Genomic DNA, 70704 nt, shown 5'->3' with positions numbered 1-70704 from the left:
TCTGACTGCCAACTAACCAGAAAAATTCTGGAAGTGGAGGAATGGCTTGAGAGGTATAGTACCAGCCTTGAGCAAACAAAGCTAAAAGGGAAAGTGAGGCCCTGAGTTCAAGTCCAAGTATCAACAAAAAGAAGCACATACAGATACAAGTAAATATTGCAAGTATTTGTTGTTATCTTGTAAGCACACGTTTTAAATTTGGAAAGTTTTAATTGATAATCCAGTTCAACTTTACTTTTGTGGACCTTTTTCAAAGGGAAGAGTACATAGTTCTGGCTCATGAGGTCTCTCTCTCTCTCTCTCTCTCTCTTTCTCTCTCTCTCTCTCCCTCCCTCCCTTTTTCCTCCCCCCCTTCCCCCCCATCTCCTTTGCTTGCTTGCTTATTTGTGCTGGTCCTAGGGCCTGCACTCAGAGCCTGAACACTGTTGTTTCTTTGTGTGTCACTTGTGGGGCTTCAGCTCAGGGCCTGGGCTCTGTCCCTTGAGCTTTGGTCAAGGCTAGTGCTCTAGCACTTTGAGCCACAGTGCCATTTCTAGTTTTCTGGGGGTTAATTGGAAATAAAGAGTCTCCAAGCATTAGCCACCAATACCTGGCCCTTGAAGCTTTGCTTTTATTGGTGGTTAATTGGAGATGAGTGTCACAGACTTTCCTCCCTGAGCTGGCTTTAAACTTCAATCCTTAGATCTCAACCTCCTAAGTGGCTCAGATTACAGATGTGAGCTACTAGCACCTGGCTTTTATGAGGTGGGTTTTTTTAAAGTTTCAAATCATTGTTTTAATTTATTGTTTTTCCTTTTTATTGCTAATATAAAGGTGAAGTACAGAGGGGTTCCAGTTACATAAGTTAGGTAAAGAGTACATGTCTTTTTGGACAATGTCACCCCTCCCCATTCTCTCCCAGTTTTTTTCTTCTTGCATAGCTCATTTTCAACATAGTATCCAGTGAATACCACTGCTGCATTGGTTCATGCTTTGTCCCTTCATTTCTGTGCTTCTCTTATCCTCCCTAAGACAGATAAATGATCAAACAAGACAAAAGGAAAAGAAAACAAAAATAGCAACAAAGAAAACAATGTCGTTTCCATTTTCTGGAATTTGATGAGAATTTTTGAACCCAGCTTAGACTTTGTTGGACACCTACTGTGCTCCAAGCCTCTTCAGATGTCAGGTCGGGTAGGGGAACTTGTTTGTAAGTTGTAGATGCTATGAGATATGGGACTTGCAGCCTTGTTGAAGTGTGTCTGAGGAAATCTGCTTGTGGGCATGCTTGATTACAATAGGCCACACCTCCTCTGTACCCCTTACCCACTTGTTTTCTTTTGTTCTGCAGTGCTAGGAAACAAACCTAAGGCCTGCCACCCATAAGGCAAGGGCTTCCCACTGGACAACACTTCATCATCTTTTTGTTGTTGTCAGTCATCGGGCTTGAACTCTGGGCTTGGGTACCGTCCCTGAGCTCTTCAGCTCAAGGCAAGCGCTCTACCACTTCAGCCACAGTGCCACTTCTGGTTTTCTGGTGGTTAATTGGAGATAAGAGTCTCACAGAGTGGCTGGGGAGGTGGCTCAGTGGTAGAGTGCTTGCCTTGCATGCATGAGGCCCTGGGTTCAATTCCTCAGCACCACATAAGCAGAAAAAGCTAGAAGTTGCTCTGTGGCTCAAGTAGTAGAGTACTAGCCTTGAGCTGAAGAGCTGAGGGACAGTGCCCAGGCCCAGAGTTCAGGCCCCACTATGGACCAAAAACAAAGAGTCTCACAGACTTTCCTGCCCAAGCTGGCTTTGAATTGTGATCCTCAGATCTCAGCCTCCTGAGTAGCTAGGATTACAGGTGTGAGCCACCGGCGCCCAGCTTCATCATCTTTTTTTTTTTTTTTTTTTTTTTGGTCGGTCATGGGGCTTGAACTCTGGGCCTGGGCGCTGTCCTTCAGCTCTTCAGCTTGAGGCTAGCACTCTACAACTTGAGCCACAGCGCCACTTCAGGCTTTTTCTGTTTATGTGGTGCTGAGGAATCGCACCCAGGGATTCCTACATGCGAGGCAAGCACTCTACCACTGAGCCACCTTCCCAGCCCTTTCATCATCTTTTTTATACTCTAACAATTTCTCTGATTGTGTGTGTGTGTGTGTGTGTGTGTGTGTCTGTGTGTGTGTCTGTGTCTGTGTGCCAGAAATAGGGCTGGAACTCAGGGTCTAGGAGCTGTACCTTAGCTTTTTTTAAATTTTTTTATTTATTTTTTGCTCAAGGATAACACTACCACCTGACAATTTTTAGTGGGGAATTGGAGGTAAGAATCTCATAGACTTTCTTGCCAACATTGGCTTCAACCCACGATCCTCAAATCTCAACCTCCTTAATAGCTAGGATTACAGGCATGAGCCATGGGCATCTGGCTTTGTATGACTCCTGGTCCTTTTGGATTTCAAGATGTCAAGTTCTAAAAGGCAAATTCCCATATTTCAAAGCCTCAGCAAGTACAACACATTAACAAAGAATATAAAAGAGCTTTGAAAACTTTACATGCTAGTAAGAGATGGCAAACTCTTGTGCACTCACACATGTTGAAGACAAACAGGAAGTGAACAGTTAACCTGCTCCTCTAAAATAAATCTTTGTATTTTCTTAGATTTATTGAGGTGTGTTTATGTACAATAAAATTCTGTAATTCTAAGTGTATGATTCACTGAGTTTTTCCTTTCTTTCAGGACTAAGCAAGTGCTCTACCACTGAGCTGCTTCCCAAGCCTTAATGCAACGAGTACTGATAAATTCACATGGACTTGCACCCACTAACACAATCATGTTTCCATTACCCGCAAAGTTCCCTCATGACCCGGAGTGAATCATCCCCCCCTCCCCCTCAGCTGCTTAGCTGCTTTCTATCACTATTGTTTCCTCTCTGGAATTTCATCTAAATGGAAACACATAGTATATACTATGTGTCTGATTTGCATAGTGCTCTTCCTCCCTCCCTCTCTCCCTCTCTCTCCAGCACTGGGGATTTAGACAACACTCTAGCAGTTGAGACACATTTCTCTTTTTAGTTTACATTCCGGATATGCCTGCTTGGGCAAACCTCAGACCAAGATCCTCCTACCTCCATCTCCTGAGTAGCTGGAATCACAGGCATGCACCACCATACTTACCTTGTTTTTGAGTTAAGGGCTTGCAATGTTTGCCTGAGCAGGCCTCAAACTCACAATTCTGCTTATTATATTTCCCTTCCATGTGGTTGGGATTATAGGCCTGTGCCCCTATGCCCAGATTAAACCTTTTCTCAATAATAGATGTTATAAACCAGCCAACAGTGGCTCAATAACCCTAGCTACTCAGGAGGCTAAAATCTGAGGATTTTCTGGCCCAGGCAGGAAAATCCTGAGATATCTCCAATTAGTTAATAAAAAAGCCAAAAGTGGAGCTGTGGCTCAAGCAGTAGAGTGCTAGCCTTGAGCAAAACAAGCTCAGGAACAGTACCCCACAGTTCAAGCCCCAGAACTGGCATTAAAAAAAGTTACAATCTCTGGGCTGGGAAGTTGGATCAGTGTTATAGCGCTTGCCTCGCATGCATGAGGTCCTGGGTTCGATTCCTCAGCACCACATAAGCAGAAAAAAGCCAGAAGTGGCACTGTGGCTCAAGAGATAGGGCACTAGCCTTGAGCTGAAGAGCTGAGGGACAGTGCCCATGCCCAGAATTCAGCCCTCACAACTTACAAAAAAAAAAAAAATTTACAATCTCTCCTAGCTACTTAGGAGGCTGAGATATGAGGATCATGGTTCAAAGCCAGCCCAGGCAGGAAGGTCCAAGAATTTTATCTCCAATTAGCCACCAGAAAAAGGAAGTGGCACTGTGGCTCAAGTGGTAGAGCACTAGCCTTGAGCTGAAGAGCTGAGGGACAGTGCCCAGAGAAGGATATCTGTTTTTTTTTGTTTGTTTGTTTGGTTGGTTGGTTTTTTTGTTTTTGTTGTTTTGGGGGACTTTTTGAGACTCAAATATTTCATTATATAGTCCAAGCTGATCTCAAAATCATGATCCTCCTGCCTCTACTTCCCAAATTCTGGGATTAGAAGTAGGAACCAGCATGCTGGGTTGGCCTATTTTAAGTACTTTTTTGTTGTTGTTGTTAGAGAATAATATACATAAAAGTGCACAGATCCTAAGGTACAGCTCAGTGTCTCACAGTGACACACCTGCGGGCCATCTCCCATACTAAAGATAGATAGAACATTTTCAACACCCAGAAACAGCTCATTGTTTTCTAGTCACTATTCATCATACCTTAGGTAATCACTATTCTAATTTTAACATGGTAAGATACATCTGTTTGTGAACATGTATGTACTCTTTCATGTCTGACTTTTTATGTGTGATGTGTGAAACAACCATTTATTTTTACTGCTGTGTAGCAGTAATATGAAACTGTTATGAACACACTGCTATTATGAACATTTTTTCTTCCAGTCCTGAGCTTGAACTCAGGACCTGGGCACTGACCCTGAGCTTCTTTTGCTCAAGGCTAGCACTCTACCACTTTTGCCACAGTGCCACTTCCAGCTTTCTCTGCTTATATAGTACTGAGGAATGAAACCCAGGGCTTCATGCATGCTAGGCAAGCACTCTACCACTAAGCCACATTCCCTGCCCTGTTATGAACATTTTTGCACATTTTTATGTACATATATGTATTTCTAAGAACTGTTGGAACATGAACTAGTTTATCTTTTCTACTTTAGTATGTATTACCAAATGGTTTCCTCTAGTAGCAATACAAATGGCAAGACATGGCCATTCCAGTTTCTCCACATCCTCATTAACACTTTTGGGTGTCTTTTCTGTGTTCATCATTCCAGTGGATTTTATTTACATTGCCTTTTAGAAATTTCCTCCAGGAATAGCCAAGCCACCAGGCTGAGCTGATAGCATGTTAGTTTGGGCATTCCTATATGGTATTTCTTCCCAAGGGCTTTGTACATTTTCAGTAGCCCTCAGTGGCTATGCTTGTGGTCACTGTGTTAGTCAGCTTTCCATCACTGTGACAAAACACCTGGAATAACTTAGAAGGAGGAAAGTTGATTTTGACTCAGTGTTCCAATGGCTTCTGTCTACGGTTGCTTGGCCCTCTTACTTGGCTTCCAGTGCTTGATACCACAGAATGGAAGTAGGTGACAAAGAAAGTCTGTTCACCTCTTGGTGCCTGAGAAGCCAAGAGAAGGAGGAGGAGGAGGCCAGGATCCTAATAGCCCCTTCAAGGGACTTGTCCAATGATCTAACTTCTTCCAATGAGACTCCATCCCTTAAAGGTTCCACACCATTTCCCTCAATGTTGCCATAGGCTAAAAACCAAACATGGGACTTTTTTTTTCTTGTCAGTCATGGGCTTTGAAATCAGGGCCTGGGCACTGTCCCTGAGCTTTTTTGCTCAAGGAGAGTGCTCTATCACTTTAAGTCACAGTCCCACTTTCAGCTTTTAGTTGTTTAATTGGAGATAAGCGTCTCATAGACTTTCCTACCTGGCTGGCTTTGAACTGCTATCCTCAGTTCTCAGCCTCCCGAGTAGCTAGGATTACAGGCATGAGCCACCAGCACCCGGATAACACATAGGCCTTTGAGAGATATTTCACATCCACACTATCATTCACCAACATATTTGAACAGGATTTGAAAGCTTTGTGAACCAGGTGAAGAGATAGTGGGAGGGAAGGCAAATAAGCACATGTATGACACAAACAATGACAGAAAGGAAGAATGCCATCAAAAGGCGTGGCTTACGGATACCTGGGCCATGCTGCCTCCATCATGATTCTTGGAGTTAACTTTCATTCCTTTGTCTTGAGGAGGGAGAGTTCCTGGAATTGTTTAGTGTATAACCCATGAATCTGTACATAGCGGCCATGCGTGTCACGGTCAGTACTGATAAGAACTTTGGTGTGACTAAGGAGACAGGGTAAGTAGGGTAAAGAGCAATAAAAGCTACAAGGAGGGGCTGGGAAGGTGGCTCAGTGGTAGAGTGCTTGCCTTGCATGCATGAGGCCCTGGGTTTGATTCCTCAGCACACATAAGCAGAAAAATCTGCAAGTGGCGCTGTGGTTCAAGTGGTAGAGCACTAGCCTTGAGCTGAAGAGCTCAGACAGCATCCAGGCCTAGAGTTCAGGCTCCACAACCGACAACAACAAAAAAAGGCTACAAGGAGACATGGGGCAATAGAACTGACTCAGCCTTTGTCAGAAGATAACTGCAACTCTACCCCACCCCTAACCTTGGCTACTATGGGAGGAATTGTACCAGCTTCCTCCTCTTGGATCCCTCAGCCCTCTGAGCAAACAGGACTGCCACTGAACTGGGGTTGAGGTGAAACCCACGCCTGGAAGGAAAATGCTGAGCATGCTTCTGCCTGTCTTGCCACACCACTCTGGTCCCCACAAGTGCAGGAACAACACCCTGGGCTTCCTCTGTCTTGGGCTTCCTCTGTTGTCTACAGCCTCAGCACATTCCTCTGCCTGGGAAAACAGGGGTGCGAGCTGGGCCCCACCTACCTAATCCGTAGGCTCATTACCAGGGAAAAGGCTTCTGATGACACAGGAAATCGAAAGGAAAATCTAGGCCTCCCAGATGTCTTTCCATGGAGTGTGGGGACCCCACTGAAAGGGACCATCTGGGGGAGATACTTTTTTCCTAAAGATTTGTGTGTCTGTGCGTGTGTGCATGCATGCATGTGTGTGCATGCGTGCATGCGCCAATTCTGAGGTTTAAATTCAGGGCCACACGTTCCGACTTAGCCTTTTTGTTCAAGGCTGGCTCTCCACCACTTAAGCCACATCTCTGCTTCTGTCTTTTGGATGGTTAATTGGAGATGAGTCTCATGGGCTTTTCTGCCTGGGCTGATTTCAAACCAGAATCCTCTAATCTTTACCTCCTGAATGCCTAGGATTAGAGGCATGAATCATCAGTACCCAATAGGTTTTGCTTTTGTTTTTGTTTTTTGCCAGTCCTGGGGCTTGAACTCATGGGCCTGGGCACTGTCCCAGAGCTTCTTTTGCTCAAGGCTAGTGCTCTACCATTTGAGCCACAGCACTACTTCTATGTTTTTCTGTTTATGTGGTACTGAGGAATTGAATGCAAGGCTTCATGCATGTTAGGCAAGCACACTACCACTAAACCACATTCCCAGCCCCTTGTTTGTTTTTTGTTGTTTTGGTTTTGGTGCCTGTCCAGGGGCTTGAACTCACAGTATGGTTGCTGTCCCTGAGCTTTTGTGTTCAAGGCTCTTGCTCTGCCACTTGAGCCACAGCTTTACTTCTGGCTTTTCTGGTGCTTCATTAGAGCTAAGAATCTCACCGACTTTCCTGTTGGAGCTGGCTTAGAACCATAATTCTCAAATCTCAGCCTCCTAAATAGCTAAGATTAATTACATGGTGGCATGAACTGCCAGCGAGGGCTAGGGATGTTTTTAAGGTTTTTTTTTTTTGTGGGTTTTTATTTTGCCAGTTCTGGGGCTTAAACTCAGGGCCTGGGCACTGTCTCTGAGCCTCTGTGCTCAAGGCTCATACTCTAACACTTGAGTCACAATACCACTTCCAGCTTCTTCTGAGTAGTTTATTGAAGAGAAGAATCTCACAGACTTTCTGGCCTAAGCTTGCAGAAAAACCATGGTCTTCATGAACCATGGTCTTCAGATCTCAGCCTCCTGTGTAGGTACGATTACAGGCATGAACCACTGGCACCTGGCTCCAGTTAGTATTTTTAATTTTATATATAAAGTTATTGCCAGGCACCGGTGGCTCATGCCTGTAATCCTAGCTACTCTGGAGGCTGAGATCTGAGGATCTCAGAGCCAGCCAAGTCAAGGAAAGTCTGTGAGACTCTTATCTCCAATAATCCACTATGGCTCAAGTGGTAGAGCGCTGGCCTTGAGCTGAAGAGCTGAGGGACAGTGCCCAGGCCCAGAGTTCAAACCCCACGACCAACAAAAAAAAAAAAAAAAAAAGAAAAGAAAAAAAAGAGAGTCTCACAGACTTTCCTGCCTGGGCTGGCTTTGAATCATGATCCTCAGATCTCAGCCTCCTGAGTAGCAAGGATTACAGGTGTGAGCCACTGGCGCTCAGCCTCCCCCAGTATTTTTTGCTTTAGTTATTTTTAAACAAGGCCTCAAGCTTTTGCCCTGGCTGGCTTGGACCACGATCCTCCCACCTACTCCTCCCTCATAGCTGATGGCAGGCATGGGCCACTGCGCTCAGCACAAGTTCTTCTCTTAAGGAGGCTACTGAGGGAGTACAAAGCATGTGAAACTCCTAAGGAGCCATACAACCAATATGGCGGTTGGTTCTATTTTAAGCCCACATTAAAATTAGCACCCACTCCCTGAGCTGACACCAGCTGGGTCCCAGGGAGACAGATGAGCATCGCAGGAGGGGAGGAAGAACTCTCCTGGGAGAACAAATGGTTTCCATTTCTTCCCTGAGTGTTGAGAGTCAGTCTAGGAACTGAGAAACAAACTCTTTAAAAACAAAACAAAATCAAAAGCTAGTAGACATCCATTTCTAATTATGCCACAACTAAGTGCTGAGAGTACCCAGGCGGCTCTGAGAGCTGAAAAGTCCAATTCTTAACAGCCCAAGGAGCAAAGAAAGGATAGGCTATAAATGAAGAACAGGTAAACGGTTGTGGGGGAAAAGCAAAGTTTCTTTTATTTTTTTTATGCTAGTACTTGGGGCTTGAACTGAGGGCCTCAGTCTCTCACTTTGCTTTTATGATTAAGACTGGTACTCTACTGCTTGAGCCACATCTCCAGTTCAGCTTTTTGCTAAATAATTGGAGATAAGAGTCTCATGGATTTTCCTATCCAGATTGACTTCAAACTGTGATCCTCAGATCTCAGCCTCCTGAGTTGCTAGAATTACAGAGCAAGCCACCAATGCCTGGCTTCATCTGCTCTTGTTTAATCTTTCCAGCAGTCTCTAGTGTTTGACAGAATACATATTTCATGTTCATAGGGCAAGAGAGAACTTGCCCTGAATGGTTGATTTGGTTACTCAATGTCCCTGCTCCCTTCCTCTAGGATAGCAAGCCTTGTTTTCCAGGAGAAAGTATCTGTCTCCCCCTGGAAGACTAACCAGTGGCCACCATGGTCCAGACATGGGCATGGGGCACAGGCCAGTGAGATTCACATCTAGGACCATCGCTCCAACAATTGGGAACAGGAGGAAAAGCAGCGCAAGTTTCTTGCCTGGTGACATTATATGGGTCCTAGATCAGGAGATTTTCTAAGGTGAACCAGTTAATTTCCTTGTCTGTCTGTCTCTTTCTCTCCTCCCCCCACCTCTTGCCAGTCCTGGGGCTTGAACTTGGCCTGGGCACTGTCCCTAAGTTTCTCTTGCTCAAAATTGGTACTCTACCACTTGAGCCACAGCACCACTTTCAGCTGTTTCTGCTAATGTGGTACTGAGGAATCAAATCCAGGGCTTCATGCATGCTAGGCAAGCATTCTGCCACTAAGCTACATTTCTAGCCCCAACACATTTCTTTCTTTAAGTCTATTTGAAGTTGGTTTCTGTTATTTACCATTAGAGTCTTGACAAATTCAGAAAGCTCTGTCTACTTACATGATTGAGGGAAGACTAGAATTAAGTTTATATTTCTGATCCCATGACCTTAGATGACATATAATAACAGGGTGAAGATAGTGTGAGAAAAGCAGACAGAGACACCATTTTTGTTCTACCCAGGGCCAGCCTCAGGCCATAATCCTCCAACCTCTGCCTCTTCTATAGCTGGGATAATGGGCATGAACCACCATGCCTATTTGTTCTTTGAGATCTCCTGAAATTTTTGCCTAGGCTAGTCTCCAAACCATGATCTTCTCCCCTTTACCTCCCAGGTAGCTGGGATTACAGGTGTGTGTGAACCACTGTTTGGTTGTTTATATGTTTTATATATCCCCTCATGTTTTGTTGTGTGTGTGTGTGTGTGTGTTTGTCTTTTTTTGTCAGTCCTGGGTCTTGAACTCTGGCCCTAAGTACTGTCCCTGAGCTCTTCAGCTTAAAGCAAGCACTCTCCCACCTGAGCCACAGTGCCACTTCCAGTTTTCTGGTGGTTAATTGGAAATAAGAACATTACGGAGGGCTGGGAAGGTGGCTCAGTGGTAGAGCGCTTGCCTTGCATGCATGAGGCTCTGGGTTCGATTCCTCAGCACCACATAAGCAAAAAGAAAAAAAAAGCCAGAAGTGGCGCTGTGGCTCAAATGGTAGAGTGCTAGCCTTGAGCTGAAGAGCTGAAGGACAGCGCCCAGGCCCAGAGTTCAGGCCCACAACTGGACCCAAAAAAAAAAAAAAAAGAACATTACGGATACTCCTGCCTGGGCTGGCTTTGAACAGTGATCCTCAGATCTTAGCCTCCAAAAGTAGCTGGGATTACAGGCGTGAGCCACCCGCGCGCGGCTCTCCACTCATGTTTTTAATGAGGGAGAATAAATAATGTGATGGTGGTCAGCAGCATAAGGTGAAGAGACACCCTGGGTTAGAGATGCACAAAGGAAGCTGGAGCTACAATGGGGTTTGGGATGGGGAAGGACTGCAGTAGACAGCAGGGATGGGGTGAGGGGATGCAAAGGTCAAAGACCCTCAGGAGCACAGTATAACTTTAAGTATTTGTCATGATGGCACAGAGTGAAAGCCTGGTTAGGAGTGTTAAGATGGACTGAGTTACACTTCAGATTTGTTCAAGTGGCAGTGTCCCTTGAAGTCAATCACTTCATCGAAAGGAACCGAAGCTTGAGGAACTGGACCTGTATCAGCCTAGTGTGGTCCTGGGAGTGAACTCTTGACTAGCCACTGGGCCCTACCCAGCCCATCAGATGACTGACAAGCTGACCCTGACTGACCACATTTTCAGCTGCCCCTCAGGCTAAGCACCTGATACCCAAGCAGGAGTGGATGCTGTCATTTAGCCGCTCAGTTTCAACAACATTGAGTGGCCTGGGTCCCCACTGCTATACACAGAAGCCTTTTTTTTTTTTGCCAGTGCTGGGGCTTGAACTCGGAGCTCTACCACTTGAGCCACAGAACCACTTCTGGCTTTTTCTGTTTATGTGGTACTGAGAAATCAAACCCAGGGCTTCATGCATGCTAGGCAAGCACTAAGCCACATTCCCAGCCCTAGCCTTTTTTTTCCCCCCTTGTCCTAGGGCTTAAACTCTGGATCTGGGCATTGTTTCTGAGCTTCAAGGTTAGCGCTCTACCACTTGAGCCACGGTGACACTTCTGGCTTTTTCTGACTAGTTTATTGGAGCTAAGAGTCTCACAGACTTTCCTGCCCAAGTTGGATTTGAACTGCAATCCTCAGATCTCAGCCTCCTGAGCATCTAGGATTATAGCCACCAGCACAGAGGAGCCTTTTTATGACCATGATGTGTTACCAACCCCAGGATGACCTGCTGGACTGAGTTCCCATGCTTGTGGAGTGTTGACGCCTTATCTGCCTAGACTGACCTCAAATTGAGATTCTCCAGATCTCAATCTCTGGGGTAGCTAGGATTATAGGCATACACCATCGGTGACAAGCCCTGAGACAAAATTCAAACCGCTTGTTAAAGAGAAGAAGAAAGTGCAGCTTCTTTCCTCTGTGCCTTCCACTCTCTTACATCTCCACTGTATCTGTTGGGTTGGGTTTTTTTTGTTTAGTTTTGTTTGTTTTTGTAGTACTGGAGATGAAAGTCAGGCTTTGCTCATGCACGAAGCCCCAGCCCCAGCCTTTTGGCTGCAGCTGTTTCTCCGCTTCCTCCTCAGGAAGGCACAGCTGGCAGGAGTGGGGAGCCTGAGGCGTCCCATGGGGAGGACAGGCTTCTACTCAAGCCGCTCAGCAGGACGCACCAGCTGAACAAGGTGTTACAAATAACCAGCAGGGATGAGCCAGGTGGGCAGGACCTGAGTCACTGAAGGGCAAGGTGTAATATCTGTGGGCTAGACGAGCAAGAGGAAAGAACGAAACTGTCTTTAGTCCGGGAAAGGGAAAGCTGTAGGGTCCAGTTCTGGGAAAGAACTGGGAACGGGTGGGGATGAGAACATGAAAAGTCCTCAGCGGCCAGGAACACTCTCTGCAGGACTCTACCCTCATGCAGGCTGTCACCTGACTCTGCATGTCCTTCCCCAACTGCCTCCTTTGCAGAACCCCAGCTCCTTAAAAGCTACTGAGCTGGGCGCCAGTGGCTCACGCCTGCAAGCTTAGCTACTCAGGAGGCTAAGACCTGAGGATCATAGTCCAAGCTAGAAAGCACATGAGATTCCTAGCTCTAATTAAGCACCCAGAAAAAAGCCAGAAATGGAGCTGTGGTTCAAGTGGTATAGTGCTAGACTTGAACAACAACAATATACAGGGACAGTTCTCAGGCCCAAAGTTCAAGCCCCAGAACAGGCACAAAAAAAAAAAAAAAAAAGCTGCCTCTGCTTTCTGACTTACCTCTGACATACAATCCCAAGACTACTCTGTTTATACTCCTTAGAAAGGTTCTAGAGCCGGGTGCCAGTGGCTCATGCCTGTAATTCTAGCTACTCAGGAGGCTAAGATCTGAGGATTGCAGTTCAAAGCCAGCCCCAGCAGGAAAATCCGTGAGACTCTTATCTCCAATTAACCACCAGAAAACCGGAAGTGGCTCAAGTGGTAGAGCGCTCATCTTAAACTGAAGAGCTCAGGGACAGTGCCCAGGCCCAGAGTTCAAGCCCCAAGACTGGAAGGGGCGGGGTGGGGTGGGGTGGAGAGGAGGGGAAGGTTCTAGAAAGCTGAGCACAGAGTGCTGGTGGTGCCTGCCTGGAATCCTAGCTACTCCAGAGACTTGAGATCTAGCAGGGTGCTGGTGGCTTATGCCTGTAATCCTAGCTACTCAGGAGGCTGAGAGCTGAGAATCACAGTTCAAAGCCAGCCTAGGCAGGAAAGTCGCTGAAACTCATCTCCAATAGACCACCAGAAAACCAGAAGTGGTGCTGTGGCTCAAGTGATAAAGCATTTGCCTTGAGCTGAAGAGCTGAGGGACAGCCCTCAGGTCCAGAGTTCAAGCACCATGACAGAAAGAGAGAGAAAGAGAGAAAGAGAGAGAGAGAGTTAAGATCTGAAGATTGTGGTTCAAAGCCAGCCCAAGCAGGAAAGTCTGTGAAACTTTTTTTTTCCTTTTTGCTGGTCCTGGGGGTTGAAGGCCTGGGCACTGTCCCTGAGCAGCAGTAGCTGCTGCTGCTGCTACTGCTGCTGTTGCTGCCGCTGCCTTCTCCTTCTCTTCCTCCTCCTCCTCTTCCTCCTTCTCCTTCTCCTCTTCTTCTCCTTCTCCTTCTCCTCCTCCTCCTCCTCCTCCTCCTTCTTCTTCTCTCAAGGCTAGCACTCTACCATTTGAGCCCCACAGTGCCATTTCTGCCTTTTCTGAGTAGTTTATTGGAGAAAAGAATCTCAGGAACTTTCCTACCTAGGGTGCCTTTGAACCATGATCATAAAATCTTAGCCTTCTGAGTAACTAGGATTACTGGTGTGCGCCACCAGTGCCTGGCTTTGTGAAACTCTTATCTTCAATTAACCACCAGAAAACCAGAAGTGGAGATATGGCTCAAAGTGGTAGAGTGCTAGCCTTGAGCAAAAGAGCTCAGAGATAGCTTCTAGGACCTGAGTTCAAGCCTCAAAACTGATTTTTTTTTTTTTTTTTTTTTTTTTTTTTGTCGGTCGTGGAGCTTGAACTCTGTGCCTGGGCGCTGTCCCTCAGCTCTTCAGCTCAAGGCGAGCGCTTTACCACTTGAGCTACAGCGCCACTTCTGGTTTTCTGGTGGTTTATTGGAGATAGGAGTCTCACGGTCTCTCCTGCTCGGGCTGGCTTTGAACCACGATCCTCAGATCTCAGCCTCCTGAGTAGCTAGGATTACAGGCGTGAGCCACCAGCGCCCGGCAAAACTGATTTTTTTTAAGGTTCTAGAAAGTTCTCCTTTCTTGTTGCTACGATACGGAAAGAGCTCATCTTCCCTTGTAGTCTTATTTCATTCATTCATTTATCCGTGTACATCAACAAATATATGTTAGATGCCAACTATTGCCTAGTAGTTGAATACAGTTTTTTGTGTGTGTATGTGCTGGTACTGAGCATGCACTGTTTCTTAGCTTTTTATTTGCTCGAGGCCAGTACTCAATTCTACTTCTGGCTTTTTGGTGATTAATTGGAGACAAGCATCTCATGAACTTTCCCCAGCCTGGCTTTGAACCTTGAGCCTAAGGTCTCAGAGAAGCTAGGATGGCAGGCATGAGCCACCACATCCTGCCGGGGACACAATACTGAGTAAGACCATTAGGTGGACCTCTATAAAGATGGTGTGCTAGTTCTTCTTTCTTACAAACCCAAGCACATATATTCACACGTGTGAACATGCACACTTTCACACTTCTATTTGCACACACATTTGCATGCATATCAGCATTGGTACTCATGTTTTCTGTTGCCATACTCCTCAAAGCTTCTGACTTGGGGCCCAGCTGACTTGATCCCAGGCAGGTGATCAGTGAAGGACACTGATTTATGGAAAGGAAGTTAGTCAAGCAGCCTAAGAAAGCTGAGAAGGAAGGGGGGGCAGGGGAGACAGCCTGTGAGAACACCCCAGGATGTGCTCATCAGCACCTAGACATTTTGCTAGCAGCCTGGAAAGTGTGGAACTCTGAATGGCAAATGCCCATATGAAAAGGGCACACTGCCAGGGTGCCCAGCTCCAGGCCATTCAGCAGTGCTTGAGACCAGGCACCATCTCAGTGAAGGAGGCCCCAGAGCCTGGCTCTGGCCTCCCTAGACAGCGGTAGTCCCAGGAGGCACAGGCCTGCCATTTGGCCTTGCTCCTGAAGCCTGCTGTTCCCAGGACTGCCCCTGTAGAGGGGTAGATAAATGACTACACAATGGTCTAATTCTGAAATGTGCATTTCACTCTATGAAGGTTAAAACTATATATAACTGCTTATAGAAAGTAAAACCTATGCTGGACACCGGTGGCTCACATCTGTAATCCTAGCTACTCAAGAGGCTGAGATCTGAGGATCGTGGTTTGAAGCCAGCCAGGGCAGACAAATCTGAGAGATTCTCATCTCCAATGAATCAGCAAAATGTCAGAAGTGGAGATATGGCTCAAACGGCAGAGTACCAGCCTTGAGCAAAAAAAGCTAAGAAAGAACTCAACACCCTAAATTCAATCTCCAGTATTATTTTCCTTTTCAAGAAAGGAAAGCCAGGCTCTGGTGGCTCATACCTATATTCCTACCTACTCAGGAGGCTGAGATTTAAGGACCGAGAGAGACTCAGAGCCAGCTCAGGTAGACACATCCAAGAGATGCTTATCTCCAACTAACAACAAAAGCCAGAGTGGACAGGTGCTGGTGGCTCACACCTGTAATCCTAGCTACTCTGGAAGCTGAGATCTGAGGATCAAGGTTCAAAGCCAGCCCTGGCAGAAAAGTCCATGAGACTCTTATCTCTAATAAATTACTCAGAAAAAGCCAGAAGTGAAGCTGTGGCTCAAGTGATGGAGCACTAGTCTTGAGCAAAAGCAGCTCCAGAACAGCACTAGGCACAGAGTTCAAGTCCCAGGACTAGCAAAAAAACAAAAACAAAAACATATGCCAGAAGTGCAGAAGTGGAGATGCGGCTCACAGGGTAAGAGCTCCAGCCGTGAATGAAAAAAGGAAGCAAGAATGTAAGGTCTTGGGGCTGGGAAGGTGGCCCAGTGGTAGAGCGCTTGCCTTGCATTCATGAGGCCCTGGGCTCGATTCCTCAGCACCACATAAGTAGAAAAAGCCAGAAGTGGCGCTGTGGCTTAAGTGGTAGAGCACTAGCCTTGAGCTGAAGAGCTGAAGGACAGGGCCCAGGCCCAGAGTTCAGGCCCTACAGCTGACCAAAAAGAAAAAAAGACTGCAAGGTCTTGAGTTCAAGCTCCAGTACCAACACACACACACACACACACACACACACACACACACATACACACACACACACACACACACACACACACACACACACACACACACACAGCAAAGGCCTCTGTAAATTGTACAGTATTACACAAACCCCATGAGGGATGGTTCCTCCTGCTGAGGAAATCCTGCCTTCCACGCCTCTGGACTTCTCTTTCTTTTTCTTTTCTTTTCTTTTCTTTTTTATTTGGTCAGTTGTGGGGTTTGAACTCAGCCTGAGTGCTGTCCCTCAGCTCTTCAGCTCAAGGCTAGCCCTCTACCACTTGAGCCACAGTGCCACTTCTGGTTTTCTGAGTGGTTCATTGGAGATAAGAGTCTCATGGGCTTTCCTTCCCTGGGCTGGCTTTGAACTGTGATCCTCAGAACTCAGCCTCTGGAGTAGCTAGGATTACAGGCGTGAGCCACCAGCGCCTGGCTTGGGTTTCTCTTTCTAAGAACCTGCCCAACATCATAGCACCAGGAGCTTTCCAAAGTAGTTTTGTCTATATTGTATCATTTATTCCTGACGCCACTTCTGAGCAGGTGCTGGGCACAGCTGTCCTTACTGGGCAAATAAGGACACAGGCTCAGCAGGTGAGTTCACCATGAGGCCCAGGGTCACAGGGCACATGGTGGCAGAGCCAGGCCCAAGCTCAGATTTCTGACTGTGGCTTGGTCCTGATCCCAGCTCCTGCCTGCTGCCTCCCAGCTCCTCGCAGCTGTTGATCTCTCCAGAGTCTAAACCTTCACAGCAAGACGGAATCTTCTGAGTGGAATTAATATCCCTAGTACAAAGGAGTCGATAGCGTAGCCTTTGGGTAGAGCTCTTTCAGGGGACATTTGGTCCTCTGCCAGTGACAAGGCTTGAGATTTGAATGTCAACTCCATCCAGGCTGGTAGGAGGTTTCCCAGGCTTGCTGTCATTCCTTGCGACGGTGGTCACCCACAGCTAGCCTTGGGTGTTTATTTGAAAGCCTGTTGTTATTGTTATACTAAGGTTTGAACGCAGGGCCTTGTGCTTGCTAGGCAGATGCTGTACTCCTTATTTATTTATTTATTTGTCAGTCATGGGGCCTGAACTCTGGGCCTGGCGCTGTCCCTCAGCTCTTCAGCTCAAGGCTAATGCTCTACCACTGGAGTCACAGAGCCACTTCTGGCTTTTTCTGCATATGTGGCGCTGAGGAATTGAATCCAGGGCCTCATACATGCAAGGCAAGCACTCTACCACTAAGTCACCTTCCCAACCCCGATGCTGTACCTCTTGAGCACCCAGAATATTAATTATTTTTTCAGAAAGGGTCTCATACTTTTTCCCAAGACCAACCTTGGACCTTGATCCTCCTATGTCTGCCTCCCAGGTAGCTGTGTTTACATGTATACCACCACACGTTGTTTTTTTTAAATTAAAATCTCATTATTTTACCCAGTCTCCAACTCTTAGACTTAAACAATTGTCTTGCCTCCACCTCTCATGAAGCTGGAGCTACAGGCTTGTGCTACTATCCCTGGCTTTCCTTCTCACAGATTTAGTGGTGTGATACCACATCTGGTGAGGGCCTTGCTGGCGATGCTGAGTTAATGCAAGCTACTTTGTCAGGAGAATCACAGAACATTCATCTTGCAGGTGTGATTCTAAGCCAAGCTGTGCAGATGTACTTCAGAAGAACACATGTAGCAGCTAAACATCAAACTACTGAATGGTATTTGTATGCAGCACTGTATCCAAGGAGGCCCATGAAAAGTAATTCACATGTGCTCCCTAACATGGAGTCACTCAGGTCTGGAGAAGCAGCCCCATCTATGAAACAGTAGCAAAGGTGTCCTTATGAGCTCACTTGGATGGAAGAACTCTAGGCTCAAGAAGACAGAGCTCTGGGGATTGGGGAACTTTGTGGAAACTTGGTGGCTGAAGGTTCCTATCAATCTCCTGAGTGTCTCTCTCTCTTTTTAAATATATTTTTACTTTCTTTAGGTAGTTGTACAAAGGAGTTGCCATTCAATAGAACAGTTTATTAGTACAGTGCCCCTTGATCAATATCATCCTTTTCAATATTCTCACCTACCACTCTCACCCCACCCCTTCCCTCACTTTTCTTAATTTTTAGGTTATATATTGATTTATTCTTTCTAAAGAATTATACTATTTGTGTTCTCAATAGATTCTATTATACTTCAGGGCATTTATCCAACAGAACCCAAATAAGGATACACTAAAGCCACCACCACAACCATGTTTATTGCAGCACTATTTAGCATAGCCAAGATATGGAATCAGCCCAGATGCCCCTGATTGGACAAATGGATCAAGGAAATGTGGTATCTATACACAATAGAATTCTACTCATCAGAAAGAATGACATGGAACCATCTGTAAGGAAATTGAAAGACTTGGAGAGGATTATGTTAAATGAAGCAAGTCAGACCCAGAGAAGCACAGGCTGCATGGTTCCCCTCATTAGTGAGAACTAGAAAGTGCCTATAAATCAAGTCACTCTAAGCAAATGACTCTTGGTGTCATTCTGAAACACTCCTGCTGCTTGTGAATCACACTGGGAAACAGCCCTTGTCATAATCCAAGATGCAGAGCCAGGAACTTGGTGTCATGATTGATTGATGGTGAGTCAGGGTAAAGGGCACCATTTGGGCAGGGCAGTCAGCCATGGATCTTGCCTTGTTCTGCGCAGCCAAATAAAGCAGAGATTTGGGGGAGACCAGTGTGTGGCTCCAGCCCAGGTCTCCTGGTCTCTTGCTGTGGTTGCCTCCTCTCAGGTTGATGATGGTGGTTGATACTTACTGTGATCTGAATGTTTGTGTCTCCCCCAAATTCATATATGACATCAGAGCCTCAAGTTGGCAGCATGAAGAAGTCAGGCTGGGTACCATAGATCAAGCCTCTAGCCCAGTTACTTTGGAAGCTGAGGCAGGAGGGTTACTTGCGCCCAGGAGTTGGGGGCCAGTGTTGAAAGCCATGCTGGTTCAAAGAGAGAGAAGCAATGAGCTGGGGCTCTAGTTCAGTGGAAGAGAGCTTACCTGGCCCTAGGTTCAATCCCAGCAGAGAGAGAGAGGGAAAAAGAGAGAGACAGAGCCAGAGAGAGAGAAAGAGACAGAATCAGAGACAGAGAGACAGACAGAGACAGAAGAATTACTGTCCTTATAAAAAGAGACCAAGGAGGCATGTTTATCACACAGTGACACAGTGAGAAGATGGATTCTGAAGAAAATGGACTTCACCAGACACAGACTCCACACTGTCTTCATCCTGGACTTTCTGGCCTCCAGAACTGTTAGCAACAAACAAACGTTGTTTATAAGCCATCCACCCTGTGGTATTTTGATACAGCAGCCCAAACTGACAACAGCCAACAGAGATATGTTCAATGTGCATGGAAGATGGAAGGAATGCCTGAGGCAGCATGATTTGTAAAACGCCCCCAACTGGAAATATTATGTTATAGATGGTAAACTTCTGAAATGATGGTAGTATCCTAATTCAGCCTGGGTGGGAGTAGGCAGATGATGGCTGATCATATCATTGGCAGTACTGGAGTATGAGCTCACGGACTTGCCCTTGCAAGGCAAGCCCTCCACCATGTGAGCAACGCCTCTAATTCCTCTTGCTCTAAACTATCAGACTCTCACACTGTGTGTGCTGGTACTGGGCTTGAACCCAGGTCCTCAAGCTCTTTTCATCTTTGTGCAAGCTAAAAAGTGGAGCTCTACTACTTGAGCCATTTCTGACTTTTTGCTGGTCAACTGGAGTACAGAGTCTCTTGGATAACTTTGAACCATAGTTCTTAGATCTCAACCTCCTAAGTGGCTAGGATTATAGGCATGAGACACTAGTGCCTGGCTGTTTGTTTATGTATTTATCTTGGGGCTATCCTTGGATTGTAATCCTTCTATTTATACCTGTCATAATAGCTGAGGTTATAGGTATACCACACTCATTTTTGTGGAGATGGGGGAATCTCACTACTATTTTTTCTCAGGTTGGCATCATCTTTCCATTCTCTACCTTCTGGGATTACAGGCATTAGTCATTGTGCCCAGCCTGTAATAGTTCTTTAAACTATATTTATGTGTCATATGCCTGCTCAAGTGTGTGTTTTAAGTGAACTATGTGATATTTCCAACATTCAGTCATTTTAACGTACAAGATAGTAATCACATAATTCAAGCTGATGTTTCACAATAAAAAAAAATACAGGCTGAGGGTGTGGCTCAAATGATAGAGTACTGTGTAACAATCCCCAAAAGGATGATAATTTATATCAAGTTAAGCAGCCATTCAAGATGATGGTTGCAAAGGCTATTAATATTCATTCTCCATTGATTATTTATTCATTCACCACTCATTAACCTTTCCTGAGAGCTCATTATGAATTGGGCATATTTCTAGACTCCGGAATCCAAAATGAAATTATCTCCCATTGTTTGCAATCCTGTGGCAAGATCATTTACAGACAGACAAATTTATTTTCTCTTTTTTTGGGGTCCTGTTGTGGGCCTGAACTCTGGGCCTGGGTGCTGTCTCTCAGCTCTTCAGCTCAAGGCTAGTGCTCTACCACGTGAGCCACAGCGCCACTTCCAGCTTTTTTTTTCTGCTTATGTGGTGCTGAGGAATCGAACCCAGGGCCTCATGCATGCAAGGCAAGTGCTCTACCACTGAGCTTCCCAGCCTAGACAGATAAATTTCTAAGGCCAGTGTGGTAGTACACATCTGTAAGCCTAGCACATATGAGGCTGAGGCAGAAGATCGTGAGTTTGAAGCCCTATCTCAAAAGAAAAAGAAAGGGCTGGGAAGGTGGCTCAATGGTAGAGTGCTTGCCTTGCATGCATGAGGCCCTGGGTTCGATTCTTCAGCACCACATAAGCAGAAAAAGCTGGAAGTGGTGCTGTGGCTCAAGTGGTAGAGGGCTGGCCTTGAGCTGAAGAGCTGAGGGACAGTGCCCAGGACCAGAGTTCAGGCCCACAACCGACAAAAAAAAAAAAAAAAGTGAAGAAAAAGACACATGTAGAATGTGGTGTGATAGTAAATGCTCTGGGGAGAAAAACAAAAACAGAGTAAGGACAGAGAGCAAAGAGGACAGATTTGGGGGGAAAAAGGGGGTAGAAAACTCTTCTGTGAGTAAATGACATTTGAAAATCCATGGGAACAGAGGGAGGGAGAAAGCCTAACAGGAAAAGCTGGCAGGCAGAGGACAGAACAAGTGCACAGGCCTCACAACTGGAATGGTCTTGGCACAAACTGAGGAACAAGGAGGCCTGTGTTGCTGGATCACAGACAGCGAAGGAGAGAGCATGAAGACAGAAAATGGGAGGCGAGGCATAGTTGAGAGTGGACCACATGAAGCCTCTGGGCGCAACTTTCTTCTAAAGGTGCTGCGTGGGGGATTGATGTATGTAATTTGACTTGGAGTTTAGAAGGAAGGCCCTGGCTGCTCTGTGGTAGTGCGGGGAGCAGCAGGTAAGAGCAGACTCGAGGTTCTCTGTTCAAATGTTCTAGCAGTGGCCAGGTGAGAGAGAGATGAAGGTGACATTGACTTAATGGGGATGTCAGGGGTTGCACAAAGTGCTCTGGAGTCAAGATAAATGGATTTGTAGGAAGAACCCAGGTAAGCTTTATTGATGGATTGCATACAGGCTAAGAGAATTCTTGCTTGGCCTTTTTTTTTTTCCTCATGGCTGGTGCTCTACCTTGTAAGCCTTGCCTCTAGTTGCAAGTTTTTTTGCTGGTTAATGGAGATGAAGTCTGAGAATGTGTCTGCCCAGGCTGACTTTGAATCATGATTCTCAGATCTCAGCCATCCTGAGTAGTTAGGAGTACAAGAATGAGCCACTGGCTTCCAGTTGACAATGTTGGTATGACTAAAACCCTTTTAAATATTTACTTTAATTATTTTGGTTACAAGAGATTTAAAGATGGCAGAGCAGAAGAGAGCTTGTTGGGAACACAGACTGTCATCATAGATAATGGAGAACAACATTAAAAATGGATGCTAATTGTAGAGTACAAATTGCACTGAAGGTAAGAAAAAGAAAAGCGCTCTCCACTCCCACCCCCAAGGCTGGAGGAGGTGAGAAGATGGTACTGAGGAGGAAGGAGATGGGGTGGGCATTTGGCTATTGCAGGAAGAAGATGGAATTAGTCCAAGTTGGGGGTGGGGTAAGAACTGAGCTTCAGGGGTTGGTGTTGGGTGGTAGGAAAAAACAAAACAAAACACTAACCTTGGGGGTTGGGAAGGTGGCTCAGTGGTAGAGTGCTTGCCTAGCATGCATGAAGACCTGGGTTCAATTCCTCAGTACCACATAAACAGAAAAAGCTGGAAGTGGCTCTGTGACCCAAGTGGTAGAACGCTAGCCTTGAGCACAGAGAGGCTCAGGGACACAGCCCAGGCCCTGAATTCAAGCCCCAGGACCAGCAAAAAAAAAAAAAAAAAAAAAAAAAAAAAAAAAAAAAGAAAAGAAAACAAAATACTGTCTCAGAGATGGAGAGAATTAGACTCAAGACGGACTCAGGCTGTCACTTACTGGCCGAGCACTGGTGCAGATTAGATAAGGTATCTGGGACCCACCTATTTAGGTGCTTGATCAAGCAAGGGTGGTTGCTATGCTATGAATGGCTATTTAAAAAATATCCACATTTTAAAATTATTCTGATTTTTTCTATCTTTTTAAATTGGGGGGGTATTGGGACATTTTAGCAATAAAAATGCTTACAGCAATTCACGAAGGCTTGTGTTCAAGTCCCCAAACCATAATAAATAAAGAATTAATTAAAAATTAAAATAGTAAAAAAAAAAATTGGTTGGCAAATTCGGCTCACTGGAAACACCAATAGAGATCATAGGTAAAAATCAGGAAGGGGAAAGGAGGAACAATTAGAAACCTAGGCACCAGGGCTGAGGATGGAGCTCAGTGATGGAGTACATTGCCTAGCATAGGTAAGGCCCTGGGTTTGATCCCCAGCACCTCAAAAACAATAATAAAATAAAATAAACTCCAGGTGCTGGTGGCACATACTTGTAAACTTGCTACTTTGCAGCCTGAGATCTGAAGACTGCAGTTTATAGCCAGCTTAGGCAGGGAGGTTGGGAGACTCTCTTCTCCATTAACCACCAGAAAACTGGAAGTGGGGGTGTGTTTAGGCCCCATGACAGGCAAAATAATATATCATATAAAATTAAATCTATGAATCTGGGCATTGGTGGCTCATGCCTGTAATCCTAACTACTCAGGAGGCTGAGATCTGAGGACTGTGGTTCAAAGTCAGCCCAGGCCGGAAAGTCCATGAGACTCTTATCTCCAATAAACCACCAGAAAACTGGAAGTGACACTGTGGCTCAAGTGGTAGAACGTTAGCCTTGAGCTGAAAAGCTGAGGGACGGCGCCCAGGCCCAGAGTCCAAGCCACATGACCAAAAAAAAAGGGGGGGGTGGAAAAAAATAAATCTATGCTTGAACACAATGGGAATGAGTTAGATAACCTCAGAGCAAGATTCCCCAGAAAATTGAAGTTCATCCAGGAATGTTATCACATACTCATGTCTCCCTCTGCTGGTCAAACTTAGTTTTACAAGGTGCATCCCAATTTTAAAATAGCCCTTTCTTCTATCTCTGATGTGCTTGGATCTGGGATTACTAGCTAGTCCTTTTGGTTTTCTTTGCATAGCTATCACTTGACAGGCATTGGGACTACACTGGAAGGAGATACTGGGGTGGGAATCCCCTGGGGGCGGTAGAAGCACTTTCTTTGTCAAAAGAAATGCATCAAAGAAGCTTCTTTCTCTCACCAAGCCAGAGATGGATCTGCCACTCAAAGCAGGACTTGGAACCCGTGTTCTGCAACCTACTTCTAGTCAGCTCAACCAGTGATGCTGGGGAGAAGCTGCAGGACTGGGGTCTTCGTGGCTGCATTTCCTTCACTGCTTACTTCATGAGACCAAACCTTGAAGAGAGCAATGCTAATATCATTTGTTCCTCCTTTCTGGGATGGATGTGAGGGTTGAGTGAGTAAAAAATGTGATAATAGCTGAATTAGCTGGAGATTCTCCTCTCCACACAGAGGGTTAGGTACTGACACTCCTTCTCCCCCCCCCCCCTTCATCATTTTCTTGCTCAGAAGGTCATTGAACCTACACGCTCATTTGCTTAACAAACATAATGATGATGGGAAGTGTTTATTTGAATTTTTTTTTCTGTTGTTGGTTGTGGGGCTTGACCTCAAGTCCTAGGCACTGTCCCTGAGCTCTATCACTTTGAACCACAGTGCTACTTCCTGTTTTCTGTGGTTATTGGAGGAAAGAATCTCACAAATTTTCCTACCCAGGCTTGTTTGGATTGGCAATCCTCAACTCTCAGCCTCCTGAGTAGCTAGGATTATAGGCATGCGCCACCAGTCATGGCTGAGACATATTTATAATCATGAAAAGCATAGCACCACATCCAGGGGTGTAGAGAAAGGAGACCCTAAGACAAACCTATAGGCCCCACTTTCTCCACTCACATAGGGGCTCTGGGATGTGGGCTGGTGGCTCATGCCTATAATCCTAGCTACTTAGGGGGCTAAGATATGAAAATCATAGTTCAAAGCCAGTGCAGGCAGACAAATCTTATCTCCCAATAACAAAAAAGCCAGAAGTGGAGATGTAGTTCTATTGGTAGAATGCCAGCCATAAGCAGAAAAGCTGAGAATGCAAGGCCTTGAATTTAGGCCCCAGTACTAATACAAAGATACACAAGCGTCTGGGCTGGGGGTACAAATTTAGGAATTGTGTAGCCAGTAATTGAAGCCATATGCTGTAGTGACATTAGAGGTGGCACTGGAAGATGAGAGGATGTATAGGCCTTGGTGAACTTCCGCTTTTATACTGGGCTGAGGGGAAATAATCAGTTGAGGAGACTGAATCCAGAAAAATGCAGACTCAGGGAAGTAGTGGGAAGTGAGAGTCATGAGTTGTGGGAAGTCTTCTATGGGGGGAGAAGTGAATTATGGGAAAAGTTCCCATGGAAAGGGGCCCACAGGGGTTGGCATTGTAGAAGTCACTGGTGGCCTGGGAAAGGCACATCTCTATTGAGTGGTGGGAGCAGAAGCCGCATGTGACTGAGCTGCAGGAGGAAGGGAAGATCAGGTTGTATAAACAGGAACAGCAGCCCGGAGCCATTTTGGGCAGAGGAGCCACATGAACACAGGCAAACACACACACACACACACACACACACACACACACACACACACACACACACACACACACACACACACACACACACACACACACACATGCACGCCATGGTATGCTGTTTGGGGGACCTTAAGCCAGTCAGGATGACTAGAGACTTGAGTGGGAAAGAAAGAAGATTGGATTGGATGAGGACAGCTAGGCATCTAGTGCGTGCCTGTAATCTAGCACTTTGGGAGGCTGAGACAGGAGGGTTACGGGTTTGGACTATATGCTTAGTTCCAAGTCAGCCTGGGTTAAATAGGAAGAGCCTGTCTAAAAGAGAAAAAGAAAAAGAATGGCCACTAATCCTAGCTACTGAAAAAGCTCTGACGATTGCAATTTGAAGCCAGGCCAGTCATGAAACTCCCTGAGGCTCTTATGGCCTACTAACCACCAAAAAGCTGGATGTGGTGTTATAGCTCAAATGGTAGAATGCTCAGGGATAGTGCCCAGGCCCTGAGTTCAAGTCCTGGGACCAACACAAACAAACAAAAAGTCCAGGACAATACTGAAAGGGAGACACAGAATATGAACAACAGGGAATACAGAAAAAGGGAAGAAAAATAATACAATTATTTTAGTGCTTCTATAGTGCTTTCTATGGCCTAGAGGTTTTCATATATACTTCACTCAATCTTCCTTTAAACTCTCTGAATGAAAGTTAGCACTCTAAGCTGGGCGCTGGTGGCTCATGCCTGTAATCCTAGCTACTCAGGAGGCTGAGATCTGAGGATCGCGGTTCAAAGCCAGCCCGGGCAGGAGAGACCGTGAGACTCCTATCTCCAATAAACCACCAGAAAACCGGAAGTGGCGCTGTAGCTCAAGTGGTAGCCCCATGACTGACAAAAAAAAAAAAAAAAGATAGAAAAGAAAGTTAGCACTCTAATCTTCCCACTGAGAAAATAGCTGTAAAAATAATTTTCTCAATGTCATGCCTCCAGTAAGCAATAGTGTTTCAACCTTCCCCCACCCCAATCTCCATGCAGGAGGATCTAGGCCAGTTCCCTGCCAGGTGCTGACATCAAGAGAGGAGGACAAGGTGTGGATCTTCTCTATCCAGCACCATAGTAACAGAGGTGCCAGTCAAAGCCAGAAAGGCTGTTCAAAAAACAAAGCCACGTGCAACAAGAAAGTAGTTCAGAAACCAAATGGTCCATCCAGAAGTCAGATTGTTAGAGCCAAGAGGGGGTTAGTCTACAATGCCAAAACCTCACCCAAGAAAGGAACCTCACCCAAGAAAGGGCCCACATGCCAAGTGTACTACAAGCTGAGAGGGAAAAAGGCCAGGAAACCTGAGCCAACATTCAAGTCCTAAAGACCTGGAGATGGAGAAGAAAGGAGGTAAATTTTGAGAGTTGAAGAACTCCACACTTTGGGCCCCTAGTTGGAAATGTTTTATGGAATGAGTAGTCTTTGTGTACGTATGTGTGTGTGTGTTGTGTGTATATGTGCCAATGCTGGTTATTTAACTTAGGGCCAGAGATCTTGCCCTTAGCTTTTTTGCTCAAGGCTGGAGCTCTACTGCTTGAACTACAACTTCATTTCTGGGTTTTTGCTGTTTAATTGGAGATAATCGTCTTAAGGACTTTTTCTGCCTAGGATTGGTGTGTACTGTGATCCTCAGATCTCAGCCTCCTGAGAAACTAGGATAACAGGCGTGACCTACCAGTACCTGGTGGAATAATTATTCTTTAAAGAAGGACCTGGAGGTTTCTGCTAACTGCGCCTCCTCCCCTGGGATCTCCTGTAGAGAAGAGAGGACAGCCCAGCCCACGGGTCTACTCCCCCTGCAGAGTGGACCAAGGACAGGATCCTAGCCTGGACCTTGTAGGACTGTACTTTTTGCATTTCATTTGCATTTGGAGGAGAGGTTAAGGAATTGCCTAGGGAGGAACAGCAAGTATAGACCTGCTCCATGCTGGAGACTAGAGGAGGCAGGTGCTGCCAGACCGGCCCATAGGACAGGCTTCTCATTGGCAGAATACTTCAGGATTCATTCATCCAAACCCCTGTCTGATGTAGGTATCATGTCTCTCCTCCTCTCCAATGTGTGTGTGTGCTGGTAGTTGGGCTTGAACACTGCATCATCTCATCTTGCTTTGTTTTTTTACTTAAAGCTGGTGCTCTACTACTTGAGCCACACCTCCACTTTTGGCTTTTTTGCTAGTTAATTGGAGATAAGGGTCTCTTGAATTTGTCTACCTGGGCTAGTTTTGGGGTTTATTTTTTGTTTTGTTTTTTTTTGGGGGGGGTCCGGTCGTGGGGCCTGAACTCTGGGCCTGGGCACTGTCCCTCAGCTCTTCAGCTCAAGGCTAGCGCTCTACCAATTGAGCCACAGTGCCACTTCCAGCTTTTTTCTTTTTGCTTATGTGGTGCTGAGGAATCGAACCCAGGGCCTCATGCCTGCAAGGCAAGCGCTCTACCACTGAGCCACCTTCCTAGCCCTGCCTGGGCTAGTTTTGAACCAGGATCCTCAGATTTCAGCTTTCTGAGTGGCTAAGATTACAGGAATGAACCACCAGCACCTGGTTCTAATTTTCTTTCTTTTTCTCTTTTTCCTTTTTTTTCCTTTCTTTTCTTTCTTTCCTTCCTCCTCTCCCTCTCTTTCCTTTCTCTCTTTTTCTCTTTCCTTCCTCCCTCCCCCCTCTCTTTCTTTCTTTCTTCCTTTCTTCATCTTTTGCTAGTCCTGAGGCTTAAACTCAGGGCTTGGGTGCTATCCTTGAGCTCTATCCTCAAGGCTAGCACTCTTTTGCTTGAATGACAGCTCAACCTCTGGCTTTTTTAGTGTTTAATTGGGGATAAGAGTATCACCAACTTTCCTGTCTGGCCTGGCTTTGAACTGTGATTCTCAGATCTCAGCCTCCTCAGTAGCTAGGATTACAGGAATGAGCCACTAGCACCTGATCTCCCCCCACCCCCTTTCCTCCTTTGGAGCAGAGTGAGTCCTCAAAGTCACACTGTCACATGCACATGAAGACCAGAACAAACTCAAATCTGGGATTCACTTTATGCAAATTATGTGGTTAGGGAAGCCTTCCTGCAGGAAGAAGTGATAGGCCTGCCCAATGACAGGGCACTAGGAACAGAAGATGACAGGATCTCACAATGCAGCAGAAACAAAAACATTTTCTAGAATGTGTGCTCTTGAGGGCCAGAAGGCTGGGCCTGGGTTCAGCAGGTGCAGCTGAGTGTGCACAGTCTCCTGGCCAGGAGTAGTGGTGCTGAGACAAGGTGTGCAGACGATGGCGCGGGGCCTTGGTGGGCTATGGAAGGCAGTGGAGAGGAGGGGGGCGCGCCAGGGCGCGGGGCAGAGAGGTGCCTACCCCGGGTAAACCGGGAGTGGAAGCAGAAAGCACAGAGCCCTGAAAGGTGTCGGAGTTAGGCTCCGGGAGGCCCAGTGACGCCCTGAAAAGGGCGCTGGTGACCTGTTCCCATCTGCAGGCAGAAAGGCGGAGGAGCAGCGGGAGAGGAGCCCGGCTGTGACGGAGGAAACCCGCGCAAGGCGCTGCATCCTCACGGGAGGGCGCGGGAGGGCGCGGGAGGGACTGCGGGGAGGGAGCGCGGGGAGGGCGGGAGCAACCTGCCCGCACCCGGGTAACAAAGGCGGGACTACATCTCCCAGCATGCTTGGGCTCAGTGGGGGGGGAGACAGCGGAGGTGGGCGCAGGACTCGGGTCTGCACCCGAGCCTGTCATCCGCGGGGGTCGGCGGAGTGTGCGGGGCGGAGCTTCCCCCGGTTCCCCGCCCCCAGGCCGCGCCCGTTTCCCCCCCCATCTCCGCCCCGCGGCCCCGCCCCTCGCCCCACCCCAGCCGGGAGCCTCAGCCCGGGCCGCAGCGCGGCGGCCGCAGCCCCGCTCCCGCCGCCCCCGCTCCGCCCCGTCCCCTTCTGTTTTTCTTCCATTCTCCGGCGGCGACGGCGGCGGAGGCGGAGGCGGAGGCGGGCGCAGCAGCAGCCGCGCTGGACTGCGATGCCTGATCCCCGGACTCGGGGACGAGGACTGCAGGTGAGCCTCTGCCCCCGGGAGGGCCGGGACCCTCGGCCGTTCAGGACCTGCCGCCCCGCGGCGGATCCCTAAAGAGAGGAAGAGGAGGAGGAGGAAGGCGCAGAGGAGGAGGAGGACAAGGACAAGGAGGAGGAGAAGACAGCTCTGCCGCCCACCCCCCATCCCATTTTCCTTTATCTCATTGTTGCCGACGCCGCTTGCGGCCCCAGCATGGGGCGCGCTGGGCCGGCGCGTCTCCCGCCGCTGCCCGGGGATTCTGCCTGAATCCGCCTGCCCAGCTCCCGCACCGCGGACCGGAGAGAGCTCCGTGCAGGCCCGGACCGCGGCGGCGGCGGCGGCGGCGGCGGCGGGGCCGCCTCCCAGCATCCCCCCCACCCTCGGAGGCTGAATGCGGATAGAGGAGCGGCGCCTGCGGGCTGGGCCGGCCCTGCTGATCCCGACCTAGGGGAGCCGGACGTCAGCGATCGCCAGGGCTGCGGAGGGAGGACGGAGCTGCAAGATGGCCAGCAAGACCAAGGCCAGCGAGGCCCTGAAGGTGGTAGCCCGGTGCCGCCCCCTGAGCAGAAAGGAGGAGGCCGCGGGTCACGAGCAGATCCTGACCATGGACGTGAAGCTGGGCCAGGTGACCCTGCGGAACCCCCGCGCGGCCCCCGGGGAGCTGCCCAAGACCTTCACCTTCGACGCCGTGTACGATGCCAGCTCCAAGCAGGCCGACCTGTATGACGAAACCGTGAGGCCCCTGATCGACTCGGTGCTCCAGGGCTTCAATGGCACCGTGTTTGCCTATGGCCAGACCGGCACGGGCAAGACCTACACCATGCAGGGCACCTGGGTGGAGCCCGAGCTGCGAGGGGTCATCCCCAATGCCTTCGAGCACATCTTCACCCACATCTCCCGCTCTCAGAACCAGCAGTACCTGGTCCGGGCCTCCTACTTGGAGATCTACCAGGAGGAGATCCGAGATCTGCTCTCCAAGGAGCCGGGCAAGCGGCTGGAGCTCAAGGAGAACCCCGAGACCGGCGTCTACATCAAGGACCTCTCCTCCTTTGTCACCAAGAACGTCAAAGAGATCGAACACGTGATGAACCTGGGGAACCAGACCCGGGCGGTGGGCAGCACTCACATGAACGAGGTCAGCTCCCGCTCCCATGCCATCTTCGTCATCACCGTGGAGTGTAGCGAGCGGGGCTCCGATGGCCACGACCACATCCGCGTGGGCAAGCTCAACCTGGTGGACTTGGCTGGCAGCGAGAGGCAGAACAAGGCCGGCCCCAGCCCCGCTGGCGGGCCAACTCCGCAGGCCACGGGGAGCGGTGGTGGTGGTGGTGGCAGCGGCGGTGGAGGCGGCGGAGAGAGGCCCAAGGAAGCCTCCAAGATCAACCTCTCCCTGTCTGCCCTGGGCAACGTGATCGCCGCCCTGGCGGGCAACAGGAGCACTCACATCCCTTACCGGGACTCCAAGCTGACCCGGCTGCTCCAGGACTCTCTGGGCGGGAATGCCAAGACCATCATGGTGGCCACCCTGGGGCCAGCCTCTCACAGTTACGATGAGAGCCTCTCCACCTTACGTTTTGCCAACCGAGCCAAGAACATCAAGAACAAACCCAGGGTGAACGAGGACCCCAAAGACACGCTGCTGCGAGAATTCCAGGAGGAGATTGCCCGTCTGAAGGCCCAGCTGGAGAAGAAGGGGATGCTGGGGAAGCGGCCACGGAGGAAGAGCAGCAGAAGGAAGAAGGCTGTGTCAGCCCCGGCCGGGTTCCCTGATGGGCCTGTGATCGAGGCCTGGGTGGCGGAAGAGGAGGATGATCACAACAACAATCACCAGCCGCCCCAGCCCATCCTGGAGACAGCCTTGGAGAAGAACATGGAGAATTACCTGCAGGAGCAGAAGGAGCGTCTGGAGGAGGAGAAGGCTGCCATTCAGGACGATCGCAGCCTGGTGAGTGAGGAGAAGCAGAAGCTGCTGGAGGAGAAGGAGAAGATGCTGGAAGATCTGCGGCGGGAGCAGCAGGCCACGGAGCTGCTTGCGGCCAAGTACAAGGTAAGGGCACCCAGAGGAGCCTGACAGAGAGGTCTCTGCCAGGGTCTTGGCTAGGAGGCTCTCCTTTGGGGGTCAGTAAGATGGCCTGAATTTGCCTAGACTCCTCAGGCAGGTTGCTGTGGTGATACTGGATGGCCAGGCACATGTACGTGCATGCACATGCGCAAAACGAAAGCAGCAGGTCCTCTTGAGACAATGAAGTTGGAGTGGCCTGACCTGCCTTCTGCTGTCGTAGTCCCAGGATGGATGGGGTCTGAGGGATGGCCAGGCAGGACCCGGCACCTTATGAGTGTAGTTCTTGCTCCCTGAACAGCCTCTTCTGGTATTTCCTCCTTCTGCACCATCTCCAGATTTCACACGCTATGAACAACATCTGGCACTAGCTAGCACTTCACAGTTTGCAAAATAGCTCACTTATATACATCTCTTTTGATCAGTCTGATCTCTTAATCAGAATGACCATTCGGGATAGTGGTCTTATATTTCCATTTTACAGGTGAGAAACAAAGGCTCAGAGATGTGACAGGACCAGGTTTCATTCTAGAAAGTAGCAAAGCAGAGAGCTGGATGTCACAGACCTCATGTTTTTCAATGGCAAGACAGAAGCGTGAGTGGATTCCGCTTTCTATAAACATGGCCCACTGGGTCATGCAATGTCAGGCCCAGTGCTGGCTCCGTTCCTTGGTATCATCAGGAAGTAGATTTTTGAGGGCCAGGCAGGATATAAGGTGGAAAGAAGGCTGGGCTCTGTACCGGAGACCTAGAGTCCATGTCTTTTATTCTACAGCTGGAGTGACCTTGTGAAATTTGTTGCCCTTTTTGTACAGTAGGTTAACCTGCAGGCTCCACCAATCCGAAGATTCCATGAGCTAACAAACCAAGTGGCCTGCACAACCAGACCTCGTCTAGTTTCCCCATTGCCTTGGGACATGGCAGGGCCTCCATGTCCTTCCTGAGCCATTCCCTTCTTATGGGAGCCACCAGCCCTAAGTGAGGCCAAGCTAACTGAGCCAACCACAGACCCGATAACTTTCAATTCTGCAGGTGCCACAGCTCAGTATTCCAGCCACTTCCAAGTCCCTCTGGAGCCTCAACACTAGGGGTTGAAGGAAGGACACAGAGAACCGTGAGATTACTGAGAAGAGAAAAACATTGCTATGACTTACTCCTTCTTAGGGTATGACCTGGGAACAGGGAAGCCCAGCCCACAGCCACTGAAAGAGCGACAGCCGGCCATGTGCATTGTCTGTGTGCTGCTGCACCAGGGGCTCTGGCCTCGAGTGTTTAATATTTAATTCACCCCCGTGAGCTCTGCAAGGATTAGTCTGAATTGCTTCCTCAAGGGAAGGATCAGGGGTCTGGCATGGCTAGGGTCTATCCTGGGAGAAGCAGGTTGTTAAAGGCAGGCCTGTTAGGCCAGTGATGCCTGTCAGGAGAGAATCCAGCAGGCAAGCTGGTGTGGTCTACTGGGAAATTTTACCTGGTCCATCTGGTCATTAGTTTCACTAGGAAGACATCCCCAGTACCCTTAGGCTGTGAGATATCGGGAGCCACAGAGGATAAGAAGGGAGGAGAGTATAGATGGATACTTCAGCTGCCTGAGGAAATGGGTAAAAGGGCAAGCTTCTTATGATTAGGAAATGGCTGGCTTCCCTCAGTAAGATTCTTCAGTCCAAGCCAATGCAAGGCACAGGTAATAGGACAGTCAAGAGATCAAAGTGTAGTCAGGCACAGTGGCATACACATGTATTTCCATCACTTAGTGGAAGTGGAAAGATTTCTTGAGCCCAGAAATTTAAGGGCAACATGGAAGACCTTGTCTCGAATGGATGAATGAACAAATGAATGAATCAGTCAGTCAATCAGCCAAAAATCAAGGTGGTCAATGCTGGAATTATTTTTTGCATGTGTGCTGTTAATGGGTTTGAAATCAGGGCTTGTATGCTGTCGCTTAATTTGGTACTCTACCACTAGAGCCACAGTACTACTTCCAGCCTTTTGATGGTTAACTGGAATTATGAGTTTTATGGAATTTCCTGCTCAGGCTAGCTTTACACTTCAGTCCTCATATCACAGCCTCCGGAGTAGCTAAGTGTGAGCTACCAGCGTCAGGCTGGAATTCTTGTCCCAGAGTTGTAGCCTGTGCACCACAGGCTAGCAAGGACCTTGGGAAACTAAGGTATGGGAATGGTCCAGGTGAACTGATCAGAGCCCAGTCTCATCACAGTCTAGCCTCTACTTTGCTCTGGAGGCCTCATGTTACCTATACTCCTTGATAATAGGACATTTGTTTTATTTTGCTTATGTGCCAGTCCTAGGGCTTGAACTCAAGGCCTAGCTTTTGTGCTCAAGGCTAGCACTCTACTACTTGAGCCACAGCTATACTTCTGGCTATTTTGGTAGTTAATTGGAGAGAAAAGTCTCACAGACTTTCCTGCCAGGCTTTGAACCTCAATCCTCAGATCTCAGCCTCCTGAATGGCTGGAATTATAGGCGTGAGCCACCAGCACAGAGCAGAGTCATATTTGTTTGTTTTTGAGTTTTTTGTTGCTGTTGCTGTTGTTGGTTTTTGTTTTTGTCAGTCATGGAACTTAAACTCAGGGCTTGGGTACTGTTGTTAGAGCTTTTTCTCTCAAGGCTAGCGCTCTACCAGTTTGAACCATGGTGCTACTTCTAGTTGTCTGGTGATTAATTGGAGATAAGAGTCTGATGGACATTCCTGCCTGGGCTGGCTTCGAACTGTGATCCTCAGATCTCAGCCTCCCAAGTAGCTGGGATTATAGGCATGAGCTACTGGCACCCAGCTTCCATTGTTTCTATTGTATTCAAATGTTCTTACTATTATTATAAACGTGATGTACAGAGGGGTTACAGCTTCATAAGTCAGGTAAGGAGTACATTTCTTTTTTGACAATGTCACCCCTTCCTTTGCTCTCTCCTAGTTTTTCCCTTCCATTCCCACCTACAAGTTGTGTAGTTCATTTTCAACATAGTGTCTAGTGAGTACCACTGCTGTATTTGTTCACCTGTTATGTCATTTTTTTTTTATGTAACACTTCGGCATTCTAATCTCATTTAATCTTTCCAACAATCCCAAGGGATGGACTCTGTTATTTCCATCTGACAGACATGAAATCCAAGGCTGGGGTGGTGGAAGCTAACAACTGACACTAGCATTGGAACCCAGGTTTTCTGATGTCTGTCTCCTGCCCCTGTGCTTTTTCCAACTTACCCCAGATGCCTTCATGTCTGCTCACTGTGTGACTCAGGGCAAAGGCCTTTGCCTCTCTAGGCCTCTGGTCTGCATCTGCTTAATGAGGAGGACAAGCCTGACATTGCTCCCTGGGAAGCCGGTAAAGTGGTCACCACACACAGGCATTCAGATCTAGGCAAAAGGGGAGCTCAGCCTGGGGAATTCCAGATAGGGAATGAGTCTGTATCCTGTGACTTCCAGTCACACCCAGTGGAGGGCAGTCTGAAGGGAGCCAGCTTGGAATGGAGTCCCTGACTGAAGACCCAACATTTCTGGCCTGAAGACCCAACATTTCTGGCCTAGCCCCAAAAGGGAGCACTGCCCACTTCAGCCCTGTTGTTTCTGGGATGTTGGAAACAATTTGCCTGGCTCCCTCTGGAGCCACAGGGTAGAGATAACAGTCCAGGCTTGCCTCTTTCCCAGGCTGTGCTAAAGATTAAATGAAATCATTAGCAGGAGGGCATTTGAAATAGGTCAGAAAACGTCAAATAAGTGGAGGGCATTAGCAGCCACAGGGTGTCTTCTGTCTGCCAAGTAGGGAGTCCGTGATCTTCGGGAATGACATCTTTGTTGTCAGCTTAAATCCTTCTTCCCTCAGCCACACCAGCTGCATCAGCATTGCCCCAGCCATAGGGAGCTTTTGCTCCCCATCTACAGCTCAGTCCTGTCTCCACTTTCTGAATTATGGCATTATCCCCAGTTTTTGCTGCTCCCCCACCCTATTCCCTGGGGCAGCTGAACAGTAGTTGAGGCGACCCAGTGCCCTGGTTCACTCTCTGACTCATCTTACAGTGTCGCCTACTCTCCCTGCCTGCCACCTCCAAGGCTCCCGTTCTCTTTGTTCTCCCCCGGCTGTGTACAAACACCAGGCCTGTCTCCTCAAATCTCTTTTCATCTCTTCTTGTGTAGCTACAACATCTGCTACATTTACCATGGGCCTTGGGGTTATGTGAGGGTGGACAGATGTGTGAGAATTTGTGTTTGTGATCAGGGCTTGTTAACGTTACTCATCATTAGCAAGCTGATCTTAGCGAGTATCTCCAGAGGACTGGGAGGTAGGGCAGTCTTGGCCTGTGAAGTAGAAGGATTCAGTGACATCAGAAACCTACCATGCACAGGGAAGACTTAGCTATTTGAACTGTAGAGAAAACGCAAGCGCTTGTGTACAGTGTGTACACTGAGATGTGACTGGTCAACATAGCGAGATTGCTTGATAGAAGGCCTGTTCTCCTCAAGTGTAATTAGGCAAGACATCTTTCCTATAGCTGCTTTAACTTGAAAATTAGAGGTTTTTTTTTTCAAGGGTTGAACTAGGTGTTTTTCTACCACTCTGATTTTAGCAACTCAGGGAAAGGAACATGTTTGCAGGAGGCTGAGGTTGCAGGCTTAAATTGAAGCAATCCAAAAAAAAGCTCTAGGTGTGATCCACAGTATGTAGATCTGCCAGGTGAGGGGCGGGGGGGGGGGCGGGGAGGGGTAAGGGGGGGCGCTTGGCTACAGCTCAACCTCCTCTGTGGTGGGTGTAGAAAAGAAGCCCTGCAGAAATGGCCCCCAAACCCAGAAGGATGAAGTCACCACAGTAGAGCACAAACTGCACTGAATTTTCACTGTCTGCTTTGTGGGTCGTTCTGCTGCTGTGACATGAGGTTGTCAGCCATACAGGAGGGCACAAGAGGGGGGCTTTCATGCCTGAGAAAAACCACTACTAGCAGGATTAATGAGGTTTATTGACCATTTGCTCTGTGCCAAGTGCTATGCAATATGTAAATTATTTAATCCACCTGAACCCCTGCCAAGAAAGGTCTTATTGGTTATTTGTTTGTTTGTTTAGTGTCTATGGGGATTGGACCCAAGGCTTCATTCGTATTAGGCAAGTGATTTGCTACCAATCAATATCTCCAGTTCAATATAAAGAACTTTATTTTTTTTGAGGCAAGATCTTGAGACCCTTCTACCTCAGCCTCTGGAGAGTTGGGAGTGCCAGGACAGTGAGCAAGCACCACTGTGTTTGGTTTCAAGAATTTTTTTTTTTTTTTAAGCAGAACTGGTTTGATTAAAGAGGTAATGGGTGCCGGGCGCTGGTGGCTCAAGCCTGTAATCCTAGCTACTCAGGAGGCTGAGATCTGAGGATCGCGGTTCAAAGCCAGCCCGGGCAGGAGAGACCGTGAGACTCCTATCTCCAATAAACCACCAGAAAACCGGAAGTGGCGCTGTAGCTCAAGTGGTAGAGCGCTCGCCTTGAGCTGAAGAGCTGAGGGACAGCGCTCAGGCCCAGAGTTCAAGCCCCATGACTGACAAAAAAAAAAAAAAAAAAAAAGAGGTAATGGGTGAGCCAGGTGCTGGTGGCTTATACCTGGATTCCTAGCTATTCAGGGTTGAGATCTAAGGATCAAGATTCAAAGCCAGCCTGGGCAAGAAAGTCCATGAGAGTCTTACCTCCAGTTAAGCACCAAAAAGCCAGGACTGCAACTGTGGCTCAAGAGGTAGAGCACTAGCCTTGAGCACCCAGGCCCTGAGTTCAAATCCCAGGACCAGCACACACATAGAAGAAAGTACAATTTTTTACGTCAATCATGCCTCAAGAAAGTAATGGGTCCTTCAGGGTCCTAGAGCGCCTGAGGCCCTGAGGCACTCATAAAAAAAGATGAGGATGGTAATGGGCTTCCATCGTTGGGAGTGTTCAAGGAGAGGCCGAATGCCAAACTAGGGACTTAGGAATCAGAAATGCTGATGAAGTAAATGGTCCTTAGAATTCCCTTCTCTCTAACGCTTTTTTTTTTGGGGGGGGGTGGGGTCCGGTCATGGGGCCTGAACTCTGGGCCTGGGTACTGTCCCTCAGCTCTTCAGCTCAAGGCTAGCGCTCTACCACTTGAGCCACAGCGCCACTTCTGGCTTTTTTTTTTTTTTGCTTATGTGGTGCTGAGGAATCGAACCCAGGGCCTCATGCATGCAAGGCAAGCGCTCTACCACTGAGCCACCTTCTTAGCCCTCTTTTTTAAAGTATAAGTTTATTGTTGTTACTAAGGTGTTGAACAGCGGGGTTACTGTTCCATAAGTCAAGTAATGAGTACAATTATTTTTGGACATTGCCACCCCTTCTTGAGCTTTCCCCAGTTAGAATGGAGCCCAGGTTGGTCTGGAACTCATGATCTTCCTGCCTCATCCTCCTCACTGATTACTGGCATGTGTCACCATGACCACTTCTAAAATTTAATTGCTTAAAATAGCATGTTTTAGAGCAAAATCCCAAAACTGATTTGGTTCCAAACACAGGTTCCCAAGCAGATTTATGGGTGGGGTGATCAGGGAATTGTAATCATCCTCACCCCAATCCAGCTGAGTCCTCCACCAGCTGACCCTTAAGAGAGACCTAGAAAAAACATGCCCCATGCTCCAGGTTGAGTCTGGCATCTAGGTCAGAGCCATGGCCTCTCTCCTGTGTTCCTGGGGATGGAGAAGGTGTGGTCAGTTAACAGAATTGTCCTGAACTAGAAGCATTTTATAACATAAAAGATTTATCTGTGGAGCTCGGCAATGGTGGCTCACACCTAGAATTCTAGCTACTCAGGAGGCTGAGATTTTTTGTTGTTGTTGGTGGTGGTGGTAGTGGTTGTGGGGCCTCAACTCTGGCCCTGAGTGCTGTCTCTTAACTTCAGCTCAAGGCTAGCGTTCTACCACTTGACCCACAATGCCACTCCCGGCTTTTTCTGCTTATGTGGTACTGAGGAATCAAACCCAGAGCCTCATGCATGCAAAGCAAGCTCTCTACCACTGAGCCACCTTCTCAGCCCGGAGGCTGAGATTTTGATGTTAAAAGCCAGCTCAGGCAGGAAAGCCTGTGAGACTTCTATCTCCAATTAACCACCAGAAACCCAGAAGTGAAGTTGTCACTTAAAGTGGTAGAGCAGTGGTCTTGAGCAAAAGATCTCAGGGACAAGTGCCCAGGCCCTGAGTTCAAGCCCTGTGACGGACAAACAAACAAAATAAAATAAAAAAGAAGATTTATCTGTGGGTGGCATACACATCTGTATACCAAGCATTCAGGAGGCTGAGATGGAAGGATGGACTGTGAATGTGAAGCCATCCTCGAGTACAAAGTGAGACACTGTCTCAAAAAAAAAAAAAAACCCATATAGATATAGATACAGATATACCTATATCTGTTTATCTATCTATATATCTTCTTCTCTCTCTCTCTCTATATATATGTATATATATGCATATATATGTATATATATAAAACCAATGGTAAGTATTTAAGACTAATGTATTTCCATCTGGGATTCTGGGCTTTGGGTTGTGGTGGGGCTTGGCAGTCCCTTTTGCCTAGGGTTCAGTTTCTCATGCTGGGTGCTGGCTGGAGGAGACTGTTAGATTGCCCTTGGTCATTCCCAACCCCTAGATAGCATGGGATTGGATGAAGTGGCTGTAATAATGTTCTCATTGTGCTCTGAGGACCAGGAGCAAAGGCCTAGAGAGTTCAGATCAAGAGGAGCACTTTCCTCCTGCCTCTGCCCTGCCAGCCATGGCTCCTAGCCAGTCTGAAGCATGTCTTTTAGGGCTGCCCAACTGGGTGGCATGTCTGAGTGGATGAGAGGACCATCCCTCTCTGCTTAGATCTGGCTCTGTGGCTGTAGGGATTGTACAGGGCAGACACCTACGCTTTATAGGTTACATATACTTGGGTTTATCTAGGTTATTTTGTTTTTGTTTGTTTGTTGTAAGTCATGGAGCTTGAACGCCAGGCCTGCATTCTGTCACTGAGCATTTTTGCTCAAGGCTAGCACTCTACCACTTTGAGCCACAACCCCACTTCTAGTTTTCTGGTGGTTGAATGGAGATAAGAATCTCATGGGCTGGGAAGATGGCTCAGTGGTAGAGCGCTTGCCTTGCATGCATGAGGCCCTGGGTTCGATTCCTCAGCACCACATAAGCAAAATGAAAAAAGCCGGAAGTGGAGCTGTGACTCAAGTGGTAGAGCTCTAGCCTTGAGCTGAAGAGCTGAGGGACAGCGCCCAGGCCCAGAGTTCAGGCCCCACAACCGGACCCAAAAAAAAAAAAAAAAAGAATCTCATGGACTTTCCTTCCCACGCTGGCTTTGAACCATAGGCTTCTGAGCTCAGCCTCCTAGTAGCTAGGATCACAGGCATGAGCCACCAGCACCTGGCTTATTTAATCTTTATTCTTACTTATTTTTTGTCTATTCCTTCCATTTATCTTCAGGTGATTGGGATGGAACCCAGGGCTTCTTGTATACTAAGCACATGATTTACGTAGAGAGAGAGAGAGAGAGAGAGAGAGAGAGAGAGAGAGAGAGAGAGAGAGAGAGAGAGTGTGTGTGTGTGTGTGTGTTCGCGCGCGCCAGTCCTGGAGCTTGAACTCAAAGCCTGGATGCTGTCCCTGAGCTTTTTTGCTCAAAGCTAGAACTCTACCACTTAAGCCACAGCTCCACTTCTGGCTTTTTTGACAGGTAACTGGAGATAAAAGTCTCACAGACATTCCTGCCTTGACTGACCTCCACTTTTTATCCTCAGATCTCAGCCTCCTGGGTAGCTACGATTACAGAGGTGAACAACCAGCACCTGGCTTAGAATTTTTAATATCCTAAGAAATGCCTGGGTATTTACTCCTGGTCAGACTTTCCTTTCCTTTTTTTTCTTTTTGTGCCAGTATGAAGAGACATGCTCCAACTGGCTAGGAGCAGTGGCGGCAGGGCAGAGGCAGGAGGAAAGTGCTCCTCCTCTTGATCTGAACTCTCGTTTGTGCTTTGAACTCAGGGTCTTGCATTTGCTTGCTCAGCTAGTGCTCTAACACTTGAGCCATGACTCCAGCTTAGCTTTTTTGCTGCTTAACTAGAGATGGAGTCTTGTGGAGTTTTCTGCTTGGGCTGGCTTTGAACTACAGTCCTGTAGATCTCAACCTCTAGAAAAGCTAGGATTATAGGTGTGAGTCACTGGTATCTGGCCCAAATCTACTTTATAGTTGTCCTTTCCTCACAGATATATCCAACAAAAGATGACCAGGCCAAGGGCGAAGCGATTTCTATTGTACTGGAGAATAGGCTTCAAAGCTATTTCCTTTCATCTGGTAGACCAGCAAAAATATGTGGTGACAGTAGTCCTAACAATAATTGAGCACATTCATATATGTGTGTGTGTGTGTGTGTGTGTGTGTGTGTGTGTGTGTGTGTGTGTGTGTGTGTGTGTGTGTGTGTGTGTGTGTGTGTGTGTGTGTGTGTGTGTGTGTGCGTGCGTGCGTGTGCGTGTGCGTGTGCGCTGCTCCTAGGGCTTGAATTCACAGCCTGGGGGCTGTTTTTAGATTTGCCATTCAAAGCTGGCACTCTACCACTTGAGCCTCAGCTCCACTTCTGGCTCTTTGCTGGTTAATTGTAGATAAGTGTCTCATGGTCTTTCTTGCTCAGGCTGGCTTTGCACCATGATCCTCAGATCTCAGCCTCCTGAATAGCTTAGATGACAGGCATGAGCCGCCAGCACCTGGCTCATCTGTTCTTTACATGCATTGTTTTATTTAGTTCTCTCACCAGAAGAGGACTAAGTATAAAATAGCACTATATTACTTTTCAGTAAAGATTCTGAGTGAGGCACATTAAGAAATTAGTAATCTATGACATAGGCCAAGAATGTTTAAGGCCAAAATGACAAGCTTTTGTCTGCCTGACTCCATGAGACAATTTCCTCTCCATGCTGCAGCACCTGCTCTAGAAGAAAAATTTTCTGCCAGATCCCTGGCTAATAGGCCCCAGTGGGAACTCCCATCTCCTGAGATGCTTACGTCATCTCTGTCCTTCCGTCTGATGCAAGTCCCCAGCCTATGACCTCTGCCCAGAGCCATCCATTTATATAATCAACCAAGAACATAGGTCAGTCGATATCATTAACTTCATTTTTAAGTTTCTTAAATTTCTGAAGTGAATCACAAGAAGTTACTAGGGATCGTAATACAAAGGAGACATTATTTACTTTATATCTCCAAACCAAAAAAAAATTTTTGTCAGAGTTTGAACTCAGGACCTAGGACTTGCTAGGCAGGTGTTCTGTCACATGAGCTTCCTAGTCCTTCCTTATACTTTTATAAACTTATTTTATAATAAGCATGTGTTACTTTTTTATTTATCTTGTAGTCCTGGGCTTTGTGCACGCTAGGCAAGCACTCTACCACTGAGGTACATCTCCAGCCCTGTTTTGTTTTTTTTTTAAAGTAAGCCAAGCAATGGTTCAGGCCTATAACCCTAGCTACTCAGGAGACTGAGATCTGAGGATCATGGTTCAAAGCCTGGACAGGAGGGCTGGGAAGGTGGCTCAGTGGTAGAGCGCTTGCCTTGCATTCATGAGGCCCTGGGTTCCATTCCTCAGCACCACATAAGCAGAAAAAAAAAAGCCGGAAGTGGCGATGTGGCTCAAGTGGTAGAGTGCTAGACTTGAGCTGAAGAGCTGAGGGACAGCGCCCAGGCCCAGAGTTCAGACCCCACAACCGGACCCAAAGCCTGGGCAGGAAAGTTCATAAGATTCTTATCTCTAACTAACCACCAAAAAGCCAGCTGTGGAACTCTGTGGCTCAAGTGATAGAGTGCTAGACTTGAGCAAATAGTTCAAGGACAGTGCCCATGCCCTAGGTTCAAGCCCCAGGACCAGCATACACACACACAAACTGGAGGCACAAAAAAAATAATTTATTTTTTTCAGGTTTTATGGTTAAAAAGAGATTAATCCTAAGTACTCAAGCTTGTGCATGCCCACACAAAAAATAGAAAAAGAAGAAAAGCTGGGCACTGGTAGCTCACCTCTATAATCCTAGCTGCTTAAGAGGCCGAGATCTGAGGATCACAGTTAAAAGCCAGCCCAGGGCTGGGAATGTGGTTTAGTGGTAGAGTGCTTGCCTAGCATGCATGAAGCCCTGGGTTCGATTCTCAGTACCACATATACAGAAAAAGTTGGAAGTGGTGCTGTGGCTCAAGTGGTAGAGTGCTAGCCTTGAGCAAAAGAAGTTCAGGGACAGCGCCCAGGCCCTGAGGTCAAGCCCCAGGATTGCAAAAAAAAAAAAAAAAAAAAAAAGAAGAAAAGAGGGAGGGAAAAAAGAGAAAGGAAAGAAATATAAGGGAAAAGTATAAAGGAATTGTGTTACTACATGGCTGGGAGATATACTTAAAGGTAGTAAATAATGGAGAGAAATCCTGGGTTGATAATGTTATTCAGTTGTATTCAATTATTGGTTCCTGTGATTTTGGACAAGTCAGTCACTCCTTGCCCAGGGGCTGTAAGAAATGATCTGTACATGCTCTCTGCACCACTCACTAGTTCACCTCAGAAGAATCGTGTCAGGAGCCCAGGGTCAGACTCAGTTTGAATGGAGGGCAGTGAGGGGTGGAGGGAAATGACTAAGCCTTAACTTGGAAAGCCAAGTGCAACTTAGGACAACCCCTGGACCCTGTTCCTCCTCTGTCAGACATCCAGTTCTGGCTCTGTCATCTCAATTTGCATCCTCTAGAAAGCCACAAATAAGTGAAGCAGTCGTGGAGAGAGATGTAGGGCTCAGGTTGGGTGCTTAGGGTTTGCTTACTTTTCTTCCTACTTCTCAGAATTCCTACCTTGGCCAGCACAAAATTGGGACCTGAGCCCAATTCACCTCACTTCCATAGGTAGGATTTTTTGTAATTCCCCAATTGTTCTTGCTTCTGATGAGAGAATTCCTTGCACTTTAAACTTCAGTCATTTATATTGTCTTTTTAGCCATCCTAGGAGGAGACTCAGACACAATGTCCTGATTTATATCCCAGGGTAGAGAATCACTGAAAATAGCCCTATTCATCTGAAAATAGCCCTATTCATCCTCTCCCCTTCATCTTGGTTTTTCTTTCCATACTGCTGACTCCTCAACACCTACCATCAAAGAGCCACAAAAGGAGAAATAGGTCTAGCAAAGGAGTGGCTTCTTTAGGGGATGAAAACGGGGTCTGGTGAGCTGTTTCATTTTGCTCCTCGTGATGAGAGGTGAGCACACCCCAGTGAGTTCCTAAGTCAGCAGGAAGTGTACATTTGCTTGTACTTGATCATTTATAAAGCACTTTGCCAAGCTGGGTGCTGGTGGCTCACGCCTATCATCCTAGTTACTCAGGAGGCTGAGATCTGAGGATCTCAGTTCCAAGCTAGCCCAGGCAGGAAAGTTGGTAAGACTCTTATCTCCACTAAACTACCAAAAAAAAAAAAAAAAAAATAGCCTAAAGTAGAGCTGTGGCTCAAGTGGTAGAATGCTAGCCTGGAACAAAAGAAATTCAAGAATAGCACCCAGGCTTTAAGTTTAAGCCCCAAGAAAGGCATCAAATCTAAAAACAAAACAAAACAAACAAAAAGCCCAGCTGTAATGTTCTTGGCATTGTTGATGAAGCCCTTCCCTTCATTTAACTGTCTTTCAGGATATTCTCTCCTTGTTGCCATGAGTATTGCAGGTAATACAATATATTCATAAGAACATTAAAAAAAAAAAAACCAGCTGGGCACAGTGGCTCATACATGTAATCCTAGCTACTCAGGAGGCTGAGATCTGAGAATCATAGTTCAAAGCCAGCCTGGGCAGGAAAGTCTGTGTCTCTTATCTCCAGTTAACCACCAGAAAACCAGAAGTGGCACTGTTACTCAAGTGGTAGAGTTCAAGCCTTAAGCTGAAGAGCTCAGGGACAGGGCCCAGGCCCAGAATTCAAGCCCCATGACTGACAAAAAAAAAGCAAAAAACCCACTTTCCCATCCATGATCCAACTTACCCTTCTTCCCCAAAGCCTGAAAGGGAGTAGGTATCCTCCCCATGCTACAGAATGAGAAAGGACCCAGGAATGACTTAGGTAATAGTAAGGAGGGGTGGCCAAGGTGCTTTGGCACGTGTTCTTTATGTCATTTCACCATGGAACTTGCAGGGACTCCAGTGATCCTAACTACCTCTCCACAGGACATGGAGGATTCTAAGCATTCATCCCAGAGGACCCCTCAAAGTCTTACCCAGCAGAAGCAGCTTCTGAAACAGGAAGAAGCCTTTCAGCTGGAAGGAAGCAGTAGTGCCCTGAGCTTTCCCAGTGTTTCCTGACTTCGTAAAATACAAATCCCAAGTACTGCTGCTTTCCAGCATGCCTTCTTTAACTGAACCTCAAAGAAAGCCTAGAATGGAAAAAAAAAAAAAAAAAAAGGACACTGGAATTGGAGTTAGGAGGCTGATATTTAAATATTAGCCTGTTGTGGGCTGTGTGTGTGTGTGTGTGTGTGTGTGTGTGTGTGTGTGTGTGTGTGCGCGCGCGCGCATGCGTGTGAGTTTGTGTACCAGTCCTAGGGCTTGAGCTTTGGGCCTGCATGCTTTCCCTGGGCTTTTTTTGTTCAAGGCTAGTGCTGTACACTTGAACCACAGCTACACTTCCAGCTTTTTTGGTGTTTAATTAAGAGATAAGTGTCTCATGGACTTTCCTGCTTGGGCTGGTTTTGAACTGTGATCCTTAGACCTCAGCCTCCTGAGCAGCTAGGATTACAGGTGTGAGTCACTGGCCTGGCTAGACTGCTGTTTACTGGCTCTCCCACCTTGAGCTAATCACTTCACCTGTTTGAGCCTTGGTTTTCTTTTATGTTGAATGGAGATGAGTCGATCTTGTAAGGGTCTTGTGATAATTAAAATCATCTTGGGATGATTAACGTAGAAAGGACTTAACTATCTACATGCCAGTCAGCTTATACTTATAATCCTAAATACTCAGAAAGTGGAGATCTGGAAGATGGTGATTTGAGACTAGCCTAGATGAAAAAAATCTGCTAGACTCCATCTCTAAAATAACCAGCAAAATGCTGGACTAGAGCTGTGACTAAGTAGTAGAGTGCCAGCCAAGCAAGCAAAGCCAAGTAAGCACAAGGTACTGAATTCAAACCCAATATCACGCAGACACACACAAAAAGTTGCATAATCCAGTCACAGACCTATAACAAGTTGCATCTGAGACTCCTGTCTCAGATTAGCTGTCAATGGCAGGGCAGAACCGATTTGGCTTCTCAGTCTCTGGAGAGTCAGCTGATGGTCTGTCTTTTCCCTGAAGAGCTGGCAAGACCTGGCTGTCTTATTGTAGCTTTTCAGACCATCAACACCTAATGAGTTACTGCAGCTTCCTTTTTCCTACCTCTGGTTTCTTCTCCCCCTCCCTTTCTTTTTCCTCTCTCCCTTCTTCCTTCTCTTTCATTCTTTTTTCTGGGATTACAGGTATGCACCACCACACCCTGCTATCCCTCTAGTTTTGTACTCTAGTTTTGTACTCCTAATAGGGAATGGGAGAGCCTCTGAGAAGCCCCAGACTCTGTGGACACCACTGACATGGTTTGGGGCTGTTAATTTTACAGTAGACCTGCCTCTGATCACTAGAATCTGGGCATTGATCAAATTAAGAAGTGATTCGGAAAATGCATAGTCAGTATAAGAAAGATACATACAATGATTCTTTAATTAGGGGAATCCCAGACTTAGAGGACTCTATTTTGGGGGCTCAGATTCTTTAAGCATAAAGCGGAGTGGCGGGGGGGGGGCATTGATTCCTAGGGTGTCCTTGGCTGCCATGTGATTTGTATTTCTTAAGAGTCACACAGCAGCACCTGGAGCTGCTGGTACTGTCTTCTTTACACCCACAGCAGCCTCTGCTGGCCTTTTAGTCACACTGGACTCATTTAGAACCAGCAGGACCAAATGCAGTCCTGTCCACTGGCTCCACCCACCTATACTCTTTTGCTGTGACAGATTACAAAGGAAGCATTGATGGAGCAGCTGAGAGCTCCGGGGGACTTTTCCTGGGACCAAAACTCCATATTCTCAGGCCCTATGCCCTGTACACCTCAATCTGAATTGGGCTGAGGGATTGGAGGCATTGCCTTCCACCCTGCCCTGCAATGGGTGATAGTTATGGATAGAGACAAAGGAAGAGATCCCTTGTCCTGCCCTCCAAAAGTTAGGAAAATAAAAAGGGAAACATTAAAAAACCAGTTACAAAGCAAAGAAAGGAAGCCGATGCATGACATAGTTGAGCACGTAGGGTGAAATGGCACGGGGTTTTGACTGGGGAGGAGAGGCTGAGGCTTTGTATTTGGACGGAAGCCCCCACCATAGATTCCATGCCAGTCCCCTCTTCCAGCACAAGACTGGTCCTGTCCACCGGGCTTGGCTGAGAGTGTGGGTTTGGGTAAGTGGGCAAGACTTGGCAAGGAAGTGATCAGGCCAATTCAGTTGCCATTCAGTCCACGTCAGCGCTGGGGCCCAGCAGAACTGCCAGGGGCACTGGTGTCTGATAAAAGGTAGTCAGTCCTCGTGCAAGGGTTTTCTTCATGGAACTCAGGGTCAGTCAGCAGGAGAGGTCTCAAAGCAGAGTTCTGATCCATGGAGCAGACTATCAGGAGCCCATCCGGGAATGGTGTCATGGGATGGGCGTGAGGGCCTTCAGAGGAAATGAAGAATTCAGATCCCAGGTCTAAATGTTAGCTCAAATTCTATCTGATAATGTTTGGACAGGTTCAAGACCTCAAAGGCCTGGAGTGCCTATTTGTAGGGATCTGGAGAAAGTGAATTACGGAAGAACTCTTGGATTTGGGGTTTTTTGTTTATTTAGTTTGTTTTCTGTTTGTTTGTTTTCTTTTGGTTCTGGTCCTGGGGCTTGAACTGGCTCCTGGTGACTCAATTTTGAGTCTATAATTATAACAAAATTTAAAAATAAAGCCGGGTGCCGGTGGCTCACGCCTGTAATCCTAGCTACTCAGGAGACTGAGATCTGAGAAACGAGGTTCAAAGCCAGCCTGGGCAGGAAAGGCTGTGAGACTCTTATCTCCAATAAACCACTCAGAAAACCGGAAGTGGCGCTGTGGCTCAAGCACTAGAGCGCTAGCATTGAGCTGAATTGCTGAGGGACAATGCCCAGGCCCAGAGTTCAAGCCCCATTACCAACAACAACAACAACAAATAAACAAACAAAAGTGGCCCCACTATTCACTGTTGGCAGTAGGTTATAAACTACTCAAGGTAACTCTTCAAATTTCCTTCTAAAAATGTCATCTAGCCAAGCACTGGTGGCTCACGCTTCTAATCCTAGCTACTCAGGAAGCTGAGGATTGTGGTTCAAAGCCAGCTGGTGCAGAAAAGTCCATAAGACTTTTTTTTTTTTTTTTTTTTTTTTCAGTTGTGGGGCTTGAACTCTGGCCTGGGTAATGTCCCTTAGCTCTTCAGCTCTAGGCAAGTGCTCTACCACTTAAGCCACAGCGCCACTTCTGGTTTTCTAGTGGTTTATTGGAGATAAGAGTCTCACAGACTTTCCTGCCCAGGCTGGCTTTGAACTGTGATGCTTACATCTCAGCCTTCTGAGTAGCTAGGACTACAGGTGTGAGCCACCAGCACCTGGCCATCTGTAAGACTCTTATCACCACCAGAAAACTGGAAGTAGGGCTGTGGCTCAAAGTGGTAGAGCACTACTAGCCTTGAGCTAAAGAGCTCAGGGACAGCACTCAGGCCCAGAGTTCAAGCCCCATGACCAAAAAAAAAGCAAAAATTTCTATTTGAAAAATCCTAAAATTCTGGGGCTGGGAAGGTGGCTCAGTGGTAGAGTGCTTAACTCACATGCACGAGGCCCTGGGTTTGATTCCTCAGCACTACATAAGCAGAAAAAAAAATGCTGGAAGTAGCACTGTGGCTCAAGTGGTAGAGCGCTAACCCTTAGGTGAAGAGCTAAGGGACAGTGCCCAGGCCCAGAGTTCAAGACCCACGACCAACAACAACAAAAAAAAATCCTAAAATTCTAAGGTGTTTATACTATAAATAACCCAATGTAACTATTAAACCATCCTTTAAATTATAAAAGAAAAACCTTGAAATAGAGCGGGGTACAGCGGGCTCAGGTGTGTAATCCTACCTACCCAAGAGGCTAAGATCTGAGGATTGCAGTTCAAAGCCAACCCAGGCAGGGAAGTCCATGAAACTCTTATCTCTAACCACCAAAAAGCTGGAAGTGAAACTATGGCTCAAGTGGTAGAGTACTAGCCTTAAGCAAAAAAGCTGGGACAGGGCCTAGGCTCCAAATTCAAGGTGCCCCCTGACCAAAACTTGAAATACTGGGTAAAGTAGAGCTAGCAGGACAAGTTTTTTTTTTTTTTTCCCTGGTACTGGGACTTGAAATCAGAGCCTGGCACTTACTCTTTGGCTTGCTTCCTCAGCTGGCACTCTACCAATTAAGCCAGCCTCCAACTTGGCTTTTTGCTAGTTAACAGGAGATGGAGTCTCTTAGACTTTTCTGCCTAGGCTGGCTTCAAACCTCAATTCTTTCATCTCAGCCTCCTGAGAATTATAGGCATGAGCCACTGGCACTGGCTTAGCTTGTATTTTTAGCAGATCATCTATAGAGATGAAAAATTATGTGTTCATATGGGAAAATCTAGGGGTGAGGAACTAGGGCAAAGGGAAGGAAGCTGATTAGCCATCCCAGGGGAAGTGTCTCGTTTTGTTTCTGTGGTTATTTTGATATTTAGCTTTTTCTTTTTTCTTTCTGAAAGGAGAGAGACAATAAATTTAAGGGTATATCTTTTATAATCTCCTAATTAACCACTAACTAACCCAGGACTAACTTCTGAGATAACAAATTTGATCCATTTTTCTTTTACCTTCTATAAACAGTAAAATTTCCTTTTCTTTGTCCCCAAATCTATTACTCTAAAGACTGCAAGACGTAAGCTCTTCTATACATTAGCATTGATTGGAAAAGTCTAGACTTCCCTTCTCATTTTGGATTGCTATCATTTCCAGGCCTGTCCTTTTATCCTTTCTTTGTCTTTGCAGACTAAAGAGTCCTATTTTTTAGTCTCAGCCCTGGGAGGACCTTCGCTGCCCTTCTCTGCATCTCTTCTCTCCTTCGAGTCTCTGGAGAGGCTGTAGGGAATGAAATACATACAGTTATTCCAGATTCAGCTGCATCATGATTCTGTACAAGGGTATAATGGGTTTTGTTTTGCTTCCAAAAAGCCTTCACAATGGTTGCTGGCCAGCTGCTATTGGCTTTTTAGCTGTGGTAGCAGATTAAGCCAATGTCTTCTGGGATACTGAAGAATCACTCTCCTCTCCACTTTCCCCTTTCTTCTGGCTCCTGACTGCCCACAGCTATCATTTCATGAGCTAGGATCAATTTCCCCCAAATGGAAAACTGTAATGGAAACCCACCTGCTTTTTTTTTTCTTCTTCTTCTTCACCATCCAGAAGGATTGGGAGGGCATCTGTGAAGTTGGATGTTTGATCTGAACGCTCTTTCTAGAGCAATTTCTAATATAGATCAGTCCTGTCACCCAACACTTGAGCATTTTTCCATTTAGGGAAATGTCTGTTTATTTTTCTCTCTTTTCCCTAGTCCACTTCCGCTTTCAGTGGAAAGCATTTCCTTTCTCCATCTTTACTTCCTCTCACCCCAAAAATAACTTTGAATAACCTCTGCAGTGCAGCTTTGCCAAGAGCATTTTAAAAACAAATTCTATTTGTATCATCTTTGATTAAGTAGTTGTACAAAGGCCAGGAGCATTTTAACCTCCAAAGTTCTGGCCACTGGCTTCTCTGTGTACAGCAATAACCTATTTTATGTCAGCTTGAAAGAACTCTCAGAGGTGAGTCAGACATGATTTTGTCTTACTGGAAACATCTTGATTGTCCTTTATTTAATTATTTTATTTATTTATTTATTGCCAGTCCTGGGGCTTGAATCCAGGGCCTGGACACTGTCCCTGAGCTTCTTTTGCTCAAGGCTAGCACTCCATCACTTGAGCCACAGCCCCACTACCTGCTTTTTCTGTTTATGAGGTACTGAGAAATCAATCCCAGGGCTTCATGTGTGCCAGGCAAACACCCTACCACTAAGCCACACTCCCAGCCTGATTGTCCTTTAGCTGGTCCTGTTTCCTAAAGTACCTAGAGCACCTCTACTGTAATAGGAAGGACTTGGGCTTTAGAACCAAGCAGGGCTGGGTCTAGAGTCTACACTCAATTTCAGTGGTCATGATATGACTAGCTTTGGATGGTTACTTAAATGGTTGCTCACACCTGTAATCCTAGCTACTCAGGAGGCTGAGATCTGAGGGTCATGCTTCAAAACTATCCCAGGCAGAAAAGTCCATGAGACTCTTAGCTTCAACTAACCACCAGAAAATGGGAAATGGGGTTGTGGTTCAAAGAGGTAGAAGACTAGCCTTGAGCAAAAGAGCTCAGGGACAGTGCCCAGGGCCTGAGTTAAAGCCCTATGACCAATAACAACAAAAAAGTCTTATGTCCCTTCAAGCAGTCTTTCCCAAATGTGAACACACACAGAAGTCACCTGAGAATCTAGGTATACAACAGATTCAGATTCTCTAGATCTGGATGTTTTAAAAGCTTCTCTCTCAGGTAATTCTAATAGGTAGCCAAATTTGAGAAATATGTCTTTATTAGTGACAGTAAAAACTGTTAGTGTCACATAAAATGCTGAGAAAAAGCTGGGCACCAGTGGCTCATGCCTGTAATCCTAGCTACTCAGGATGCTGAGATCTGAGGATCACGGTTCAAAGCCAGCCTGGACAGGAAAGTCTGTGAGACTCTTATCTCAAATTAACCACCAGAAAACCAGAAGTGGCGCTGTGGCTCAAGTGGTAGAGCGCTTGCCTTGAGCTGAAGAGCTCAGGGCCAGCTCCCAGGCCCAAAGTTCAAGCCCCACGACCGACCTCTCCCCTTACCTCTCCCCCTCCCCTGCAAAAAAAAATGCTGAGAAAAACGCAAAGACTCAGGGCTGAAATGAATAAATATGCCCACATTTGGACGCCAAGCCAAGCATCAAACTTACCCAGTAAGTAAAGCAGACTTGAAATAGATAACAGGAAGAAAAGTTAGGATAGAGTTCAAAAGAAAGGACCTGAAGGGCTGGGAAGGTGGCTCAGTGGTAGAGCCCTTGCCTTGCATGCATGTAGCCCTGGGTTCAATTCCTCAGTACCACATAAATAGAAAAACCTGGAAGTGGCACTGTGGCTCAAGTGCTAGAGTGTTCGCCTTGAGCAAAAGAGCTGAGGGACAGCGCCCAGGCCCAGAGTTCAAGTCCCATGACTGACAAAAAGAAAAAAAGAAAGGACCTGGAACTCCTCTGCAACCACCCCCCCCAAAGACCCTCAGGATCCGTTCATCAAATACTGAGCACTTGCTTTGTGCCAAGCCCAAGGAAACTCTTGAGTATGAATGAGACATGATTCCTGCCTTGAAGGAGCATGTAGCATGACAGAAGGTAGATAGGTTATGGGAAATGGTAGGAATATATCTACGTACTGAGGAGAACCAAAAGAGCAGCTTTGAGGGAATCAGGGAAAATCTCTCAGCATGAACTTGCTGGATCTTGCAGGATAAGCAGCAGTTTTCCAGGTGGAAAGGAAGAGTCTGTGAGGGAGCTGCAGTTTTTTGGGGTGAAGCTGGCGTGCAGAACGTAGGTGAGGAGTGATCGGTCAGGAGGCTGGCAGGGAGGGAGGCGTACTGACACCCCATGGGGCCTGTAACTGCTATAAAGCTTGGATTCTCTCTGTGTGGAATTAAGGCCCACTGAAAATTTTGAAATCAGAGGGTCGTCTGTTCAAATTTGTGTTTTTGGAGGATCCTTAGGAGTCTTGTGGAAGATGGATGCAAGGGGAAATTGAGGCAGTGGGGAGCCCGTAGTCGTGGCCCAGTCAAGCTGTGAGAATTGCATTGAAAGCAGCAGGTATCAGTGAGGACAGAAAAGCTGGGAGTAGTCATCACCCCAAGATGCCAATCTGATGGCGTTTTGCATGGCAAAGATCAAGGCGTGGGTGAGTGGGATGCGGGGGAGTGAATAGGAGGTAAGGTAGATAAGTTGCCATGCATGTTAAATTTCAGGATTTACTTCCTCTCAAGGTTCTACAAGGGCCAAACCGTGAACAAGAAGGAGTCAAGCCGGGAACCAGTGGCTCATGCCTGTAATCCTAGCTACTGAGGATCATGGTTCAAAGCCAGCAGGAAAGTCCTGCAGGAGAAAGTCCATGAGACTTACCTCCAAGTAATCACCAGAAAACTGGAAGTGGCTCTATGATTCAAGTGGTAGAGCACTCACCTTGAGCTGGAGCTCAGGGACAGTGCCCAGGCCCAGAGTTCAAGCCCATGACCACCGCCACCACCAACAATAAAAAGGAGTCAGGATGAGTTGTCAGGTGATGGGTTGGTGGTGACACCATTAGCTTCTCGTTGGCCTTCCTTTCTTCCTGGCTTCCATGGCCAGGGGGAGGGGGACTGGTGTGCAGTTTTCACCACCCGCACTGGCCCAGCTTTGTTCAGTGTCCACTGGCACCGGCACCTCACCCATCCCGACCCTTAGCTTCTTGTTCTCGGAGTCTGGTGGTGTCCCCCTTCCTCTGAAAGCCAGGCAGGTCAGCCATTTCCACTGGTGGGGAAAGAAATGTCAGCGAGGGCGGGAAGGCAGCCAAATTCTTCTGGTGGCTCAAGGTGATGTCAACCTTCCTGGAAGCCTGTGATGAAATCAGAGAGCAGCTGTTGCCCTGGGGCACACCCTCTTGTTGACAATAGAGACAGTGCATTTTATGGAGTCACAATCCATGCAAATGAGTTAACTTCAGCTTCCAATTCCAGTAGCCCCTACAGAAGGCCTGTGGCCAGCACTCATCCAGACCTTTCTACAGCACAAGGCTCTTAGAGACTGGGGGGCAGGGTTCAAATCTCTCCTCTTTGTTACTTGGTAGCTGCCTGGCTCCAGGCTAGCTCTTCTCACTTTCTTCATTTGTTCAATGGGGAGAGGAGTAGTCCTCTCCCTTCTGGAAGACAGAGATAATGACAGTTGAGGACTTGGTTCATCACCTGACAGACAGTGCTCCGCTTGTTCACCAGCCATGGACTGAAGGTGGTTGTGTCCCAGTACTCCAGATGTAAGCACTGAGGGGAGTAGTAGTTCACCTATGGCCTCCAGCCTGGTAGGTAAAGCCTCAGTCTCGCAGACTGTCAACAAAGCTCATGCTGCCCCTGGAGCCCCATTGGGTTGCTACAGAATCTCTCTCTTGGGTTTTTCTTCTGATTTCTATGAAGGTCAAAGGTTAGACTCTTTCCTGCTGCCTATGAGGTGAGCTGTCCTCTTGACTTAGGGCTGGGCAGCTTAGTTTCTAACTTTTCTCTCCCTTTCCTGCACACCAGCTGGGACCTAGTTGTCAGGATTAAATCACCACCTACTCTCCTTAGAGACATGGAGAACCAGTCTTCCCTCTGTATCCAAAGCAAAGAAGTCAGGTGCTCTGTATTCCCAGAGGGGGGCGCTCTCTCTCTCTCTCTCTCTCTCTCTCTCTCTCTCTCTCTCTCTCTCTCTCTCTCTCTCTCTCTCTCTCTCCCCATCTCTCTCTCTCTCTGTCTCAGTCTGTCTGTCTGTCTTTCTTGTGCCAGTACTTGTGTCAGGTTTGCACTCAGAGCCTGGGCACTGTCCCTTAGCCTTTTTGCTCGATTGGCTTTGTATCGCTTGAATCACAACTCCACTTCTGGTTTTTCTCGTTTTTTCTTTCCTTTTTTTTCCTGGTTGGTCGTGAGGCCTGAACTCTGAGCCTGGGCACTGTCCCTCAGCTCTTCAAGGCTTGCTAGCACTCTACCACTTGAGCCACAGCACCACTTCTGGCTTTTTTCTGCTTATGTGGTGTTGAGGACTTGAACCCAGGGCCTCATGAATGCAAGGCAAGCACTCTACTCTAAGCCACCTTCCTAGCTCCCCCACTTCTGGTTTTGTTTTTTGTTTTTTGTTTTTTTGGTGCTTAACTAGAGATAGGAGCTCAGATTTTCCTCAGCATCCTGAGGAGCTAAGATTGCAGACATGAGACACCAGCATCCAGTGGGGCTCCTTCTCTTTGCTTTTCAAATGACCATGTCAACAATGGGAACCTTGTGCTTGGGGCTCCAGAGGCTGGAGGGGAAGATCCATTTTTATCAACGTCCTAGACAGCACCTGGGAACATCTGACATCACTCCACAAGGACCCAGAACAAAATCACTTAAGGTGGGGCTGTTGTGACTCATTACAAAAAGCCTACCTCTGAACCTCTCTGTGTGTCTGTGTTGCCAGGCTATGGAAAGTAAGCTGCTCATTGGCGGCAGGAACATCATGGATCACACCAATGAGCAGCAGAAGATGCTGGAACTGAAGAGGCAGGAGATCGCTGAGCAGGTAGGGCTGCCAGGCTTCAAGTCTCTTCTGGGGGAGGGAGTACATGGTCTCAAAGTCATGTGTAGGAAATGGACATGACCATAGCTATAAGCCATCATGGACTTGGAACCCTTGGCATTATAATGCCAAGAATCGAAGACATATGACTCTGGGTCGCATGGGTCTTCCAGCCTGGGATCCTCCCTCTGGCAGGGGCACAGCTAGCTGATGCATGGTGGCTGTTCATGTAGTCAGCCTCCTCAAGGATATGAGTTTATGGGCATCCATATGACTGTTTACTATCATCAAGAATAACAATTTGGGCTGAGAAGGTGGCTCAGTGGTAGAGCGCTTGCCTTGCATGCCTGAGGCCCTAGGTTCAATTCCTCAGCACCACATAAGCAAAAAGAAAAAAGCCGGAAGTGGCGCTGTGGCTCAAGTGGAAGAGTGCTAGCCTTGAGCTGAAGAGCCAAGGAATCCAGTGCCCAGGCCCAGAGTTCAAGCCCCACAACTGACAAATATAATCATAATAATAACAATAATTTGAGGCAGGCGCCTGTGGCTTACTCCAGTAATCCTAGCTACTCAGGAGGCTGAGATCTCAGGATCCTGGTTAGAAGCCAACGCCAGGCAGAAAAGTCCCTGTGAGACTCTTATCTCCAATTAACCATTCAAAAATGGTAAGTGGTGCTGTGGCCCAAGTGGTAGAGCACTAGCCTTGAGCACAAAGAGGCTCAGGGACAATACCCAGGCTCTGAGTTCAAGCCCTGCAACTGACCCCCCCCCCAAAAAAAAAGAAAATTTGTAGGTTACCAGTTACATTTTTTTTTTGCCAGTCCTGAGCCCCAAACGCAAGTGAGTCACTGGCTCCCAGCTCTAGTTAACTTTTTGACACTATATAGGGAAATAGGAGGCAACCAGCCTATGGGGGTAATACCCCAGCTGTTAGGACTGTAGGGTTTCCATCCACACGAACAGTGCCTGGCAAAGGCATGGCCATAAGAGCTGAGTCAAGGGGCTGGGAAGGTGGTTCAGTGGTAGAGTGTTTGCCTTGCAGGCATGAGGCCCTGGATTCAATTCCTCAGCCCCACATAAGCAGAAAAAGCCAGAGGTGGTGCTGTGGTAGAGCGCTAGCCTTGAGCTGAAGAGCTTAGGGACAGCACCCAAGCCCAGAGTTCAAGCCCCATGACTGACAAAAAAAAAAAAAAAAAAAGAAGATGCATTACTTTCTATGGGGTGGGAGCAATGGATATGGGCCTTGGGGTGTGTCCACTTTTCCTTTATGGCACCCACAGCATTGGGAAGGCAGGAGCCAGAACAGGCAGAATGAGTCATCCCTGGAGTTCCCTTGGCTCTCTCAGTATGTTCTGTTCCATTGACATCCCCTCGTCTTGCCTTGGCCTAGAAACGCCGTGAGAGGGAAATGCAGCAGGAGATGATGCTCAGAGATGAGGAGACCATGGAGCTCCGGGGTACCTACACATCCCTGCAGCAGGAGGTGGAGGTCAAAACCAAGAAACTCAAGAAGGTGAGAGATGCTGCGACATGGTGGCCCTGAGAGCCTCTCTCTAGACAGTCAACTGCCCAAAGGATGTGTATTTCAAGGACCCATCCCCACTTTTTGTTGTTGTTGTTGTTGATCATGGAGCTTGAACTCAGGGCCTGGGCGCTGTCCCTAAGCTTTTTTGCTCAAGACTAGCGCTCTATCACTTTGAACCACAGCATCACTTCCAGTGTTTGAGTAATTAATTGGAGATAAGAGTCTCAAAAGGACTTTTCTGCTGGAGCTGGCTTTGAATGGTGATCCTCAGATCTCAGCCTCCTGAGTAGCGAGGATTACAGGCATGAGCCATTGATGTTCAGCGTCCATCCCCATTTTCCATACACTGCTCAAGTCCTGAGCTCTATTTCCTGGGCTAGACATTGCAGAGCAGTGGAAAGGCATGGGTCTGTGGCAGGATGGAAGGGCTTTTCCCTTAGAGTGGGAGTCTCATGGGCTGAAGTCACTTCCAGTCATTTCCAGTCTGTCATTGTCATGTGCCATCCTCCTCCTCAGTGACTTCTTCCTTTGACTGTCACAAATGACTCACAGTTTTAGTAGCTGGGTTTGGAGAAGGCCCAGGGATTGTGCTGAGGCCTGAGAAGGAGACTCGTGCCTGGGGAAATCCAGGAAGGGAACACAGCCCCTCCGTACAGTGTCCCCAGTCCATGGGATGAGGGTCTAGGACATGAAACAGCAAGTTCCAGCTGGGATTCCGGTAAGAACATAGAGAAGCCCCAGGCTTGCAATGTGGCTGCAGAGCTGGCCAGGCCTAGGCCCAGATACCATGGCAGTTCCCAGGACACTGCTCACTAGATTAGAAGTAGAACCGGAAGGTTAGTGTTGACCTCCACACCCCTCACTTCTGGGAGCTCCTGGAGAAGCAACAGTGGGATAAGTCACCTACTTCTCAATTTGTTCCATCAGTAACCCAGATGCCAGCCTGGGATCTCCAAATGCCACCTGAATCCTAATTTTTTTCTGTTGATTAGTTGTAGGCTCTTTTAGTTAGTCTATGACTTGATTTCCTTGTCTATAAAGAGTAGGTGTTGGGTGGGGCACCAATGGCTCACACTTGTAATCCTAATTTCTTAGAAGGCTGACATCTGAGGATTACAGTTTGAAGCCATCCTAGGCAGGAAAGTCTGTGAGACTCTTATTTCCCATTATCCAGAAAAAGGTTGAACTGGAGGTGTGACTCAAGTGGTAAAGGGCCAGCCTTGAGCAGAAAAGCCTTTGAGCTCAAGCCAGGAGCTGGTAGCTCATGCCTATAATCAATCCTAGCTAGTCAGGAGGCTAAGATCTGAGGATTGAGGTTCAAAGCCAGCCCAGGCAGGAAAGTCTGTGATACTCTTATCCCCAATAAACCACCAGAAGACCAGAAATGGCACTGTGGCTCAGGTGGTAGAACGCTAGCCTTGAGCTAAAGAGAGCTGAGGGACAGTGCTCAGGCCCAGAGTTCAAGGCCCATGACCGACCAAAAAAAAAAAAAAAGCCCCTGATCTCAAGCCTTTAAGTACTGGCATTTAAAAAAAAAAAAAAGAAGAAGAAGAAGAAGAAGAGCAAGAGATCTTACAGGTCCTTTGCAAATAAGTAGTCCACTCTGGCTTAGGATGGTGGCAGCAGCTGGGAGTTCATCATTCTGGGTAGAAGCCTTTGGGCCTTGAGCCTACAGCCCACAGGGCCCCTGATTGGTGCCTTGCCACACTGAGCAGCCTCTGAGCTGCACCTGTCCTCACCCAGCTCTACGCCAAGCTGCAGGCGGTGAAGGCGGAGATCCAGGATCAACATGATGAGTACATCCGTGTGCGGCAGGACCTGGAGGAGGCGCAGAATGAACAGACCCGGGAACTCAAGCTCAAGTAGGGCCAGGTCCTCTTCTGGTTCTGGTTCTGGGTCCCCCTGAATTCCTCAGGGCCTCCCTAACAGACCCCTCTCCTTCCTGCAGGTGGCATCCTGACTGCCTGCAAACTCACAAGTCCATATATTATAGGAATCAATGTGTCTGAGGGAAGAGGGGTAGGCCCAGATCTGGATTTATCTCTGCCCCATCAGTCTGAAGTTGATGTACCCCCAAAGTGGATGCTGGGTACTGGTCAAAAGTAACCTTAAATGCCCCAGCCTACAATTTTGCCTTAGAAGCAGTGGCTTTCAAGTCCCATTATTGCTATAGAGATCTGTATCCTCCACCATTTTGGCTTCTCCCACCATCTCTCTTGCCTCTATTCACTTCCTGCATTCCCCATTCCTGCCTCATTCTGCTCCCAGATACCTAATCATTGAGAACTTCATCCCCCCTGAGGAGAAGAACAAGATCATGAATCGGCTCTTCCTGGACTGTGAGGAGGAGCAGTGGAAGTTCCAGCCGCTGGTGCCTGCTGGAGTGTGAGTTGCTCTAGCCTGTTGTCTGGGCCATGGGTCTTTCAAGCCCCCTCCAGGTTGGGCTTAGTGAGGGACCTGAGGGCCTGATTGTGAGGAAATGGATGTTTTAAGATTAGGGAACAGACTGGGGAGATGTAGAATAAAGGATGGCACTCTGAGGACCTAATTTGTAAGAGTTTCCATGAAGGAAGGATGTTGGGGCTGGGATAATGGGTACCTCATTTGCCTGAGATGCAAAAAAAAAAAAGACCTGTAAGATGAGGGGTAGGGGGACTTGGAGAAGCAGCTGTGTCTCTTTGGCAATCCCAGTGATGCTAACAGCTGGCCACTTCTGGTGAATTCTCATTTGTCAGGTGCCAGAAATAGGAACCATAATTAATATTTGCCCAGCTCTGCTGTGTCAGCTACTGTGTTTGAAAATGTAGACAGAAGATAAATCAGACACAGTATGAGCTCACAGTCTGGAGAGAAATACTGAGAAGCAATCAGATCATGACAACACAGAGTCTAAATCTAATGTCTGTAGCCTCAGTCAGCTGGGTGATTCAGCATTTCCACCTGTTTCCTGCTCCTAGCCCTTGGGTGTAGCTATCCATTGGCTGAGTGTGCAGTGCCCTCTGCTGGTGGTGAGGATCAAAGCTATATATTCAAACTGAACAATGTGACTGCCTCACCCAGCTGGACCACTAGCCCTTTACAGGTAGACTGTAAACAGCAATGAAGGGACAGCCCTTTCCCTGGAGATTCTTTGTACTCTTATCATAAGAATACTGCCAAGGGGGCTGGGAAGTTGGCTCAGTGGTAGAGCGCTTGCCTTGCATGCCTGAGGCCCTGGGTTCGATTCCTCAGCACCACATAAGAAAAAAGCCGGAAGTGGCACTGTAGCTCAAGTGGTAGAGCCCTAGCCTTGAGCTGAAGAGCTGAGGGACAGTGCCCAGGCCCAGAGCTCAGGCCCCACGACCGGACCCAAAAAAAAAAAAAAAAAAAGAATACTGCCAAGGTAGGAGAGTAATGTGCCCCAAAGCTGGGATGGGAAGCTAGCAAGATGTCTACATATATCTTCTCCCTGGAATGTCAGATGCCTGTTTATCTGTCTGCTTTCTGTATGGCCAATCTCTGCCCATGGGGAAAGTTCATGACTAGAGTCTCTCAGTAAGGTCATTTTGGACTTAAAATCCACCCTTTTAATTTTAGTAGACATACTCTGTAGTCTCAGGTTCTCTCCTTGAATCTAGAGAATCTTGATGCAGGAAGTGGAACAGTGTCTTTCTGCTGGTTAATTGGAGTTTGGAGTTTCACAGACTTTCCTGACAGGCTAATTTCAAACCTTGAGCCTCAGATCTCACCCTCCTGACTAGCTAGGATTATAGATGGGAACCATTGGTGCCCAGCTGGAAATTTTATTTTATTTCTTTAGGAGATTGAATTTACCACCTCACTGTTGCTTAGCTTTTTCCTTCAAGGCTGGTGTTCTACCACTTGAGCCACAGCTCCACTTCTGGCTTTTTCTGGTTAATTAGAGAGAAGAGTCTCTTGGGCTTTCCTGCCTGGGCTGGCTTCAAACCTTAGTCCTCAGATCTCAGTCTCCTGAGTAGATAAGATTACAAGTGTGAACCATGGGTACCTGGCTCCCTGTTTTCTTTTCAAGTAAAGTCATATATAAAAAGTTTTCTTTGGGGGGCTGAGAAGGTGGCTCAGTGGTAGAGCACTTGCCTTGCATGACTGAGGCCCTGGGTTTGATTCCTCAGCACCACATAAGCAAAAAGAAAAAAGCCAGAAGTGGCACTGTGGCTCAAGTGGTAGAGCGCTGGCCTTGAGCTGAAGAGCTGAGGGACAGTGCCCAGGCCCAGAGTTCAGGCCCCATGACCGGACCCAAAAACAAAAAAAGAGAAAAAAAAAAGTTTTCTTTGGGGCTGGGAAGAAGATGGATATATTTCCAAAATAAGTTGATCTGGGCATGTCAGGAGTTGCCTGACAACTCTTTGTTTTCAAGAACGACATGGGTGGAGTAGATGCTAGTGGCTCAGGAAGGAGGAGGGTAGATGTGTTTCCCAAAAGCTTTCTAACCATACAGTGCGACTTTGGGTAATATCTTTCAAACCAAGTCTTTCCTCTTACTTTGAGCAGCCTTCAGAAAACCCAGTCCACAGTAAAGCAAAATATCTCACACTAGTATTAAGTAGATGGGACAATGTCCTCATTAGCTAAATATGCTTTGGGAGAAAGCTCTACTATTTTTTATTTAGCCCTGGCTTAGTTATCTTGCAAATTCTAGGAGCTAATGCTGAAAGGGGAGAGGGTACCTTCTACAAGCCTTAAACCCCAGGGCGCCTTGACAGGAGGAAATATTATCAATCTATTCAAGACTTTCCTGCACAGCTGGATTCTGGTGGCTAATGCCTATAACTCTAGCTACTCTTGCTGAGGATCACAGTTCAAAGCCAGCCTGAGCAGGAAGGTCTGTGAGACTCATTTTTAAGTAACCACCCAAAAAACCCTGGAAACAAGAAGGTTTCCAGAAATAACCAAAGTAGTCAGGTTTTCCAATGGCAAAGAAAACTTTTTGTTGGTCATGGGGCCTGAACTCTCAGCCTGGGCACTGTCCCCTCAACTCTTCAGCTCAAGGCTAGCGTTCTACCACTTGAGCCATAGTGACACTTCCAACCTTTTCTATTTATTTATTTATTGTCAGTTGTGGGGCTTGAACTCTGGGCTTGGGTGCTGTCCCTGCGCTCTTCAGCTCAAGGGAGCACTCTACCACTTGAGCCACAGCACCACTTCTGGTTTTCTAGTGGTTTATTGGAGATAAGAGTCTCAGGGACTTTGCTGCCCGGGCTGGCTTTGAACCATGATCCTCAGATCTCAGCCTCCTGAGTAGCTAGGATTACAGGGGTGAGCCACTGGCACCCGGATAACCTTTTCTTTTCTTTTTTTTTTGGGGGGGGGTCCGGTCATGTGGCCTGAACTCTGGGCTTGGGCGCTGTCCCTCAGCTCTCCAGCTCAAGGCTAGCGCTCTACCACTTTAGCCACAGCACCACTTCCGGCTTTTTTCTTTTTGCTTATGTGGTGCTGAGGAATCGAACCCTGGGCCTCTTGCATGTGAGGCAAGCGCTCTACCGCTGAGCCACCTTCCCAGCCCTCTTTTGTTGTTGTTGTTGTTGTTGTTCTTCTTGTTCTTTTGGAAGGTCGTGGGGCTTGAACTCTGGGCTTGGACGCTGTCCCTCAGCTCTTCAGCTCAAGGCTAGCACTCTACCACTTGAGCTACAGTACCACTTCTGGTTTTCTGGTGGTTTTATTGGATATAAGAGTGTCACGGACTTTCCTGCCCGGACTGGCTTTGAACTGTGATCCTCAGACCTCAGCCTCTTGAGTAGCTAGGATTATAGGCGTGAGCCACCGGCACCTGGCCTGTTTTTGTTTTTGTGCCAGCCCTGGGGCTTGAACTCAGGGTCTGGGCACTGTCCCTAAGCTGGCTTTTGCTTAAGCCTAGCACTCTACCACTTGAGCCACAGTGCCACTTCCAGCTTTTTCTGTTTATACGGTACTAAGGAATCGAACCCGAGGCTTCATGCATGCTAGGCAAGCACTCTGCCACTAAGCCATCTTCCCAGGCACTTGTTTTGTTTTTTCAAGACAGGTCTCACCACATTGCTTAAGCTGGTCTCAGGGGGCTGGGAAAGTGGCTCAGTGGTAGAGCGCTTGCCTTGCATGCCTGAGGCCCTGGGTTCGATTCCTCAGCACCACATAAGCAAAAAGAAAAAAAAAAGCCGGAAAGTGGCGCTGTGGCTCAAGTGGTAGAGCGCTAGCCTTGGGCTGAAGAGCTGAGGGACAATGCCCAGGCCCAGAGTTCAGGCCCCATGACCGGAACCAAAAAAAAAAAAAAAAAAAGCTGGTCTCAGACTCAAGGAATTCTCCAATATCCAGTCTCTGTCTTCCAAGTAATTGTGGCTATAAGTGTGTGCTACACCCCTGAATCTGAATCTGGGGGCATGTTGTAGTGAAGTGATAAGTGATCAATTATCTTCCTGATTTCCCTACTCCCTCTTCAGTGGGGCCCATCCCAGCATCCTTGCTGGACTTCCTTCCTCACCAAAGGGGTGATCAGATCAAACCTACAGTGAGAATGCTGTTCACCACTGCAATCGGTGCACAGGAAGGCCTTTAACATTAGCAGGGAGTGGGGCCTTCCAGAACCGTATCAGTCCTTGTTTTCATCTATCAAGAGGGTCAGCTGGGACCCTTAAGTGAAGTCTCGATCATGCGTTAGTACACAGGATAAAGCAGAAATGTGATTGTCCCTCTCTTCCAAGGCTGGAAGGCAGGCATTGCACACTGCTTTGGGGCTTCTGCACAGTTTTATGTAAAGACACAATGTCCTATCTGGGAATAAGAGTTTTTTTCTCTGCTTCTGCCTTCCAGCATCATCTTTTGAATATTTCATTGCTTGTTTCACTTTATTGTATCCCTATTTGAATTAGCAAATGAAATTGAGAATTAATGAGGACAGCTGTCATGTGTCCTAACAGCATAATGTGCTAAGTGTTCATCTCATTTCAGGCTCAGAGAGAGAAAAGCACTTTCTTAGAAATGAAAGGGACTGAGTTTTTAAATACAGGTTCATTCATCTTACTCTAAAGCTTGTGTTCTTTATTTTTAAAATCAGAACTGGGCGCTGGTGGTTCATGCCTGTAATCCTAGCTACTTAGGAGGCTGAGATCTGAGGATTTAGGGTCAAAGCCAACACAGGCAGGAAAGTCTATGAGACTCTCATCCACCAGAAAACTTTGAACTGTGGCTCAAAGTGGTAGAGCTCTAGCCTTGAGCAGAAAAGCTCAAAAGTAGCACCCACCCAGACCCTGAGTTCTAGCCCCACAACCCACCAAAACAAACAGCAACAAAAACCATAAATCTGGGGCTAGGAAGGTGACTCAGTGGTAGAGTGTTTGTCTTGCATGCATGAGGCCCTCGGTTCGATTCCTTAGTACCACATAAGCAGAAAAAGCTGGAAGTGAGGCTGAGGCTCAAGAGGTAGAGCGCTAGTCTACAGCTGAAGAGCTGAGAGATGGTGCCCAGGCCCAGAGTTCAGGCCCCACGACTGACAAAACAAAAAACAAAACAAAAAAACGTAAATCAACCTTCCTTCCTCCCTTCCTCCCTCCCTCCCTGCCTCTCTTCCTCCCTCCCTCCCTCCCTTCTTCCTTTCCTGTCTCCCTCCCTCTCTACCTCCCTCTCTTCCTCATCCTCTTGGGGCAGGTCCTGGGCTTTGTCCCTGAGCTTTTGCTCTGAAGGCTAGCACGTATTGAGCAGTTCTACTTTCAGCTTTTTGCTGGTTAATTGGAGATAAAAGTCTCACAGACTTTCCTGACCAGGATGGTTTTAATCCCGGGCTGGGAAGTTGGCTCAGTGCTTGCCTCCCATGCATGAGGCCCTGGGTTCAATTCCTCAGCACCACATAAGCAGAAAAAAGCCAGAAGTGGCACTGTGGCTCAAATGGTAGAACACTAGCCTTGAGCTGAAGAGCTGAGGGACCAGTGCCCAGGCCCAGAGTTCAGCCCCCACACCCCACAGCCAACAAAAAAAAAGAAAAAAGCACATACCCTGCTTTACAGCATTTCTGTTCCTAGGCATATACCCCAAGGAAAATGGTAAAATGTACCTGAAGATACTTGTACAAAAACATTCATAGTAATACTAGTTAATAGCAAAAAAAAAAAAAAAAAAGGAAGGGAGAAAGGGAGGGAGGAAATCATCCTAGATTGTTAATCTACTAGGGTAGGCATGCACACAAAATACCATTTAGAAACCCAATCTGGAAATCTAGGTGTATCAAAATCTTGAACCTTGGGCTAGGAAGGTGGCTCAGTGGTAGAGCGCTTGCCTTGCATGCCTGAGGCCCTGGGTTCGATTCCTCAGCACCACATAAGCAAAAAGAAAAAAGCCGGAAGTGACACTGTGGCTCAAGTGGTAGAGCGCTAGCCTTGAGCTGGAGAGCTGAGGGCAGCGCCCAGGCCCAGAGTTCAGGCCCCACGAGCGGACCAAAAAAAAAAAAAAATCTTGAACCTAGGTCTTACAATACATACCTAGGTCATAGAGTACATAGGAGGCAGAGGCAGGAGGATCAAGAACTTGAGGCTAGCTTGTGATACATAGCAAAACCCTGTCTCAAAATAAAAATAAATTTTTTTTAAAAATTGCTGGGTGCCGGTGGCTCATGCCTATAATCCTAGCTACTTAGGAGGCTGAGATCTGAGGATCGAGGTTCAAAGCTAGCCTGGGCAGGAAAGTCCATGAGATTCTTATCTCCAATTAACAACCAGAAAACTGGAAGTGGCATTGTGGCTTAAGTGGTAGAGCCCTAGCCTTAAGCTGAAGAGCTGAGGCCCAGGCCCAGAGTTCAAGCCCTACAACCAACAGGAAAAAAAAAAAAAAATTTAACATTGTAGCAATGAGATGTACAAGACACTATGTTGAAAACAAACTTTACACTTGGGTGAGGAAGTGGGAGAGGGTGTGGGGGAAGGGATTGTAGGGGAAAAACAAAGGAGGATGTAACAATGCTGGATAGGAAATGTACTCATTACCTTACTCATGTAGCTGTAACCCCTCTCTGCAGTATCTTTACAATAAAAAATATATTTAAAAAAAAGATTTAAAATAGGCATATAGGGGCTGGAAATGCTTGCCTAGCATGCATGAAGCCCTGTGTTTGATTCCTCAATACCACTTAAACAGAAAAAGCTGGACATGGCACTGTGGCTTAAGTGGTAGAGTACCAGCCTTGAGCAAAAGAAGCTCAGGGACAGTACTCAGGCCCTGAGTTCAAGCCCAGGACTGGCAAAATAATAAAAATAAAATAGGCATAAAAATGGCATATTGTTTATGGATACCTACATATAAAAATCAGCATAATGCTTATCTCCAATTAACCAGTCAAAAAAACAGAAGTTATATTGTGGTTCAAGTGGTAGTACACTAGCCTTGAGCACAAAGAGCTGGTGACAGCGTCCGGGCCCGATGGCAAGCCCCACAACTAACAACAACAACAAAAGCATAAAAGCATATGACATTGATCAGCAACAAACTTACTAGGGAGGCTGAAGCAAGAGGATTTCAATTTCCAAGCCCACAAGAAGCCATGCACCAGTGGCCAGTAGCTCACATCTACTGTCCTTAGGTACTAATGGATGAAATCTGATGATTGAGGTTCAAAGCCAGCCCAAGCAAGAAATTCCATGAGACTCTTTACTCCAGTTAACCACCAAAAACATACAAGTGGAGCTGTGGCTCAAGTGGTAGAATGGTAGCTTTGGGCAAAAAAAACCCTAAGGAACAGTACCCAGGCCCTGAGTTCAAGTCCTAGTACTAGCACAAAACAACAACAATGCACACACTCAACTCAAGAGAAAGATTTAATTCTGAGCCAGGCACCAGTGGCTCACATCGGAAATCCTAACTACTCAGGCTGAAATCTGAGAATTGAGGTTTGAAGCCTATTTGAGCAAGCAAGTCCCTGCTTATCTCCAATTAACCAAAATGCTAAAGGTAGAGCTGTAGCTAGCTGTAGCTGAAATTGATAGAGCACTAGCCTTGAGCAACCTTGAACACAAAAGCTCAAAGACAGTGACCAAGTACTGAGCTCAAGCCCTAGGGCTGGCACACAAAAAATCAAAAACATGGGGCTGGGAAGGTGGCTCAGTGGTAGAGCGCTTGCCTTGCATGCCTGAGGCCCTGGGTTCCATTCCTCAGCACTCCATAAGCAAAAAGTAAAAAGCTGGAAGTGGCGTTGTGGCTCAAGTGGTAGAGCGCTAGCCTTGAGCTGAAGAACTGAGGGACAGCGGCCAGGCCCAGAGTTCAGACCCCATGACTGGATCAAAATAAAATAAAAATAAATCAAAAATTAAAAAAAAACATTTTAGAGCTACAGTCCACAGGGCCTGTTGGCTACCTGAATGATATTTGGTTCCTCATGGTACCATTTCCATTTTGTGTTGGAAGGAAATCCATGCTAATATGTTCTCTTCCCTACAGCAATAACAGCCAAATGAAGAAGCGGCCAACATCTGCAGTGGGCTACAAGAGGCCTATCAGCCAGTATGCTCGGGTTGCCATGGCAATGGGGTCTCACCCCAGATATCGGGTAAGAAGGTAGAACTGGAAAGTGATGCTCATGGCTTGTGCTTTCCTTTAAGTTCTTGTGACACCCAGTGGCCTGGCACTGGTGATTCATGCCTGTAATCCAGCTACTCAGGATGCCAAGATCTGAGGATCATAGTTTGAGGCCAGCCCGGGCAGGAAAGATGGATTGAGTCCTGGAAGATATGATTATTGAGGTCATTGAGATTGCTGTTTATATCTGACATGTGATTTCACTACAGGCTGAAAATATAATGTTTTTGGAGTTGGATGTGTCCCCTCCAGCTGTCTTTGAGCTGGAATTTTCTCATGATCAAGAACAAGACCCTCGTACCCTACACTTGGAGAGGCTCATGCGGTTGGACAGCTTTCTGGAAAGACCTTCCACAACTAAAGTCCGAAAGTCCAGATCCTGGTCAGTTCTACCTTAGTCCCAGTGAGGCAGGGGAGTACCATAAATGGAGGCTATAAGAGGGTGTTGACTGTACCCTAGAGGCCGTGGGGAAAGGATGGGAAAGCTCTTTGCTTTTCTGTCATCCTCAGGGCACTGACTTCCTCTTCCCCTGCCTCATTTCCACCCCTGCAGGTGCCAGAGTCCTCAGCGGCCTCCACCCTCTACCACACATGCCTCGCTGGCCTCCGCTCCTCTGCGCCCCACGACTGTGGTGGACCATGAGTGACAGACATCCCTCAGTCAGGCTGCCTATCTGACAGACTCCTAAGATGGCAGCCAACCCTGGCTCATCTCATCCACCGCTTGGTGCGTGTGTGCGTGCGTGCGTGCGTGTGTGTATGTGCGTGTGTGTGTGTGTGTGTGTGTGTGTGTGTGTGTGTGTGAAGGGGTGAGAATTGGGTAGATGATACCTCTGCCCTCTCTTCTGCGCGTCCCCTATTTAATTCATGTTATTTATTCCTGGAGCTCAGTGAGTGTGGGGAGATGCCCTTGCCTGATTTGTTTGGGCCTGCCGTGGTCACTACGTATTCCCCCTTTTCTCTTGACTGGAGACCCCCAGTCAGAACTCAAGCTCCTCTTCATGTCAGCTGCCCTTGGAAGGGAAGGTGGCCAGTGCCAGAGAAGACAGTGCTTTTTCTACCCATCTCACTCCATGGTCCCCATCTTTTCCTGCCCTGATGGTACACAGCCACCACACGCTTTCTGGGACTAGAAAACTGCTGGATGTCCATTGAGGACAAGAGGCATCCTGAGGTCAGTTGGGGGTGGGGATGGGGCTGTGCTCTGTGTGGACAGAGCCCCAGTCTCTACTTTGTGGGCCCCAGACAACCTCTTCCAGCCTCTTGGGCTCTTTCACAAAGAACTTCAATGGCCTCATCAACACTCTGCCCACACTTTTCAGCTTTGGCAAGAACTCATGGCTTCCCAAACTCTGCTCCCTATCCACCGACCCAACACTTGGATGGGAATTGTGAGCCAATCAGTGATTGAGTGCCACCTCTGGACCTGTAGGAAATGGAACTATGTTGAGACCATCAGGAGATTGTTATCAAGGGAAGTTCCGACTCTGGGACCCTTGACTTATATGCTTCTGAGAAGTTCCTCTGGTCAACAAGACATCAAACCAGCTTCCCATTTTTGAGATGTGGCTTCTTCCTGCTTTGATCATGCTTTCCTGCAGATGTCAGATCTCGGTTCCTAGTGGGAGGGATCAGTGTCATTCTGTCCCTGGCTAAATGAAGGTGTCAAAATCGGTTGCTTTGTTTCTCTTCATTTAGTACAGGAAATAGATAGAGGCACAGTCTATGCTGACTTTGCCAGTTACCTCTGTTTCTGTTTGGGGGACACTTTTGTTGAAAATGAATTCTCATGAAAATTGGTCCTTCTCCACCTTCCTTTGTGACAGTCCAGAATATCTGATATTGTAAGTAATCAGTAAATTTCTATTTTAAAAAGCTAATTTTCATTGACTCTTTTAACATGCAAGACATTTTTCACACTTTATTATTTATTTATGTATTTATTTATTTATTTATATTTTGTGCTGGTCCTAGAACTTGAATTCAGGGCCTTGGCTCCATCCCTGAACTTTTTTGCTCAAGGGTAGCACTCTACCTCTTGAGCCACAGCTCCACTTCTGGCTTTCTTGGTGCTTCATTGAAGATGGAGTCTCATGTACTTTCCTGTCTAGGCTGGTTTGGAACCATGATCCTCAGATCTCAGCCTCCTTAGTAGCTAAGATTATAGGTATGAGCCACCAGTGGCCCAGCCACACTTTATTTTTAAAATATCTCTGAACACATGCAATCCCACAATTTTGCTTATAGTTACCTTATACTTGAAGCTAACTTTAAGTTAAAATTTAAATTCTACTCCACAGCCATACTAGAGTACTTCCCAATATTTTCCTGATATTATTCTAAGAAATGTATATCCCTGGTTCTATGCCTGTCTTTTTTTCAGGCCTGAATCTACTCTAAAGATGTTTATCAATACCTAGATTTTATGCAAAAGAAATGCTGTAATTTATACAGTAAACATCTAATAGTGTGCTGTTTAATAATAAATTAGTTGAACGATCAGGAAATTCCCTAATTTTAGAGATCATAACATCAATTGTATTGACTTACCTTTGAAATGTATTTTAGCAGAGAGGTGAAGGCATTAAGTCATGTGAGCAACAATAAGTTAGCATTTGAAATGTACTAACAGATGTAGCTGCCTGTTGTTCGGGCAAAGCATGAGGCTGAAGGATCTGCCTGAAGTTTGGTGTGTCCCATAACAGTGGGACTGTTTTCTTCCCTGCAAGAGATAACCTCCTGTTGGAACATTCGCATTCTTCTCTGAAGATGGGCTGATGTCATGCAATTGCTGTCTCCTCTGTTGTAATGGCTGGACAAGATGGATGAGCCACTCAAGGAAATCACAACTTTCATCCTAGCCCAAGAGATCATTTAACACTGAGGATCCAGATCAGCATTTTGGCTGTAGCTGGAACAGGAGTTGGGCAAAGAAATCCCCCAGGTGGCCTGGCATCAAGGGACCTCCATCAAGCAGCCTCTCCCACTGACCTCATTCTTACCTGTGGATAAAGCAGCACATGTCATCCCATTCATCACTTGGACACATCCACTCTGCATTGTCTGCTCACTTGTCTCACACAGCCTTAGAGCACAATATACCCCACATCACCACTCCCAGTCTGAAGGCTGGACCCGAGGTATGGTCACAAGAGGAGCTCCTGCCTGCAGTTTTGTGTATGTGTGTATGTGTGTGCGTTTGTGTGTGCGTTTACCTGTCTCAGAAACACTGCACTCAATGTAAGATAATCTGGGAACAGGGCCACTGGGAGTGGCTAGATCTCAATCTCTGCCTCCCTCCTCTTCCTTTTGATGTGTCAGACATTTGATTGACAAAGTAAGGACCTTGATTTAGGACCAAATTTCCCTGTCAATTGCTATGGTCTTTATTTAGGACAACAGTTAATGCAGTGGCCCATTCTTGTCACTCTATACATATGATTGTACGGGACATATGTAATATATAAATATATATATATATAACATTACCCTCTGTCCCCTTGGCTTAGGACGGAGGCCTCTCAGTTGAGCAAAAATGTGTCACACCTCAGTGCTGCCTGTAACCTGCAGGCCTCAGCTCTGTTCAGATTAACACAGTCAACAATAAAGGAATGAATATTGTTGCAGAGTTGCTTGCCTGCCTCTTTCCTTGGTCTCTGCCTACTTGTATGCCCTTATTCGTTTTTTTGTTTGTTTGTTTTTGCCAGTCCCGGGGCTTGAACTCAGGACCTAGATGCTATCCCTGAGCTTTTGCTCAAGGCTAGTTTCTACCACTTTGAATGGTAGCTCCACTTCCATTTTCTGGCAGTTAATTGGAGTTTCACAGACTTGCCTGCCCAAGCTGGTTTGAATTGTGATTCTCAGATCTTAGCCTCCCAAGTAGCTAGGATTATAAGTGTTAGCTACCAGCTTTTCCTCCCCCCCCCACCTTTTCTCTCCTCCTGTTTTTTCT

The 70704-nt window shown here is 47.2% G+C and overlaps 1 protein-coding gene across 4 annotated transcripts; it reads left to right on the top strand.

Annotated features, from left to right (window-relative positions):
- Positions 1 to 28969: 28969 nt before the first annotated feature.
- Positions 28970 to 70378, top strand: Kif3c (kinesin family member 3C). 4 transcript variants are annotated; one of them, XR_011372490.1, is made up of 9 exons: positions 28970 to 31208; positions 54584 to 54685; positions 56070 to 56192; positions 57948 to 58066; positions 58473 to 58589; positions 66615 to 66723; positions 66962 to 67134; positions 67306 to 67479; positions 68075 to 70378. XR_011372490.1 is itself a non-coding variant. In XM_070025164.1 (8 exons), the coding sequence occupies exons 1-8, from the start codon at positions 29664 to 29666 to the stop codon at positions 67397 to 67399; spliced, it is 2382 nt and encodes a 793-aa protein (XP_069881265.1). In that variant the 5' UTR covers positions 28970 to 29663; the 3' UTR covers positions 67400 to 70378. The 4 variants fall into 4 exon arrangements, 1 of the variants encoding a protein (XP_069881265.1); XR_011372488.1 differs by having other exon boundaries at positions 67725 to 70378; XR_011372489.1 differs by having other exon boundaries at positions 67306 to 67926.
- Positions 70379 to 70704: the final 326 nt, after the last annotated feature.

The sequence above is a fragment of the Dipodomys merriami genome, unplaced genomic scaffold (genome assembly GCF_024711535.1).
Source record: "Dipodomys merriami isolate MVZ:Mamm:240054 unplaced genomic scaffold, mDipMer1.0.p SCAF_17, whole genome shotgun sequence".
Lineage (NCBI taxonomy): Eukaryota > Metazoa > Chordata > Mammalia > Rodentia > Heteromyidae > Dipodomys > Dipodomys merriami.
Note: the sequence above shows the minus strand (reverse complement) of the source record. Positions and strands in the feature narration are given on the sequence as shown.

Coding starts and splice junctions, on each gene's coding strand:
- Kif3c (XM_070025164.1), top strand. CDS start 29,664: ATGGCCAGCAAGACCAAGGCCAGCGAGGCCCTGAAGGTGGTAGCCCGG. Junction 31,209..54,583: donor TGCTTGCGGCCAAGTACAAG/GTAAGGGCACCC, acceptor CTGTGTTGCCAG/GCTATGGAAAGTAAGCTGCT. Junction 67,135..67,305: donor GTCCGAAAGTCCAGATCCTG/GTCAGTTCTACC, acceptor CCACCCCTGCAG/GTGCCAGAGTCCTCAGCGGC.